Source organism: Chiloscyllium punctatum, chromosome 19 (assembly GCF_047496795.1).
Source record: "Chiloscyllium punctatum isolate Juve2018m chromosome 19, sChiPun1.3, whole genome shotgun sequence".
NCBI lineage: Eukaryota > Metazoa > Chordata > Chondrichthyes > Orectolobiformes > Hemiscylliidae > Chiloscyllium > Chiloscyllium punctatum.
The window spans coordinates 55,877,159-55,949,247 of record NC_092757.1 but is presented as its reverse complement, the minus strand read 5'-3'; positions in this window follow the sequence as shown (position 1 = coordinate 55,949,247).

The window sequence follows — 72,089 nt, the reverse complement described above, 5'->3', positions numbered from 1 at the left end:
CAATATAGCCATAAAAGGCAGGAAAACATCCATTGCAGCAGTGAAATGCAGGATTCGTCCATTACAGCTATAAAAATACAAGAATCCTCAAATAAAACTGCAAAGAAAGATGAATCCCTCCCAGAATAACAGCAAAACATGAGAGAATCATCACTATTATAGAATAAAAATCTTTTTAAAAGTATAAAATACCTAAGAAAAGTATTTTAGAAAGCAAAGGCAACAAAAGTAGTATTGCAGAAAAATTTAATTTCAGAGATTTAATACATCACAAAATTTGATATGCTGGAGTAAGCAATTCTTGAGGTATAGGATAATGTCTAAACTTGATATGAACTCAGTAAATGAACAAGTAAACACACCTCTGTAAACGATTGGGAGTATAACTGGTGAAGCAACAGACACATTTATAGAAGTACTGAAAGCCTTTGACAATTAAATCAATTTAAGAATAAAGATCTCAAAATTGCAAAATTTAATAATGATATAGTATCCATGGGAATCCATAGACAACTTAATTAATAACTCTGCAGACAACTGAAGTGATGCAATAATGATGCTTAAAGAAAGAACTCTCCATGGCTGGATTATTGCAGACATTTCTAATGGGTTTTGTCTAATTTATTACAGTCCAATAAAGACTGAACACTGTATAAAGTTATTCAGACGTTGAGTAAAATGCAGGTCCAAAAACAACATGGACCCCTCTTAAGAAGAGAAGATGAAACTTTGAATGGAATTTTCAGTATCAATTAAACTCAAAAGAACTACAAAAGAGGCTAATGTAGTGGATAAAATTGACACTGAACACTTCTAAAGTCTTTGGCGATGCTGGGAGCAATGAACCATCACCGGTTCAACTAATACACAGCAAATGAAAGCAAATGTTTCTATTATAAAACAATAAGTAACTTCAGAAAATATGCAAAGCAGGACACAGCCACAGAAAGTCAGAATACCAAATAAGTCCTTAGTCAAAGCTGTAAATGAGATAGAACAGTCTCCAGTAGAGGATAGACCTAATGTTTTCCTACAGGAAATCAGTGTCCCAGACCAAACACTTTGATAAGTTTTGATTTTGGTCAAAGAGCATTTCTTGAATTTCAAGTTAGATACGAAAGCAAGTGCCACAATTTAGTTTTAAAATTCATTTTAAATTTCACTTCTTAGCCAGCATTTATTGCTCTTCCCTAGTTGCATTTGAAAGATTTTTGTGAGCTGCCTACTTGCAGCACTACACTTTATTCTATTTAGTTCACCAAGGGATGGCGTTCCAGTGGCAGTGAAAGAATAGCAGCATATTTCCAAGTAAAGATTTTGAGTGGTTTGGAGGGGAAATTGCAGTTGATGGTATTCCCATGCATCTGCTGTCTTTGTTCTTTCAGCTGGCAGTGGGCATGGGTTTGAAAGGTATTGTCTATAAAACTTTGGTGAAGTTCTACAATGCATCTTATAAATAGTGCATTTTGCTGCTAATGTGTAGTGGTGGTGGAGGGAGTGATTGTTTGTAGATCTGGTGCCAGTCAACTGAGCTGTTTTAACTGTATGTTGTCAGGTTTCTTCAGTCTTGTTCGAGCTGTATTCATCTCAGTGAGTGGGGAATATTCTGCCACATTCCTGACTTGTACTTTATAGGTAGCAAACAGGCTTCAGGGAGTCAGGGGATGAGTCACTCTATGTTAGATTCCTAGCCTCTGATTTGCATGTGTAGCCATGGTATTTATATGGCTAATCCATTCCAGTGATTGGACAATGGTAATAATCAGGATGTTTGGTAATAGGGAATTCAGAGATGGCAATGCCATTGAATGTAAGGGATTAATTATGGAATTCTCTCTTGCTGGAGACAGTCATTACCTGGCATTTATTTCACATGAATGCTACTTACCACTTGACAGCCAAAGTTGTCCAGATCTTGTTGCATTTGAACATGAACTGCTTCAGAACCTGAGGAGTTGCAAATGGCACTGAGAATTGTGCAGTCATCAGTCAACTATCCCATTTCTGAACATACAACGGAGGGGAGGTTATTACATTACATTACAGTGTCGAAATAGGCCCTTCGACCCAACAAGTCCAGACCGATCCGCCGAAGCACAACCCACCCATACCCTGACATTTACCCCTTACCTAACACTACGGGCAATTTAGCATGGCCAATTCACCTGACCTGCACATCTTTGGACTGTGGGAGGAAACCCACGCAGCCATGGGGAGAACGTGCTAACTCCACACAGTCAGTCGCCTGAGGCGGGAATTGAACCCGGGTCTCTGGCACTGTGAGGCAGCAGCACTAACCACTGTGCCACCGTGCCAGGTCATTGATGACTGAAAATTGTTGGACCTGCAGAAACTCCTGCAAAGGTATCCTAGAGTTGAAATGCAAAACTTGACCTACTCTTGGGAAATAAGGCAGGGCAGTTGACTGACGTGTCAGTGGGGGAGCACTTTGGGGCCAGCGACCATAATTCTATTCGTTTTAAACTAGTGATGGGAAAGGATAGACCAGATCTGAAAGTTGAAGTTCTAAATTGGAGAAAGGCCAATTTTGACGGTATTAGGCAAGGACTTTCGAAAGCTGATTGGAGGCAGATGTTCACAGGTAAAGGGTCGGCTGGAAAATGGGAAGCCTTCAGAAATGAGATAACAAGAAACCAGAGAAAGTATATTCCTGTCAGGGTGAAAGTGAAGACTGGTGGGTATAGGGAATGCTGGATAACTAAAGAAATTGAGGGTTTGGTTAAGAAAAAAAAGGAAGCATATGTCAGGTGTAGACAAGATAGATCGAGTGAATCCTTAGAAGAGCACAAAGAAAGTAGGAGTATACTTAAGAGGGAAATCAGGAGGGCAAAACGGGGACATGAGATAGCTTTGGCAAATAGAATTAAGGAGATTCAAAAGGGTTTTTACAAATATATTAAAGACAAAAGGGTAACTAGGGAGAGAATAGGGCCCCTCAAAGATTAGCAAGGCAGCCTTTGTGTGGAGCCACAGAAAATGGGGGAGATACTAAATGAATATTTTGCATCAGTATTTACTGTGGAAAAGAATATTGAAGATGTAGACTGTAGGGAAATAGATGGTGACATCTTGCAAAATGTCCAGATTACAGAGGAGGAAGTGTTGGATGTCTTGAAACGTTTAAAAGTGGATAAATCCCCAGGACCTGATCAGGTGTACCTGAGACCTCTGTGGGAAGCTAGAGAAGTGATTGCTGAGCCTCTTGCTGAGATATTTGTGTCATCGATAGTCACAGGTGAGGTGCCGGAAGACTGGAGGTTGGCAAACGTGGTGCCACTGTTTAAGTAGGGTGGTAAAGACAAGCCAGGGGACTATAGACCGGTGAGCCTGACCTTGGTGGCGGGCAAGTTGTTGGAGGGAATCCTGAGGGACAGGATGTACATGTATTTGGAAAGGCAAGGACTGATTCAGGGTAGTCAACATGGCTTTGTGCGTGGGAAATCATGTCTCACAAACTTGATTGAGTTTTTTGAAGAAATAACAAAGAAGATTGATGAGGGCAGAGCAGTAGATGTGATCTATATGGACTTCAGTAAGGCGTTCAACAAGGTTTCTCATGGGAGACTGATTAGCAAGGTTAGATCTCATGGAATAAAGGGAGAACTAGCCATTTGGATACAGAACTGGCTCAAAGGTAGAAGACAGGGTGGTGGTGGAGAGTAGTTTTTCAGACTGGAGGCCTGTGACCAGTGGAGTGCCACAAGGATTCGTGCTGGGTCCACTTTTTTTATCATTTATATCAATGATTTGGATGTGAGCATAAGAGGTACAGTCAGTAAGTTTGCAGATGACACCAAAATTGGAGGTGTAGTGGACAGCGAAGAAGGTTACCTCAGATTGCAACGGGATCTTGATCAGATGGGCTAATGGGCTGAGAAGTGGCAGATGGAGTTTAATTTCGATAAATGTGAGGGCTGCATTTTGGGAAAGCAAAACTTAACAGGACTTATACACTTAATGCTAAGGTCATAGGGAGTGTTGCTGAACAAAGAGACCTTGGAGTGCAGCTTCATAGCTCCTTGAAATTGGAGTGGCAGATAGATAGGATAGAGAAGGAGGTTTCCTTTACTGCTCAGAGTATTGAGTACAGGAGTTGGGAGATCATATTGCGGGTGTACAAGACATTGGTGAGGCCACTGTTGGAATATTGCATGCAATCCTGGTCTCCTTCCTATTGGAAAGATGTTGTGAAACTTGAAAGTGTTCAGAGAAGATTTACAAGGATGTTCTCAGGGTTGGAGGATTTGAGCTATAAGGAGAGGTTGAATAGGCTAGGGCTGTTTTCCCTGGAGCATCGGAGGCTGAGGGGTGAGGTTTATAGAGGTTTGTAAAATCATGAGGAGCATGGATAAGATAAATAGACAAAGTATTTTCCCTGGGGTGGGGGAGTCCAGAACTAGAGGGCATAGGTTTAGGGTGAGAGGAGAAAGCTATAAAAGAGACCTAAGGGGCAACTTTTTCACACAGAGTGTGGTATGTGTATGGAATGAGCTGCGAGAGGATGTGATTGAGGAGAGTACAACTGCAACATTTAAAAGGCATCTGGATGGGTATATGAATAGTAAAGGTTTGGAGGGATATGGGCCAGGTGCTGACAGGTGGGACTAGAGTGGGTTGGGATATCTGGTCAGCATGGACGAGTTTGACCAAAGTGTCTGTTTCCATGCTGTACATCTCAATGACTCAATGACTTGCCTGCAACAACCAGAATCCACCTTCCTTTGTGCTATGACTTAGTCCAGCTGAGTGACTTTTTTGCCTAATTTACACTGACTCTAGTTTTTACCAAGGCCCTTTGATATCACAGATATCAAAGTGAGCTTCCATTGACAAACCATTGCTCACAGCTGACAGAATTTCAACTACATGATCCATGTGATATTGCTGTAAACATGAAGTTACGCTATAACTAACAATCCAACACAGGAGACACCAAATATGAGAAAATTCCCGGAATGGCGGGACTATCTTACTCTGAAAGATTGGAGCTTGTATACGCTTGAGTTTAGAAGGCTGAGAGGGTATTTGATTGAGATGTATAAGATTATTAAAGGATTGGACACTCTGGAGGCAGGAAGCATGTTTCCGCTGATAGGTGACTCCTGAACCAGCGGACACAGTTTAAAAATAAGGGGTAGGCCACTTAGAACAGAGTTGAGGAGAAACTTCTTCACCCAGAGAATGGTGGGTGTATGGAATGCTCTGCCCCAGAAGGCTGTAGAGGCCAAGTCTCTGGATACTTTCAAGAAAGATTTGGATAGAGATCTTAAGGATAGTGGAATCAAGGGTTATGGGGATAAGGCAGGAACAGGATACTGATTGAGGATGATCGGCCATGACCATAATGAATGGTGGTGCTGGCTCGAAGGGCAGAATGGCCTACTCCTGCACCGATAGTCTATTGTCTATTGTCTAAAACCTATATGTACTTCTCTGCCAGAAATTCTCATCCCTGAGTGAAAAGGCATGTTTTGAATGTAGGTTTGCTCACTGAGCTGGAAGGTTCATTTTCAGATGTTTTGTCACGATACGAGGTAATATCCTCAGTTATCCTCCAAGCGAAGCACTGCTGATGATTCCTGCTTTCTATTTATATATTTGGTGATGGTTGGTGATGTCATTTCCTGTTATTTTTCTCAGGTGGTGGAAAATGAGGTCCAAGTCATGTGTTTGGTAGTAGAGTTCCGGTTGGAATGCCCATGCTTCTAGGAATTCATGTGCGTGTCACTGTTTGGCTTGTCATAGGATGGATGTGTTGTCCCATTCGAAGTGGTGTCCTTCCTCCTCTGTATGTAAGGATACTAGTGGGACAGGGTCATGTCATTTTGTCCTTTTGGAAGGTATTGTTTTAACTGATTATCATTTTAAATTGAATCTATACCAGTGTTTTTCCAACATATTATTTCAAACATTTTGCAAGGACTTTTTGGAATTATATGCCCGATACCGTACATGGGGTCATGGTTGAAGAACATTATCAGATCTTACATGCAACATTAAAGATTGTACTAGAAAAGGGCTTCTTATGTAATAGCAAGTGTGAATTCTCCAAAGATTACATTTGTTTTAGGACACATTGTTCATAGTGAAAGCATAATGACTGATTTTCAGAAAATTCAAGTCATTATGGAGATCTCAAGTCCAAAGTCAGTCGAAGATCTTCAAAGATTTTTGGGTATGGTAAACCAGCTGGTAAAATTTTGAAATAATTGTAATGGACAGTGTTCCTAATGTGATTATGAGATAGTCGGCCACTTATGAATAAGTGCTTCAACCATTTCGCAGTCAGTTCTAGATTTTGGCAAGCCACAAGCTTGTTGCAATACCTGCAATCAAATGGAAGGTCAAATATGGGGTGAGATGATTCTTAATAAGTCTGAGACGATTCACTCTTAAAGAAGTTTTCTGGTTATTGCACAGTGCTGGGGAATTATAGGTATTTCCTATCTTTTCTATTGCAATTTGACACCAAGCTACTGAAGCGCAGGAAGCTGAAGACTGGATTTCCTGTCATGTTAAAGAAGTTGGTTCCCATTTACATCTTCATAATTACCAAGCAGCAAAAGATAAAAAGAAAACCTATTACATTCAATTGGCAAATATTACAATAAATGGTTGTTATGAATTTTGCCTGATGTAACAATGTAATTTAGGTATAGATACCTTGAAGCATTCAATGGCTATTTATTTCAGTTAGTTCTTCTATACTAATATAACATTTCTCAGACATTTAAGTGTATACGTTAATGTTAAATTAACAGATTACAACACAGCAGCACCTAGTAACATCCTTCCAGGATGTTTTAAGTGGAGCCAAGGTAAGATAGAGTATGAGACTGGAATAATTCCAAGAGGCAGGTGTCCATGACTCTTTATTTACACATCAACAGTCCTTGACTTTAGTATGGCCTCCTTCAGAGTCAGGTACCAGAGTGTCAGCATATCTGACACTCCCCTTTTTTATATGTCAGCCAGGGCTCCTTGAGTGGACCAAATTAACAGCGCCAATCAGGGAACTCATATTCTATAATTTCCAGCTGGCTGACCTCGTTATAATCACGACAGTCATTTGAACTTTCTGGTTAAATGCAATAATACAATGATAATGAGTTTGTTACTTAAAGATATACTGACATCCTGAACTTGAGATAGACATAACATCCTTCTTCAAAAGAATTCAAACACATTCCAGACATACATGGTTGCATATAGGCATGTTGCCAAAATGATAAATATACAAAGAGTTAAAACAGTTTACAAGAGTAACATTCTAAATTTCATTGTTATTCTTTAGAAGATTGACAACTCCTCTTAGTCTGGTGGTCATATGTGCACCTGGAGAGGTATGCATTATTCTCTATTGCACTTCATTGTTATGCTGCTGGCTGCTGTCACTCAACATTACAACACAATTACCATTGTCAGAGTAGCCTTCCTCACTGTATTTGTGCATGATTGATATGACATTAGTTTGAGCAGCCTTCTGATTCTTCCCAATGGAGCACCACAATCAGAAATGACTTGCATGATCCGGACTGGTTGCATATTTTAGAAAATTTTGTTGGTATCCAGTGTTTACATTTATATTTCTAACTCATACTCTTCATCCAGTGATAATGTTGGAAGTTTTCTACCTGCTTATTCAATGTGTATCCCTTTCATTGTCTCTCTCTTTGAAAACGAATATGTTGTGTCGCAGAATGACGAGACAATTGTTTGCTGGGCAATGTCATTCACACTTGCATTGGAGAAGTAATCCGTTACAGTGGTACAATTTCACCACAGACTATGAATAGGACTGTTGCTACTTGCATTGCAGACTTAAGGGGTGGTAATCCCTTCTCCATTGGTGTTGCACGAAATGTAACAGTTCAATGTAGATACTTCAACACATAATGATCATAAATTTGATAGTATGTGTCATTCGTTCTGCTGGACCATTTGGAGTGAATGGTGGGATAAAAATGTGACGTGTATCACTCCGCACTTAGTACACACATCTTGAAATGGTTTGCTAATATATTGCAGTACATTGTCAGATACCACCTAATTCAAGACACAATGAAAATCGCACTCATTGGCTCAGCAATGGTCATGATCATTGTATTGTTAAGTTGTTAAGCAATGGGAAGGTTGGAGAAGTAATCCATTACAATGGTACAATTTCACCACGGACTATGAATAGGTCTGTTGCTACTTTCATCCCAAATGTGGGTGGAACATTGTGATAAAGAAGGTCCCTGTACATTTGACATATTTGACATTTATTCACAAGTCATTGAATCTCTTGATTCACCCAGGTTAGCATGTAGATACACATGCTGACTGTCTTGTGCATTCAGTACCAATTATCCCTGGTGTAATATGGACAAACTATTGATTCTATCTTTTTAGGATGCATTGTCCTGCCTTTTCAGAGCATATATTACCAATGGAATGGTCTTTGAGGTCACAATGTGGAAACCTTAGTCATCTTCTAAATGTTGACTTTTCTTTGGCTGGCTCTAAAACTCATTGATGTATTTACATTTATGCATTTTCTTAAAGCTTGCCTTGCTACCAGTGTCGTGGCTTGAACCACCTTTTTGGTCATCAGTGTTTTGCCCTGGGTGCTGTTGTTCTATGGAACCAGATTTCCTGCACACGAGAACTCAATGGCTGTTGGTGCCACATGCTGTATAGATACGAAGTAAAGATTGTCAGCTTTTGGTAGATGCAACAAACCATACTCTTCCAGATTTTGTTGGTGTAGTGTGCTTTGCAGACTGTAGGAAACATTTTGGTGCAGCTAAAGCATGTAATTTTTGATGGCCTTCCATTATGGCATCATAGTTGCATTCATCCACAAATAGTGTATCAATGGTTTATTTTATCTTGCAGAAAAGATCCTTCCTAAAAGCTTTAAATTGTGTAGAAATGATCACTAATCAATGAGCCCTTCTGACAAAGCCCTTCTGGCTCAAAGGTAGAGGACAGAGGGTGGTGGTGGAGGGTTGTTTTTCAGACTGGAGGCCTGTGACCAGTGGAGTGCCACAATGATCGGTGCTGGACCCTCTACGTTTTGTCATTAATATAAATGATTTGGGTGTGAGCATAAGAGGTACACCTGGTAAGTTTGCAGATGACACCAAAATTGGAGGTGTAGTGGACAGCGAAGAGGATTACCTCAGATTACAACAGGATCTGGACCAGATGGGCCAATGGGCTGAGAACTGGCAGATGGAGTTTAATTCAGATAAATGTGAGGTGCTGCATTTTGGGAAAGCAAATCTTAGCAGGACTTATACACTTAATGGTAAGGTCCTAGGGAGTGTTGCTGAATAAAGAGACCTTGGAGTGCAGGTTCATAGTTCCTTGAAAGTGGAGTCACAGGTAGATAGGATAGTGAAGAAGGCGTTTGGTATGCTTTCCTTTATTGGTCAGAATATTGAGTACAGGAGTTGGGAGGTCATGTTGCAGCTGTACAAGATATTGGTTAGGCCACTGTTGGAATATTGTGTGCAATTCTGGTCTCCTTCCTATCGGAAAGATGTTGTGAAACTTGAAAGGGTTCAGAAATTTACAAGGATGTTGCCAGGGTTGGAGGATCTGAGCTACAGGGAGAGGCTGAACAGGCTGGGGCTGTTTTCCCTGGAGCGTCGGAGGCTGAGGTTTACAAAATTATGAGGGGCATGGATAGGATAAGTAGACAAAGTCTTTTCCCTGGGGTCAGGGAGTCCAGAACTAGAGGGCATAGGTTTAGGGTGAGAGGGGAAAGATATAAAAGAGACCAAAGGGGCAATTTTTTCACACAGAGGGTGGTACGTGTATGGAATGAGCTGCCAGAGGATGTGGTGGAGGCTAGTACAATTGCAACATTTACGAGGCATTTGGATGGGTATATGAATAGGAAGGGTTTGGAGGGATATGGGCCGGGTGCTGGCAGGTGGGACTAGATTGGGTTGGGATATCTGGTCAGCATGGACGAGTTGGACCGAAGAGTCTGTTTCCATGCTGTACATCTCTATGACTCTATTACTCCTCATCAGGAAAGTCATACTCACGCTTCTTGCTGCAGATCATTCTGACAATCTGGTCAATAACCCCCTGGCCCTGCTGTCTCAATGACATGAGTTGGAGTCTGTTAATCTTAAAGTTAATTTTTAGCCTTGATCTGGTCTTTGAGAACTTTGCTGATCTTTTCTGGATATTTCTCATCATCTATGGAAAGGCCTTTTTTATCATCTTTTGTTTCTGTTTCCACATATTTTTCCCTGTTGTTGCTCCTTTATTGGTCTTGATTCCTTCGAAAGTGTTGCTTTAAGAGTCGAAGTCTTGTGGTTGCAGGTTTCTGCCTGTAAGATTATATTTGGGCCAAATAAAGAATTATTATGTCATTTGGACATTTTTTTTTATTTTGTGCCAATTTTGAGAAATAAAACAGTGTAAATGACTAAAGCCTGGACGCAGGTAAGAAATCTTAATGTAGCAGACCACTATTTTGGTGCTTTTAAGTTGCATTGATTTGTTGGGGAACTTTAGATTTGTGCTTTCAAGACTATTCAGCTGCCTTTTTAAAAGGTGTTTTTTTTCTAAAGAGAGTGGTAGAGCAGTCTGTCCTTCAGGCACATCTGTTGCCTTCAGTTTTGGTTCAATTTATGATTTCCGCCTCAGTATTGTTAATTCATACAACACAGAAACAGACACTTTAGTCCAACTCATCCATGCCACCCAGATATCCTGAATTAATCTAGACAGTCTTAGAAATTTCTTGTGCATTAAAAGATCGTATGCTGTAATCAAAAAGAAATTAACTCTGTCTTGTTACTAATCAATGCCTTACCTTCAGATCTGCATAGCTGTATGTACTCATAGAAATTGACGCTGCTGATTTTTAAAGATGGTCACCACTGCTAACCATGATATGACTTTTACTCTGGCAGAATATTTTATCTAATGTGGCACTGCTTATATTATTACTTATGAACTAGACTTCCAACAGAAGTTAATTACAACTATGCAAATATGACATTTCGCATACAGCTAATTATATGGGCTTACATTGTTACCATTTACAACAGAGCAATATGTTTCTAGTAGCATGTCTTGCTTCAAGAGTGTCTGGAATCAGATGGAGTTTGAGACCTTTATATCTTCAGTTGACATGCTATGATACAGTGATGATATTTTGAGCAAAGCTATTATAGGTGTCATGACATACTGACTGTGAGACACAACATGACAACCTTGTAAAGAATTTGTCAGAACTAGGAATGGGGCAACAGTTGTGGATGAAGAATTTAAACAGAAAAGGTACAATGATTCATGAATGCAAAGAAATTGAGACTGTACCTCATTTGTATTGCTGAAGGGATCATATCAAGAAATCACAGAAGCCTTATCCCATGCCTCAGGTAAAGACAAGAACCTTCATTGTAACCTCAGTTGGTACAGAAATTGAACCTGCACTTTTGGCATCACTCTGCATTGTAAACCAGCCATCCAACCAGCTGAGCTAACAAACCCCAATGATAAATGCAACTATATGAACACTAATAGTTATTATAAAATGTTTTGGGCTCAGGGTAGGGGGAATGGTGTTGCTCGTATGTTTAGAAGGATCTGTGGATTAATGCTTGATTGAGTACAATAGCCACCACCTACAGTGATGATGTCATGAGAACTTGATGGGAGTAAAATAGAACTTTGCTAGAGATAGACATGAGCCTATCATTCAAAACTGTAGATAGCTGCAGGGATGCAATAAACTACATCTTATTTACTAGTAGACTCTTTTTGTTAGAGTAAAAGATGGCTACATACACACACACACACACACACACACACACACACACACACAGAGAGAGAGAGACAACCATGTAAGCCTCTTAAGCACACACACAAAAATAAAACATGATCTTCTCCATGTAAAGTTTGGAAGAACTAGATTGCTTAAGTATTGAAGAGAAACAAAATCACACAAATTCTAATGCTGAATTGCACAGCACACCTGTCATTTTTGCCCTGTTACACAGACCTTTGGACTTGTAATTCAGAGTATAAAAGCGGGAACACCAGTCTTGACTTGTTAAGTGAACAGGCCATCATCATATCTGATTCAGTTTGTATGCCTCAATGATTTCAACTTATGTTGTCTTGCTTTGAAAAATCTGTTTCCATATATTCCTGATTTGTGTCATATTTTCTTCCAGCAGCTGTCACACTTTTAAATGTATGGTGCTAATTGTGGCACAGTTTATAGTTATTGGCACTTAACAGAGATAATGTTGAATCAGAAAATTTACATCATTTGCCTCTACTTCTTCCCTACTCCCCATGCTGAACAAATTATAATACCCTCACCTCACTCTTTATTCCCTGGGTGAACTCTGAAACCATGAGTTTTCTTTGCTTTCTTCTTACCTCCATCCATTAAACAGGAAAATTTGGGAGAGTGGGGGTGAAGCAAAGCTACAGAATTGAATGATGGAGAGAAATAGAGACATGACAAGACATTGGATGCACAGCAAACACCATGTAGGATTTTTAGAACCTAGCACAATTACAGGTGCAGTAACTGTTGTCAGTTGATGATGGCTCAGCTCTATGTTACGGCAATTATTGCAGTGCATCCACAAGAATTAAAGCTGTGTGAATGCCACATTTCAGGAGATGGGTGTACTGGCAGGAAGGGAAAAAGAGTGACTGCCAGACTGACAAGGAGGTCCAGGTGAGATTGCTGAGTGCGTCTCTTTAACTAGTATTCAATTCTGAACATTGTTAAGGGCAATACTCTTTGGGAGTAAAACTAAAGACGGGTAGGTGACTTAATTGTACATTGTGTTGGAGTAGGTGGCCAGAGATTATTCAAGCATCTCAAGGAAGATTTGATTACATATGATACATTTGCCGGTTCTTTCAAGAAATGCTTTGGGCCAGAGAAAACTATGATGTTTGGACAACATACATTTTACTAGAATGCCAGGAAAATGGTGAATCAGTAAAACAACACATGGCAGAATTGCAACAATTGGTTTCTACATGTAATTTTTATGCACTAACCAATGAAGTAGTTTGTGATTAATTTACTGAAAAGACATTGATTCTACAAATAGAGAGTGTCTCTGCATAGAGAAAGATCATTTCATCTTGGAAGAAACCATAGGTTCAGTAGTCTAAATCAAATCTGCCACGTTTGAATTAAAGATGTTGTACAAAAATGCATCCTGTTTCAGGATGCAACACAACTTGCCCAATCAGCTCAATTAAAGGGCTACAGAGAAAGGGGTTGGAGTGGTTATATCAACTTGTGCTCCATAATTGTCAGATATCTTCAAACTACACTTAAATTGTAAAAGCTCATCATAATTCATGACACAACATTCAGCTCAAACTAAAGAAGTGTAACTCATGCTTGAAGTGGAAATGTTTTGCAAAGATGTGTGGGTCAAAGAAAGGAACATTATCAGTTCAATGTAGAGTCATAGTCATTGAGTCATACAGCAAGAGACCCTTCGGTCCAATCATTCATGCCAAACATAATCCCAAACTAAATTGGTCCCACCTGTCTGCTCCTGGCTCATATATCTCCAAGCCTTTCCTTTTCATGTACTTTTCCAAATGTCTTATAAACATTGCAATTGTACCCGCATTGATTACTTTCCCTGGAAGGTTATTCCACATGTGAACCACCGTATGTGTAAAACGTTTGCCCCTCATGTCTTCTTTAAATCTTTCTCCTCTCACCTTAAAAAATATATCCTGTTGTCTTATCCTAGGAAAAAGCCAATTACCATTAACTCTATCTGTACCCCTTATGATTTTATAAACTTCTCTAAGGTCACCTCTCAACCTCCTATGCTCCAATAAAAGAAGTCCCAGCCTATCAAGCCTTTCTTTATAACTCAAACTTTTCCTATTCAATGACATCCTGGAAAATCTCTTCTACACCCTCTCCAACTTAATAATATCTTTTTTGTGACTGGGAAGCAGAACTGGACACAGTATTCCAGAAGAGGCCTCACCAATTTGTTAAATTGCAGTTCCAGTGTCCTGGAGGTTGAGAGTAGTGAGGTCAGAAATATTGTTTCAAGGTCACAAAAGTGCACCAGCAAGCAGGAAGGTGGGTGGAAGTGTGTCTACTTCAATGCCAGGACCATCTGGAATAAGGTGGGTGAACTTGCAGCATGGGTTGGCACCTGGGACTTCGATATTATGGCCAGTTCGGAGATATGAATAGTGCAGGGGCAAGAATAGTAGTTGCAGGTTCCAGGATTTAGATGTTTCAGTAAGAACAGAGAAGATGTTAAAAGATGGGGAGGTGTGGCATTGTTAGTCAAGGACAGTACTATGTTGGCAGAAAGGACATTTGAGGACTCATGTATTGAGATAGTATGGGCTGAGGTTAGAAACAACCTTCCTTCATTCAATCAATGGGTGGAATCTTCCATTTTGCACTCAAAGAATGGCATCTAAAGAAAGGGTATGCTGGCGGCCGTCATTTCTGCTTGAGCTGAGGAGAGTTCTCTTGTGCTATTCAGCTCATTTTATATATATGTACAAGCTATTGCAAGGGTTGAATGGCAAATGGCAGATCGACAGAAGTTTTCACTCCAGATAGACTCTTCTGGCATTGAAGGCCATATCAAAAAGACACCTGGACATCCCTTCACACAGTGGAAGCCTTCAGCACAACTAGAGCCTGTGTTAGTTGCACCACTCCCACTCCTACAGTACCTCCTCAGCTGCAAGATTGCCTGAAAAATGGCAGTGTTTATTTGTGCCAATGTGTCGTAACATTCAGAAAGATAGTAAATTGATGCATACAGTCACCATTCTCTTTGATGTTTGCCTTGTAAGCCTGCACCTTGCTGCCTTTGGCAATGATCTTCATCTAGCAATGTTCTCTGCCTCCCCCCAACTAGCATGTGTATCATAGAAGGCTTCATTCTATGTAGCTTCATGGAACAGTTTCCTGAAATCAAACTTTAATTACATAACAATATTTAATCTTGCCCTGACATGATACAGCTACCAATAGTTTGAGCTTTAATATACTCTTCAGCCACCAACTGTTTCTCTACCTTTAGCTAATTTGGCTTTAACGTGGCCCACAGGTACCACCAGCCTCCTTCCCTTTTGAAGCTTGGACTGGATTTGGAAAACCTGTACTGTAACTTAATACAAACATCATTTAAAGCCATGTCATAATAATGACAAAGCAGCAAGTGATCACATTAAAGTTCAGGAATAGATGAAGGTTGCCATGTTCTTGCCTGTTATATGTCATTAAGCATCTGAATGGACTGCTTTATCGATTGGATAGCAGTTAATTGAGAAGGGTAACTTAATTTCAGTGAGATGGGCTTTTAATTACATATTAATAAACTGAGGGAGGGTTGATTTTTGAGATCGGAGAACTTAATCATAAAATTTTGTACCACCTGCAAGTGTCTGATTCTTTGACTCCTCCCCAATTAGGTTCACTTGACCATCATTCGTCTGCTCTCCTTTGGATCAAGAAGATTCTGTCCTGTACGTGTAGATGGAGGAGTTTGGTCTTTCAGAATTCTTCAACTCTTATGACTCTAAGTAGCTTATTTATGCCCACCAGTGTCATACCCCAGTCATGCAAAACCAAGTGAGGAGCCTATCTGTTTTAGCAATATATAGTTGGGACATGGCCTCTTCAAAGTGCATAAAGTCTGGAAATTGTGGATGAGGCAGAAACAAGTTTGTAGGACAATGCTCAGAGGTGAAGGTGAGCACGACATGCGATACTAAGTATCATGACATGTTTCAGATATAAAGTGAGTGTCCATTCATCTGTACAGAGGTTGAGACCTCGCACAGTACAAGCTCCATAGTTTGTCATGGAAAATCACAGACGAAGAATCATTGATACAAAGAAAGTTTGGTTGGAAATATTTACAGTAAAGGAAAAGCCATTGCCCTCTTAAGTTACCAATAAATTTATGAAGAAGTTGATTTGAACTCACAAGAGAACTCAGCTTCTGAGACCATTAGGCTCTACAAAAGAATGGGAACATAAAATACAAGAAATTTACATCAGGTGGGAAAGTTTGATTTTTGCATATATTGATGAACTAAGACTTGAAGAAGTAAGGTATTAGAATCTCATCAGAAGGATGAGAACAATTTATTGTTTTGCTCCTTGGAATTGAAAAGCATAGGAATGTAATAGGAATCCTAGTAAATGAGAGATAGATGAGATTTAACAGTAGGAATCCAAATAAATAAAAGATAGAAGAGATCTATTTAATCAGTAGACAATCTCAAAAAGAGTAATCACGATTCTGTTCAAAGGAAAACTTTAAATCTGATTGTCATGCAGGTTTATTACCTGACTCAAAATCACAGTGAGCGGGAAATAAAACATTCTATGTTGACATTCAGAAGTGTTATGATCAAGTCAAATCAACTAATGTGATTACTGTAATGGATGATTTAAACGATTCATTTAATAAAGAACATCAGGAACTTATTTTGGTCAAAATGGTCTTGCATCAAGAAATGAAAGAGGAGAGAGAGTGATAAAATGTGTCAAAAATGACTTGATGGTGGTAAATACCTTCATTAGTCAAACAAAAAGATTGTACACTTGGAGAAGTATAGATGCTGGGTATAGATATCAAAGAGATGTGCTGAAGAAGCATTTCAAAACAGCATGAAGAAAGTTTATACAAATCCTTGCACAGATATAAAGTCATACCATTGTCTCCTTGTTTGAAACAAAAATGAAAATACCAAGAAAACAGATATGCAACTGTTTAGACCTTGACATGCAGAAGAATGAGAGCATTCAATTTAAAAATATATAAGAATGAACATTTCAGAATTGAGGAAATGTAACAGAGATCTCAAACAATAAAAAAAAGAAATGGAACAACATGAAAGAGAGTAGACAGCATCCTGCCAAGGAAATATTACTAAGTAAAAAAGAGAAATAGATAAGAAGTGGATGCAACATCCTTGCCAGAGGGTGTCCTGGAGATGTAAAAAATCAGGACACTGGTAACAGTTGGATCTGATCATCACCAGCTGAGAATCTCTGAACAACATTCTCAATACACATGGTGACCACAGCACTGAATGTGATATAGATCGTTCTCTGTTATGCATGAGATTGCAACCTTTGAAGCTTTTACATTAAAAGCAGAAATGTTGTCCTTGGATCAATAATACCCAGATATCAACCAATAGTTCCATGACTCAATTAATAGAGTGCAGATTCAAAAATGAAACATCTATCAAAACACAAGTTGCAGTACCACAGTTTCAACATTCAGGAAGTAAAGCTAGAAGGATGTTGATTGGTTCAAGGCTAATATTAATACTAATATTAATATTGATATTAATATTAATACTAATATTCATACTAATAATAATAAAAGCTGTCAAGGAAGCCAGGTTATTAATTACAAAAGAGGTCAAAGCAAGAAAACTCTGAATGCGATAAGAGATGCTTGAAGTAAGGTCCAGCAATTGCTAGGTTGCGTATCAATGAAGAATTGTTTTACATCTGGCAGAATATCCTGATGCCGTTCAATTCTGGGGATGTCAGGGACATGTAAGAAGGAATCAAAAATGTAACAGGTCCATCAATAAAGTCATAGAGTCTTGGAGATGTACAACACGGAAACAGACCCTTCATTCCATTTCATCCATGCCAACCAGGTATCCTAAATTAATGTAGTCCCATTTGCCAACACTTGGCCCATAACCCTCTAAACCCTTCTTATTCACAAAACCATCCAGATACCCTTTAAATGTTGTAAGTGTACCAACCTCCACCACTTCATCTGGCACCTCATTCCATATATGCACGATCCTCTGCTTGAAAAAGTTACCCCTTAGGTCCCTTTTAAATTTTTCCATCTCACCCTAAACCTGTGCCCTCTAGTTCTGGTTTCCCCCACCCCAGGGAAAAGACCTTTCCATTTACCCTATCCTTGTCCCCCATGATTTTATAAGGTCCTCCACCTCAGGTGCTCCATGGAAAACAGCCCCAGCCTATTCAACTTCTCCATATAGCTCAAATCCTTCAACACTGACAACAGCTTTGTAAATTTTTTCTGAACCCTTTCAAGTTTCATAACATCCTTTCAGGGAGACCAGAATTGCTCACAATATTCTAAAGGTGGCGTAACCAATTTCCTTTACAGCCGCAACATGACCTGCAAACTCCTACATTCAATGCTCTGACCAATAAACGAAAGCATACAAAACGTCTTCATCACTATCGTACCTACCTGTGACTCCATTTTCAAAGAACTATGATTCTGCAGTCTAAGGTCTCTTTGTTCAGTAACACTCCCAAGACCTTACCATTAAGTTTAACATTACCTGCTCTGATTTGCCTTTCCAAAATACAGGACCTCACATTGATCTAAATTAAACTCCATCTGCCATTCCTCAACTCATTAGTCCATCTGATCAAGATCCCGTTGTACTCTGAGATAACCTTCTTCGCTGTCCACTATACCTTCAATTTTGGTGTCATCTGCAAACTTAGCAGCAATACCTCCTATGTTCACATCCAAATCATTTATATAAATGATGAAAGGCAGTGGACCCAGTACCGATCCTTATGGCACACCACTGGTCATGGTTCTCCAGTGTGAAAGGTAACCCTTCACCACCATCCTCTGTTTTCTACCTTTGAGCCAGTTCTGTATCCAAATGACGAGTTCTCCCTGTATTCCATGTAATCTAACCTTCCTAACCAGTCTACCACGAAGAACCTTGTTGAGTACCTTACTGAAGTCCATATTGATCATGTCCACCACTCTGCCATCATTAATCTTCATTGATATTTCTTCAAAATATTCAATCAAGTTTGTGAGACATATTTTCCCATGCACAAAGCCATGTTGACTAACTCATTAGTCTTTGCCTATCCAAATACATGTAAATCCTGTCCCTCAGGATTACCTCCAACAATTTGATGTCAGGCTCACCGGTCTATAGTTTCCTGGCTTTTCCTTACCACTTTTCTTAAATAGTAGCACCATGTTAGCCAAACTCCAGTATTCTGGCACCTCACCTATCAGTCATCCAAATATCTCAGCAAAGGGCCCAGCAATCACTTCCCTAGCTTCCCACAGAGTTTGAGGGTACACCTGATTGGGTTCTGGGGATTAATCCACCTTAATCCAGCATCTCCTCCTCTGTAAATTTTCAAGACATTTTTCAAGATAACACCATCTATTTCCCCATATTTTACATCTTCCATATTCTTCCCCACAGTAAATACTTATGCAAAATATTTGTTTTTTATCTCCCCCATCTCCTGAGTTTCCACACATCGGCTGCCTTGCTGATCTTTGAGGGGCCCTATTCTCTCCTTAGTTAACCTTTTGTCCTTAACGTATTTATAGAATCCCTTTGGATTCTCCTTATCCCAATTTGCCAAAAGTATCTCTCTCCCCTTTTTGCCCTCTTGATTTCCCTCTTAAGTATACTCCTCCTGCCTTTAATTCTAAGGATTCACTCGATCTCTGCTAACTATACCTGACATATGCTTCCTTCTTTTTCTTAACCAAAACCTCAATTTCTCTAGACATCTAGCATTCCCTACACTTACCATCCTTGCCTTTCACCCTGACAGGAATATACTATCTCTGGACTCTTGTTATTTCATTTTTGATGGCTTCCCATTTTCTAGTCATTCCTTTACCCACGAACATCTGCCCCTAATCAACCTTTGAAAGTTCTTGCTTAATACTTTCAAAATTGGCTTTCCTCAAATTTAGAACTTCAACTTTTAGATCTGGTCTATCCTATTCCATTATTATTTTAAAACTAATTGAATTATGGTCACTGGCCCCAAAGTGCTCCCCTGCTCACACCTCCCTGACTTATTTCCTAAGAAAAGATCACCTTCTCTAGTAGGTACATCCACAAACTGAATCAGAAAATTATTTTATACACACTTAACAAATTCCTCTCTGTCTAAACCCTTAACATTCTGGCAGCCCCAGTCTATGTGTGGAAAGTTAAAATTCCCTTCCATAGCCACCCTATTATTCTTACAAATAACTGAAATCTCCTTCAAATTTGTTTCTCAATTTCCTGCTGACTATCAGGGGCTCTATAATACAATCCCAACAAAGTGATCATCCCTTTCTTATTTCTCAGTTCCACCCAAATAATTTCACTGGATGTATTCCCAGGAATATCTTCCCTAAGTACAGCTATAATGCTATTCCTTATCAAAAACACCTCTATAATTGCTATGATATCCCAGTCCCATATTTCTAACTGTGCCCTGAGTTCATCTGCCTTCCCTGTTAGGCCTGTTGCACTGAAATAAATGCTATATCATTTTTCAGTCCTACATTTGTTCTCTGCTTTGTTCTTGCCTGTCCTGACTGTTTGACATGCTTCTCTTCCTAACTATACCCATCTCAAGTTGATCTCTTTGCTCACTATTTCACTAGGTCCCACCAACCACACCCCCACTACCCCCCCCCCCCCCGCCTCCCCACCCCCAAACACCTTACTAGTTTAAATCCTCCTGAGCAGCTCTGGCAAATCTCCCTGCCAATATATTAGTCTCCTTCCAATTCAGGTACAATCCATTCTTCTTGTACAGGTCACTTCTACTCCAGACGAGATTCCAATGATCCAAAAATGTGAACCCTTCTCCCTTCATCAGTTCCTCACCCATGCATTCAACTGCTCTATACTCCTATTCCTACTAGCTCATAGCACCAGGAGTATTCCAGATTTTACTACCCTTGAAGATCTCCTTTTTAATTTCCTGTGTAACTTCTTATATTCCATCTTCAGAATCTTATCCTTCTTCCTTCCTATTTTGTTAGTTCCAAGGTGTGCAATGACCTCCTGCTGGTCCTGCTCCACTTTGAGAATATTCTGCACTCTCTAAGATATCCTTAATTCTGGCACCTGGGAGGTAACACACCATTCTGATTTTTCGCTGCCGGCTGCAGAAATGTCTGTTTGTCCTCTGACCCGAGAGTCCCCTATCACAATCAACTGTTTGGAACCTGACACCCCTGTCATTATATTAGAGCCACTCTTGTACCAAAAACCTGGCTGTTCATGCTTCATTCCCCTGAAAGTCCATCACCCCCTATATTTCATTAAAAACAAGGGAGGTCATCACTGATTGCAATAAATAGTTGGAAAGATGGGTTGAACAACACCTTGATTTATACACTAGAGAGAACACCATCACCAAGAATCTCTAGACATTCTGGAAATCCTGCCTGTCATGGCAAAGCTAATATCAAACCCACATTGGAGCAGCTTAAGAACGTTATTGATTTGCTTATCACTGGCAAATCCCCAGGTGCTGATGCTATATGTACTCACCACATCAGGCATAAGAAACTGCACTCCTTCAGTATCTACATAAATGTTTCTGTACCTGCTGGAGGGAGAAGATAAAGCCCTACCATATGTGTAACATTGTAGGTTGTTCATGGATTTACATAATTAGGCTCCACAATCACCATAAATCTGTCATTTGTACTTTTATTTTCTTGAAGTTAAAATCAATACATAACTCAAAAGTTGCAGCTGTATATGTAAGCTGAGTGAAACAGTGTGAAACCAGAACAACTTGATCAAGAATACCAAACTGCAAATCTATCAAAGTCTCATTCACGGCACACTCCTCAACAGTGGTCAGACCTGGTCAACATGTGCTAAGCAGAAGAAAAGGCTAATAAGTTTTCATCTTCACTTAGAATTAACATGCTGCAGGAGCTCTGTCAACACATGCTCATTCTTAAACCAATGAGATAAGCCCTGGGTTGATCACATATGCAAAGAATGCCTCTCAGTGAAATGGCCACTGGATTATGACTTCTTGTGCATATATTCCTCGACGAAAGGTACATCGTAAGCAAGATATGAAGGTGGCAAATACTGAGATTGCCAAATGGGAGACAGTCACTGACAGGCCATGACCATACAGACTTACTGTTTAGAAGGGTTTTGACAGAGGTGAACAGAAATGAAAGAGGACAAAGGGAGATTGAATAAAAGGTTTAATTTGGGGAAAAGCCAGTTTTCTCACTTAGCTGAGAAGAGGTCCCAAAGCAAACAGATGCCAGCAAACTGTGCACCTTCTTGTTACATTGCCTATCTGCAGAAAATTTGGCAGAAACAAACATGTCAGTTTGAGGCTCTTGAGATGCATTATGTAATGTTTAACACAAAGTTGACTACAACAAAAACCATACCACACTCACAGACAGTGCACTCAAGATTCTAACAGCTCTCCGAAGAGAAACAATCCTCCTGACATCACTATTGCTCTTTATGCAAATTATCCTGTGTGTGCAATTTAAGAACTCTATTCCCTCTATACCTTTACACTGATTTTCTGTAAGTTCAGTTTAAGATGATTATAAATCTAATACAGCCCATTGTTACTGAATGTCTCAGAAATCTCCTTCAAGGTTCAATTATTGTAATAGTAAGCTTTGGTAGTTTCATAATGTTATGAAGTTGAAGGAGTGTATTGTACCTTTAAGACAAAGCAAAAGCTGTTTTGCACTGAGAGCTTACAGGAAGCTGTTATGTGACTGACTAGCACTCTCACAGTACACTGGAAAATTGAAAATATGTAACATTTGGCTGTGAAACAAATACCTGGGTTTTGGTTGCTGTTTTGACAACCATTCGAATTGAACCAATCAGTTTAAATTATGCCCCATGATACTAAAAACCAATCGATTTTGAATTTATTGTTTTTCCAACATTGAAGCAATGAGATGATCCGATGCTGGCGGTAAAACGAAGCAGACATTTTGACAGTTAGACCGTGAGACCAACTGTCATTGACAGAGTAACTGCCAGCAAGGCAGTCTCTATCAAAGGTACCTTTGTCATATGAAACATCCTTGCAGCAAAAGACCAAAGACGACCCAGGAAAATCTTCAGCCAGAGGGAGACAGACACTGCCAGCCACTGCGTGGTTTTGAAATTAAGTTGATGTAATTTTAAAAATGGGTTTTTATTGGAACAGTATATTGTTGTCGAGTTGGAGGCAGATAACAAACATTTAAGAAAAAGGAGGCTTAGAGTTGTAAATAGTTCTGGTTTAATGTTCATTTTTAAGAGTTAGAGAATAAATTCATACTTTTTCTTTAAATAGTGGAAGTTGGGAATTCCCTGCACAGTTTGTTAACCCAGCCAGTGTTAGGGGCATTAGTCAGAAGGAAATGGGTCTGGGTGGGTTACTCTTCGGAGGGTCAGTGTGGACTTGTTGGGCCGAAGGGCCTGTTTGCACTGTAGGGAAGCTAATCTAAACAATCCACCTGTTGTTCAGGTCTAGTTCCTGTCACTAAAGTAAATAATTTACTCTTCATCTGCAATTGCAGACCTTATGCAGTTGAACAAGATTGTGGAAAGGTCCTGGCATGAAAATCTGGCAAAACAAGGATCTTGTTTTTTTACCAAACTGGGTGTTAACTTTGGTTTCTGGCAGCTGTGTTTGGATGAGGAATCCAAGCTACTAATGGCATTCTAAAGACTTTTATCAGATATTGTTTCAATCAGCTGTTCTTTGGAATTGTCTCCACGCCAAAGATTTTTCAACATACTATCAATGGCATTTTGGACTATCTAAAAGGAATCAGCTGCTGCATGGTGACATCCATATCCACAGATCCACCGTGCAAGAACATTACACTTAAGTGCATGCAGTATTGTAGCACTTACAGGTGCAAAGCTCACATTTAAATATAAACATAATATCTCAAAACCTACAATCGACATTTTGGGATGCATTATCCAGGTGTAAAATGACCCCCAGAAATGAAGGCTATAAAGGACTTACAAATTACAGAGCTTCTGTATTTTACAAGCACGGTTAATCAGTTAGGTAAGTTCCTCCTTAATTTGGCATATGTGAATAAGCCCCTCCAGAAATTACTTAAGTAGGACCAAGCCGGGTGTCAGGGTGAACATGAAAAGAAGCATTTGAACAAATCACAGATACATATTTCAAGAAGCTAGCTCATTCTGACAGATGTTTCCATCATCATTGCATCAGATGCTTCATGCATTGGTCTAAGGGCTATGCTGTACAATACTGAGAGAAATGGTTCTTATATACCCTTACATTATGTTTCCAATGCACTGATTTCAAAGTAATGATATTCAGCCATAAAAAGTCAAACCATAACTGTCATGTGAGTTTGCATGACATTTTAGGATAACATTCTGGAAATCACATTTATTATGTAGACAGACCAAAAACCAAATATCACCTTGCAATTACCTTGGAATTAGCAAAAAATGCCATCCCAAATACAGAGGAATCTTGATTATCCAAAGGATATGGACAGACAGTATTTTGTTCGATTAATCGAATTCCAGATAACATAATTTAGCTGAGCATTGAGACCTTGTGATCTTGCCAGATAATCCAATATTCGGATAATTGAATGCCACATAACCAAGGTCCTCTGTATATTTTACGCATGACTCGTGCTTTGATGGCACTATGTAGATGTTCAATGTAAACCTCAAACCATAGAGGACATTGTTCTACATGCCTGAACCACAGAACATCAATTTTGACAAAGATATGGAATTCTACATTCCTTTGACCAAGCAATCTGTACTGACTTCTCAAGGACTCAAGGATATTCAAGTAGCACAAAGTCAATGCAAAGTGCATGCAGCCACAGAGTCCTACCTCAGAGACTAGTCAACATATGATACCAAAGACTTTTTCCCCAAATAGGGCTTGGATAAACATTCACACCTCATGAACAATTTGTTGGTCTACGATGGAAAAAAGTAGTCATATAAAGAGTCCTTAATTTCAACATTCTTCAACACTTCTCAGACACAGGCAATTCCAATTCCAGCTTGTATGCCAATTCCAACAACTTTGCCTTGCTCACTTTTTGTAAAACTCCCAAAGTCACATTTTCCATCCCCAGAAAACTCTTATTGACCAAAAGAGACATTACTATACAAGGCTCAGCCTCTTTAAACCAACCAAATTCAATACCCAAAACAAAAGACACTAACACATACCACTCACCGCCCTTTGAGTCTGACAATCCTAAACCTAACTTAGAATTGTAGGTTTTGATCCTGACCAGAGACCCCAATTTATTATGGACCAGACCAGATCCCCTCAAAATATTTTAAGAAGATAGATCAGACCCTAATTTATTCTTATTTCAAAAGTAGATGTGAAGCGCATGTTCCAGATATGATGCAACTGATCAAATTACTCAACGTTGAGCAAAACACAATTCATTTAGACACTACAGTTAAAATACAGACACAAGAAAGAGGAATTTAGAATAACTTAACTATTGGAAAATTTAATCAAACAATGGACACAGTACCTATTACTAGCTGACTATTCCAATGTAGTAACATCCCATTAACACACCCCTTGGCAAAAAGGCAAATTCAGACACAGATTCTTACAAACAGTTTTCCAATCTAGGAGGAAACAACATCAAGAGAGATTTCAAGGCAAGCAGCACTGAGGACTCATTCACTGAAGCTTCCAACTCTTCTGAGACCTCAAAAAGGTTCTGATATTATGGCTAAAAAGCCTGGCCTACGAGAGCTGGCCACTCCCATTCAAGCTGCTCCAATAGATTCACACAGTCACAGAGATGTACAGCACAGAAACAGACCCCTTAGATCTCTTTCATATCGTTCCTCTCTCTGCAGGGAAGGGAAGTGAAAAACAGGGGAACTAGGGACTAATGGGTTATGTCCCAAGAGAAATTAGATATTTCTGTACTATTAGAATGAAAGTCACTAAGTAATGAAGGAGACAATGTCAAAATGTTAAAAGTTCTGATTTTTAGCTGTATTGCAGAGAGCGTGAATGAACTGTATGGGTTCTGCATAGAGGTTAGAACCCTCATTGTATTTTTAATTTTTCTCATTTTTGCCTTGGAATTGTGAACTGAATTGAGGGCCATTACTTGCTTTAGTTTACTGTATTGTGAAAATGGTGATAGGGAGGCTGATTTGGTCTGGCTTGCTGTCCCCATGTCCTAACAGTTGAGGACAGTGAGTTAAGGCCCAAGAGCGGTTGAATACCCTGTTGCTGTTAGAACTCAAACTGGTGAACTGGTGACCTAAGGACTTTGAGGAGCATCTTTTTTTTAAAAAAAGGAAAGAACAAACTTATGGACTAGACCAAACCCCTCAAGATGTATCGGGAAAATGGTTTTATTTTAAAGGTAAGTGTAAGATGCAATTCAATTTGTCAAAAGACTCGACTTTAAGCAAAACACACTTTACTTTTACACCAATGTCAAAATACAAACAACATGAAAAGAAAAGAATTGGCTTAACTGTGATTCTATCAAAATGCTTAACAAATAATAGATAACTATTACTAATTAGGTGTTCCAATGTTGGAACATCCCATAAACACACCCTTGGGAAAGATAAATTCAATAAAACAGGTTGTCTTACATGCAATTCCAACAGCAGGAAGAGAACACCAGCTTTTAGATGTAACAGAGAGAGGACTAAGAGCTTCCAAACCCAGTTTTAAAACCTCAGCAATTACAGAAAGCTAAACTAAAAATCTTGCTTCTGAGGGAGCTTGACTCCACCCATTCAGGTTGCTTCTATTATTCCAACTTAAAAAACCCAAGGCCTCACAAATTGTTCATGCTATTGGCTTTTAGCAGATTGCTCAGCACCTCTCAATCTTTATTCATGAAAGAAACCAGGAGAAAACACATCTCTTAAAGCTGTGGTATCATCACAAAACAAACTGGTATTTGTTTATGGGACCTAGCCTGGAAATTAATTGCACATCATTGTCAGTCAAAAAATTCTAGATGTTTTGGTTTTGGAGATGCATTATTTTCAAGGCTGGCAGATGTTTGGATGTTAATGAGGATCATCACAGGGAGGCCAATGCCAATCTGTCTAGCAGAGACTATGTTGGAAAACAGAAAGAGAAACCAAAGTTTGAACTATGTTTTAGTTCAAAGGCATATGGCTCGGAAAGCTACAGGACAAAGCTTTCATTGCTTTCTGGTTATCCTCCCACTGTCAACTTGTTGAAGGTTCAGACAATAGAATCCCAGTTACAAGAATTAAATGAACACTCCTCAGAGCCTATGGAAGGCTATTTACATTGTCCATTGTCTTCAGAAATCCAATGTGCCTGTGAATTTATGCATTTACTGAAGCGACTGGGCTTGTATACCCTTGAGTTTAGAAGACTGAGAGGGGATCTGATTGAGACATATAAGATTATGAAAGGATTGGACACTCTGGCAGCAGGAAACGTGTTTCCGCTGATGGGTGAGTGCCGAACCAGAGGACACAGCTTAAAAATACGGGGTAGACCATTTAGGTCAGAGATGAGGAGAAACTTCTTCACCCAGAGAGTGGTGGCTGTGTGGATTGCTCTGCCCCAGAGGGCAGTGGAGGCACAGTCTCTGGATTCATTTAAGAAAGTGTTGGATAGAGCTCTCAAAGATAGTGGAATCAAGGGTTAGGGAGATAAGGCAGGAAGAGGATACTGATTAGGAATGATCAGCCATGATCATATTGAATGGCGGTGCAGGCTCGAAGGGCTGAATGGCCTACTCCTGCACCTATTGTCTATTGTCATTGCTGAAACAGCTTACGTGAACTGACCAGTTACATTTCTTTTTACTTTCTCTTATAATTTTTCCCTTAACTATGTTTGTTTGACTATATGAGAGTGGGGGATCACTAAAAGAATTGGGTTTAATTCATAGGCATTAATTAGTTACGTTTTTGTTTAACTTTGTTTTGCTAAAGCTACTGTATTGAAAATACATTGTTAACTTTTTTGTTTAAGTTCTCAACTTGATATCAGGTATTGGTTAATCATGAAGTCTGGCGAGAAATCATTGAGGCAATTGAGGGCCATTACTTGTTTTAGTTTGCTGTATTGTGAAAACGGGGATAGGGAGGCTGATTTGGTCTGGCTTGCTGTCCCCATGTCCTAACAGTTGAGGACAGTGAGTTAAGGCCCAAGAGCGGTTGAATACCCTGTTGCTGTTAGAACTCAAACCAAGTTCTCACTTGGAATTGCAGTCAGGACTTAGAAGTCTTGGAGGCTGTGGTGGCTGACAAGAAACTGGGTATCATTGAACTATCAGTACAGCTGAGAGTCGGGATTGAAAATCCACAAGCAGTATCTTTGTGTCTCAGCTGTCCAAGATTAGAACTCAGGGAAATGTACAAGGGAAGATTTATATTGGTGCAGCTAGCTAGGTTGTGCTTGTGAATAAATACTGGTCTACAGGTTTCAGAGTCCACGGGAGTGTGGACCTAGGACAGTAGGGAGTAGTTGTTGATGCAGTCCATGATGGACTGTGTATTGAGAGGGCGCTTCAAGACTGGATTGGTGAAAGTGAAGAATTGTAATTCCTTGTGAAGTTTAATGAAATTTGATGACCCATTGTTCTCCATAAAGCCATTAGACTTAGGAGCAGAAATTAGGCCATTCAGCCTACTGAGTCTGCTCTGGCATTCACTCATGACTGATAAATTTCTCAATCACATTCTCACACTCATTAATGTCTAGGAAGAATGGGATTTGTCTTGATCGCATTTGTTATTTGATGTGTACTGTGAATGTTCAGTCACAATCTACTACATACATTTACCAAATGTTAATTATGGGTGTTTTAGAAATGTTATATAGGTATTGTAAATTGTATGACTCTAATAACTTGTAAAGTATTGTTGCTTGTTCAAAACTGTGAAATCTTGTCACTTTACTCTGTTACTATGTCTTCTGGACATCACCTTTTGTTTTCTTTAAAAATAAATATTACTCATCCCTAACCTGATTGCATAATAATTTAGTGATTGCATCTGGCATCATCATAAATTGATGGCATGGTCTGGGTCATAACACTAAACAAATCATTAAATGATTCAAGGAAGATTGAGAAAATGTTAAGTAATGCATATAGGATCCTGGGTTTTATAGATAGGAGTGTAAATTACAAAAATCAGGAAGTTATGATAAATCTATACAAAACATAGATTCTGACTCAACAGAAGTATTTTGTTCAATTCTGGGCTCCATACTTTAGGAAGGATGTGAAGTGATGAGCGTGCAAGAGGGATTTAGAACATAGAACATAGCAAAGTACAGCACAGAACAGGCCCTTCGGCCCATGATGTCGTGCCAAGAATTAATCCTAATGTAAAATAAAATAACCTAATTTACACACCCTCAATTCACTGCTGTCCATGTGCATGTCCAGCAGTCGCTTAAATGTCCCTAATGACTCTGCTTCCACCACCACTATTGGCAACACATTCCATGCATTCACAACTCTCTGCATAAAGAACTACCTCTGACATCCCCTCTATACCTTTCTCCTAATATCATAAAACTATGACCCCTCTTGCCAGTCAATCCTGTCCCTGAGGATAACTCTGCCTATAACTCTATACATGCCTCTCCTTACTTTGTATACCTCAATCTCTTCCTCCTTCTCTCCAGAGAGTAAAGTCTGAGCTCAGTCAACTTCTCTTCAGAAGGCAAGCCCTCCAGTCCAGGCAACATCCTGGTAAACATTCTTTGCACCTTCTCCAAAGCCTCTGTATTTTTCCTATCGTAGGGCGACCAGAACTGGACACAATATTCCAAGTGTGGTCTCACCAAGGACTTGTAGAGCTGTTGCAAAACCTCGTGACTTGTAGACAGTAAATGAAAGCCAAAACACCACATGCTTTATTAACAACCCTATCCACTTGGGTGGAAACTTTGAGGGATCTTTGTACTTGAACACCAAGATCCCTCTGTTCCTCCACACTGCCAAGAATCCTGTCTTTAATCCTATATTCAGCAATCGAGTCCGACCTTCCAAAATGCATCACTTCGCATTTATCCAGGTTGAACTCCATCTGCCATTTCTCAGCCAGCTCTGCATCCTGTCTATGTCACACTGCAGCTTGCAATAGCCCTCCATACTACATACTATCAATGGAACCTCCAATCTTTGTGTCATCTGCAAATTTACTAACCCACCCCTCAACCTCCTCATCCAAGTCACTTATAAAAACTACAAAGAGCAGAGGCCTAAGAACAGAGCCCTGTGGGACACCACTCAACACTGACCACCAGGCAGAACACTTTCCATTTACAACCACTCTCTGCCGTCTGTCAGCCAACTATTTCTGAATCCAGATAGCCAAATCTCCCTGTATCCCATACCTCCTGACTTTATGAATGAGCCTACCATGGGGAACATTATCAAATGCCTTGCTGAAGTCCACATTTACCACATCCACTGCTCGACCTTTGTCGACCTGTCTTGTCACCTCCTCAAAGAACTCAATAAGATTAGTGAGGTATGACCTGCGCCTCACAAAGCCATGCTGATTACCTTTAATCACGCTATGCTTTTCCAAATAGTCATAAACCCTAATCCTCAGAATTCTTTCCAAAATCTTGCTGACCACAGACATAAGACTGACTGGTCTGTAATTGCCAGGGGTTACCCTATTACCCTTCTTGAAAAGAGGAACAACATTTGCCTCCTTCCAATCCTCCGGTATGATTCCCGTAGAGAGTGAGGAAGCAAAGATCTTCGCCAGTGGTTTAGCAACTTCCTTTCTCGCTTCCTGGAGCAACCTAGGATAAATCTGGTCTGACCCTGGGCATATATCAATCTTAATTTTTGCCAAAATTTCCAGTACATCAACTTCATCAATCTTGATCTGTTCAAGCCAATTTCCCAACTCCTCAAAGTTCTCATTCACAACAAGGTCCCTTTCCTTAGTGAAAACTGAATCATAAATATCATTTAGGGCTTCCCCTATCTGCTCAGACTCCACGCACAAGTTCCCTACGCTATCACTGATCGGCCCTACCTTCTCCCTGATCATTCTCCTACTCCTCACATATGAGTAAAATGCCTCTGGGTTTTGCCTAATCCTTCCCGCCAAACCTTTTTCGTGTCCCGTCCTGTGTCTCCTCAGCCCATTTCTGAGCTCCTTTCTAGCAAGCCTGTAATCCTCTAAAGCTGTGCTAGATCCTTGCTTCCTCCACCTTACATAAACTGCCTTCCTTCTTCCTTTTGACGAGAAGATCCTCTGTTTTCATCATCCAAGGCTCCTTAATCTTACCCCTTCTTACCTGTCTCAGAGGTACAAATTTGTGCATCACTCACGCTACAACTGCTCCTTAAACAGTTTCCACATGTCTGCTGTGCCCTTTCTGTGGAGCAATTGCTCCCAGTCTATACTTCCCAAATCCTGTCTGATAGTGTCATAATTTCCTTTTTCCCAATTAAATATCTTCCCTTGGTAACTGCTCCTTTCCCTCTCCAAGGCTACTATAAATGTGAGGCAGTTGTGGTCACTGTCACCAAAGTGTTCTCCCACCACGAGATCTGACACCTGTCCTGGCTCATTGCTGAGCACCAAATCCAAAATGGCCTCTCCTCTCATCGGCCTGTCTACATACTGAGTAAGGAAACCCTCTTCAACACACTTGACAAAAAGTTCTCCATCCAAACCATTTGCACTAAAGAGGTTCCAGTCGATATTGGGAAAGTTGAAATCACCTATAACAACAACCCTGCTACATCTGCATTTTTCCAAAATCTGCCGGCCTGTGAGTTCTTCGATGTCTCTACTGCTATTAGGGGGTCTGTAGAAAACCCCCCAATGAGGTGGCTGCTCTCTTGTTGTTCCTAACTTCCAACATACTGACTCAGTAGATAAACTTGCCTCAACAACCTTTGTTTCTGTAGCTGTGATGCACTGTCTGATTAGCAATGCTACACCCCCTCCTCGTTTTCCACCCTCCCTGTTCTTTTTAAATGTTCTTAACCCTAGACCATCTCACAACCATTCCTGCCCCTGTGAAAACCATGTCTCCATTATGGCCACAACATCATAGTCCCAAATACTGATCCATGGTCTAAGTTCATCGCTCTTATTTCTCACACCCCTTGAGTTAAAGCAGACACACTTTAACCGATCCCTTTGTTTCATCACGTGAGAAATCTCCCCAATAGATTCACTACATCCTGTCACTGCCCCATCTACAACTGCCCCTTCTCAGATATGTAGCTCTGATTCCCACCCCCTTGCCAAACTAGTTTAAACCTTCCTGAACCACACGAGCAAATCTCCCACCCAGGATATTTGTGCCCCTCCAGTTCAGGTGCAATCTGTCTTTCATTCACAGGTCCCACCTTACCCAGAAGTCATCCTAATAGTTGAGGTATCTGAAGCCCTCCCTCCTGCACCAGCCTCGCAGCCACGGGTTAAGCTGCATTTGCTGAATGTTCCTCACCTCACTATCACGTGGCACCGGTAGCAAACCCGAGATCACTACTCTACTCGTCCTACTCTTCAGTTTCCAACCTAGCTCTCCGTAGTCATTTTTCAGATCCCCAATTCCTTTCCTGGCTATATCATTGGTGCTAATAGGTACCACAATTTCTGCTGACCTTCCCCCTTCAGAATCCTGTAAACCCGAGTGGCGAAATCCCAGATCCTGGCACCGGGGAGGCAATATACCTTCCGGGAGTCCCGTTCCTGTCAACGAAATCTACTGTCAATCCATCTAACTATTGAGTCCCCTACTACTAGTGCCTTTCTATTCTCCCCCCTTCCCTTCTGAGCCACAGTGCCAGGCTCAGTGCCAGAGACCTGACAACTATGTTTTCCCCCGGTAGGCCATCCCCACCATTTACATAAATGCTTTCAGGAATGAGGTGGTTGGGTCTGTTCTTTGAAAAAAAGAAGGTTAAATTTAGAGAAATGCATTTGTAAGGACATTGTAGACTATTACTTGCCATTATCTGATGACATATGTTGGAATTTCTTCGAGTTTTAGAGAGTGAAGTTATTAAAGCCTACACACGAAACAGGTTGAGAGGAGGTTGCTAGATTTTCAAAACCATGAAATCTCCAGACAGTGTAGATAAAAAGAAATTCCTCCCTTTGGAACAATCAGGAACTAGAGAAGTTCCAATTGGTTGCATCCTTGAATGCACACCTGAGAATGCGATGGAAGCAGATTCAATTAAGGCTTTAAAAGTGGATCATTATATGAAGAGAAAAAATTTGCAGTCCAAAGGGCAAAGATGGAGGAATGGCATGACTGAAGTGGTCTGGAAATAGTCAGTATGGAAACAATAAACCAAATGACTTCCCTCTGTGCTACATGATTCCATGATGGCAAATCAGCTGCTGCAACTTAAATGTGGCCCAGACTTTTTTTTAAAGTCTTATTTCTGGAAGAGGAGAAAGTGAGGACTGCAAATGCTGAAGATCAAAGTCAAGTGTGGTGCTGGAAAAGCACAGGAGGTCAGGCAGTATCCAAGGAGCAGGAAAATCGACACATCGGGTATAAGCCCTTCAACAGAACTTGATTTCTGATGAAGGGCATATGCCCAAAACGTTGATTCTCCTGCTCTTTGGATGCTGCCTGACCTGCTGTGCTTTTCCAGCACCACACTTTTGACTCTTATTTCTGGAAGACCCAGTACCGGTTTGCAAAAAACTAGCCCAGTTGTTAATATCAATAACTGATTTCAATTGTAAATAAATTTCATTAGCGTGCCACTTACAGATGTGATTCTTATTCTGTTTAGGCTAGATGTTTGCCATTGCTGATGGTACAAAACAGATTATATTATATCAGTCATCTGTTATACACAGTGCCTGATATTTAATTTAATTGACTGTCAATTGAGGACCATGCCATTAACATTATTTTTGTGCAACTGCCCATGGTGTATTTTTATTTTTGCGTGTTCTTTTGTATGATGCCAACATTTACAAAGGAGCTGACAATCTAAAGACCATTATACTATAAGATATAGGTTGCGGATTATGCCATTCAGCCCATCAAAACAGCTCCACTATTCGATCATGGTTAATATGTTTCTCGCAGCGCCGGAGATCCGGGTTCAATTCCCGCCTCAGGCGACTGACTGTGTGGAGTTTGCACGTTCTCCCCGTGTCTGCGTGGGTTTCCTCCGGGTGCTCCGGTTTCCTCCCACAGTCCAAAGATGTGCAGGTGAGGTGAATTGGCCATGCTAAATTGCCCGTAGTGTTAGGTTAGATGTAGATGTAGGGGTATGGGTGGGTTACGCTTCGGCGGGCGCGGTGTGGACTTGTTGGGCCGAAGGGCCTGTTTCCACACTGTAAGTAATCTAATCTAAAAAAATTCCATTTTCATTCCTTCTCTCTGTAATCCTCAATCCCTTTATCAACTGTGATTTATCTATCTTTGTCTTTAATATATTCAATGACTTTTGGTCTCCATAGCCCTCTGCAGCAATGAGTTCCACAGATTAACCACCCTAGCTAAAGACAGTCTCAGTTCTAAAAGGTCATCCCTTCATCAGATGCTGTGCCCTCAGATCCTATTCTCTCATACTAGTTTAAACATTTTCTTTCTGTCTATTCTATCTCAGCTTCTCAGTATTCTGTAAGTTGCTATGAAGTTCCCTCATCCTTCTAAACTCCATCAAGTACAGACCCTGGATCCTCAACCACTCCTCATATGATATGCTCTTTATCCTCAGGATCATTTCTGCAAATGTCCTCTGGATCCCTCAAGGCAATTCAGTTCATTAGATATCGGGTCCAAACTTGCTCACATTATTCCAAGAGTAGTCTGATCAAAACCATTTACATCCCCAACAGAACATCTCTGCTCTTATATTCTAACCCTCTTGAAATGAATGCCAACATTGTATTTGCCTTCCTAACTGCCAAATGAGTTTGCATGTACACCTAAAGAGAATCTTGAAATCGGACTCCCAAATTCCTTTGTCCTTCAGATTTCCAAAGCCTTCCCCCATGTAGAAAATAGTCTACACCTCTATTCTTTCTTTCAAAGTGCATAACCTCACATTTTCCCATATTGAATTCCATCTGCTACTTCTTTGCTCACTCTCCTAGCCTGTCCAAGTCCTTGGGCAACCTCCCCACTTCCTCAACACTACCTGGCCCTCCACCTATCTTTATGATCATCTGTGCAAATTTAGCAACAATGTCCTCAATTTCTTCATCCACATCATTCATATATATATAATGTGAATAGTTGTAGTTCCAACATGGACCAATGTGGCACTTCGATAGTCAAAGGCTGCCATCCTGAAAAAGACTCCTTTATAATTATTGTCTGCCTTCTGTCACTCATCCAATTCTCTATCCTTGCCAGTAAATTGCCCCTCACACCATGGGCTCTTATCCTATCAGCCTTCAGCGCCGCATCTTTTCAAAGACCTTCTGGAAATCAAAATAGACTGCATCCACTGGCTCATCTTTGTCTCATGTGCTCGATACCTCCTCAAAAAATTCTAACAAATTTGACCTATTCCAACAAAGAAGCCATGCTGACTCAGTTCTACTTCACCATGCACTTCCAACTGCTCCACAATTTTATCCTTAATAATAAACACTAAAATCTTACCCTGAGTTCAGGCTAACCAGTCTATAGTTTCCTGTCTTTTGCCTACTTCACTTCTTAAAAAAAGGTGTTACATTAGCCATTTTCCAGTCATCTCAGACCCTCCCTGGCTCTATGATTTCCTGAAAGATCTCCATCAATGCCTCCATAATCACCTCAGCTATCTTCTTCAGAACTTTGACATGTAGTCATAGAGTCACAGAGAGGTACAGCATGGAAACAGACCCTCTGGTCCATCTTGTACAAGCTGACCAGATACTCTAAATTAATTTAGCCCCATTTGCCAGCATTTGGCCCATAGCCCTTCAAACCTTTGCTATTCAAGTACCCATCCAGATACATTTTGAATGTTAGAATTGTACCAGCCTCCACCACCACCTCTGGCAGTTCATTCCATTCATGCAGGTCCCTCTGCATGAAAACTTAGCTCTTTAGATTTCTTTTAAATCCAGGGAAAATGGTACTAGCCTATTCAGCCTCTCCCTACAGCTCAAACCCTCCAACACTGGCAACATCTTTGTAAATCCTTTCTGAACCCTTTCAAGTTTCACAACATCTCCGCTATAACAAGGAGGCCAGAACTGAATGCAGTATTCCAAAAGTGGCCTAACCAATGTTCAGTTCAACTGTAACATGACCTCCCGATTCCTAAACTCAATGGTCAATAAAGGCAAGCATACCAAACCATGTCCCTGTTCCTTGGATGCTACCTGACCTGCTGTGCTTTTCCAGTGCCACACTTTTCGAATCTGATCTCCAACATCTGCAGTCCTCACTTTCTCCATGTTCACTGTCATATCTACCTGTGACTCACTTTCAAGGAACTATGAACCTGCACTTCAAGATCGCTTTGTTCGGAAACATTCCCCAGGACTTTATCATTAAATGTATAAGTTCTGCCTTGATTTGTCTTACCAAAATGCAGCATCTCACATTCATCTAGTCCCGCTTGAGCAGGTGATTTAACCACCTCCAGACCTTTCAGCCTCCACAGGACCGTCTCCTTAGTGATAGTCGCTACATTCAGTTCTGCCCTCTGACTCTCTTGAAGTTCTTGTGTGCTGCTGGTGGTCTTCTACTATGAAAACTGGTGCAAAGTACCTATTCAGTTTCTCTACCAGTTTTTGTTTCCCCATTACTACATCTTCAGTGGTCTACTCTTGCCTCTCTCTTAACTTTTTATATATCTAAAAACAATTCTTGCAACCTTCTTTTAGATTATTAGCTGGCTCATTCTCATACTCCATCTTCCCTGCCTGCCTCACTTGTAGTCACACCTTCCTGCCGCTGACAACTGACTGAAATGAAGGTAGTAAATTTAAGAGGTGTGAATGCATCCTGAAACATAGCATCCAGGTAACTTCCTCCTCCCTGATGCGCCACAATGTTCGAAGCTCAGACTCCAACTCATCAACTCTGAGCCAGAGTTCCTTAAACAACCGAAATTTGCTATCAATGTATGAACCACAATGGGATCCACCAACTCCCACAGTTTCAACTCGTTGCCTGGCCTGGCACCTGTATTTTAATTACTTAGTTCTTAATTTGATTTTTAAGAAGTTTGTACTGGTCTTTTACTTTGTAGTCTATAAATATTTCTCATATTTGAAAATAAACAATAGATAGTTAAATTAGCTGCTATCACCAACAAACTTATGGTTTACCTGTGCCATCATTCTTTTGAGCTGGGACCCTGATCCTGGGCTTCAATTTATCCTGTTAAGGAAAATTTTATAAACTATGAGCTTAAATAAAAAGCAACCAAAGGCATCTCTTCCCCTTTCCACCTATTTCCCAAATTTACCTCCAAATTCCCCAAACTCTATGTATCATTCCAGGTGTAAACTCACCTTCCCGACTATGCAAAGTTATCATTGAATCCCTAGAGTGCTGAAAGAGTCCATTCAGCTCAACAGGTGTGCACAGAAGAGCATTGCACCAAAACACCCCCACCCCCTCCCCATAACTTCACATGGGAATTTTACGATGGCTAACCAACGTAACCTGCACATCCCTGGACACCAAGGGGCAACTACTAGCATGGCCAATCCACCTAACCACCTGAATGTTTAGATTGTTGAGAGAAAAATAATTTGTTTGTATTAAAAATGATTAATAGTGAATAAAAATGGATGGTAGAGTCAAAAATAAAACCCACTTCTGCAAATGACAATTGAACAACTAGCGTAGTAATCACCTTTTTAATACCAGAGACTGTTTTATTTTAGCTGCAATTGAATTTGACTGAAACCTGGTATTTACTTTTGGATTAAAAGTCAATTTTGTGATCTGCACAGGATCAATTTAATTAAAGTATGACTTGCCCACTGACCATCAACCAAAAAACAAAAAAAAATTCAAGTTCAATTTTTGTCAATTCTGATGCCAGGCACAAAAATATAAGTTCATACACCAGTAATAATACTGGTGAAACTGTAGAAGTTCAATTGATTTTATAAGCATTATTATAATGGAATCAAGTAATGTCAGATTCACTTTCATTGAGGAGGTATTCACACAGTGATGTTGATGACACTTAGACGCTGAATTCTATGATACGGTCACTATTTTTTCAGACTATTATTTGTATATTTAGTCTTAGAATATGAGAGATTGAGATTTTAGGGTGGAATCTATTATAAAAATAAATTTGGAGAGCTGTTATTTTTCCTAATATTTATTGTCAACAATAATGTGTGAGACTTTATTTTGAAACGAGGGCATCAGAGTTTTTATACAATGTTTGGTGCACATTGTTTTTGATAATATTAACGTCATTTAAAAGTTATATGCCTCTGGAAACTGGAAAAAACAGTGCAGATATGAAAAGGGAAAGCAGTTAATTTGCTTATGTAACAATATAATCTTGAAAGCTGCTCATTTTTCAGGGCATGGAGCCCAAAGATTTAAATATTCAAGTTAAGGAAGACACAGATTTAGGCTTCTTTCCCTCAGGCCCAATAAAATGGGTCATTTTGTTGCTGGATCACAGGTGCTCATGGATTGAAATTCATTTTCCATAATTGCATAAAATGACCATCGGCAACCTGTCTTATTCCTTATCAGAATTTTTTCCCTATGAAGACTAATTTCGACATCCAAATGATTATGATGCAGTAAAATCTATGAAGAGGTAATATGAACTGAAAAACTGAACTCCAAAAATGTTCAAATGAAATAAAGAACAGGCAGTCCAAGGATTTGAATGAGTTCTGTCCTGGAGTCCATTTGCTAGTTGAGTTGTACGCACATTGAAACACAATGCAGAACAGAGTAAAATAGTTGTTCGCAAGTGCATTACATGATTGTATGTAGAGTCTTTAAAATTACACTCCTGCATGGGTTCACATTAATCAAGTACAAGTATTTGTAAGTCAAGCGTGGATAAATTGGGAACCCCCTATAAATAGTTTCACAGGAAATGTTAATCCATTAAGTAAACTCTGGAATAATTACTCCACAGACTACATTCTTATCTGTCACCCCCAATCTCACTTCTCATCACTTACACATTCAGTCTCCCTCTCTCCAAACCCTAGTGCCCTGTGGTGCACCAGTCTCAACAGTTCCTCTGCTTAGGATCTGCTCCTCACAACCCCCTCCACTTCCCTTATCTAGACCAGCCACCTTTCCCCTTCCACAGTTTCCAACCTGATCTGCCTCCACCCCTTCCTTCCCCAACATGGATAGAAAAGGTTGAGAGGGATATGTGCCGAATGCAGGCAAATGGGACTAGTTCAGTTTAGGAATCCTGGTCAGCATGGATAAATTGGGCTGAAGGACATACTTCTGCGCTGTATACCTCTATGACTCTAACTGACCCAATTCACTCCACTCCTAGAATCCCACACCTATTCTCACCCATACCCTACCAGAAATAATTTTACCTACTACACCAATCTAGCCTAAATACTACATCCCTTACCCAGCACCAGCCCCCTCACTTGTATCTTGACACCCTTCCTACCTGACACCCTAAATTTTAGGCATCCTACACACCTGGCATCCTACTCTGTACCCACCTGGTATAAACCCACCTGCTACTCTACCCACCTTGACATCCTATTTCCCCAGCCATCTAGCACTCTACGTCACACTTACCTTATATATTACTGTTAAAGCGACTGTCTGAGATTCTGAACCATTAAATTTCAGAATGTGGCAACTGACTGTTTGAAACTGAGGCAATCTTGCCTTCTCCTGACAGTTCTGCATCACAGGAGAACTGTTAGAATGGAAGTACAGCTCCACATTTCTGAAGGAGACCTGATTTGAATCACCTGTCAGAAATGGAGAGCTTCCAATTTCTGTAAAAATAATGGATGGTGTGGCAAATTGTGTGAGACTGTCACAACTCGGAAATCCAGTACTCTCATTTCTGTCATTTACATGATGACTGATCCCATACAGTTGAAAATAGTAAATGGAATATACCATAGAAAAATCATTTTTCCTGATATTTATTGTCAACAATAATGTGTTAGAATTTACTTTTAAACTAGGGTGCCAGAGTTTTTGTATAACAATGCTTGATGCACGCATTCCTGTTTTTCATAATATTAACACCATTTAAAAGCTATGTGTCTCTGGAGACTGGAATACCAGTGCAAACTGATAGGAAAAACTCATATGCAGAGAATTGCTTAAATGCTAAAAGATGGAAAGTATAGATTAAGAAGGAACATTTGTGGCCTTGTCAATACATACTGAAGGTTAACTTGCAGATGCAGCAAGGTTTTAGGAAGGCTCATGGAATGTTAGCCTTTATTGCAAGAGGATTTGAGTACGTGAATCGGGACGTCTTCCTTTAAACATATAAGAGCTTGGTTAGGCCACACCTGCAGTACTGACTAGAAGACTATAAGACATAGGAGCAGAAATTAGGCCATTCAGTACATCCAGTCTGTTCTGCCATACAATCATGGCTGCTAAGTTTCTCATCCCAATTCTCCTGCCTTGTCCCCATAACCCTTGATTCCCTTGATCCCATTGATGCTCAAGAACTTATTTATCTTATTCTTCAATAAACTCAGTGGCCTGACCTCCACAGCCTTCTGTGGCAGTGAATGCCATAGGTTCACCACTCTCTTATCTCCTTATCTCGATTCTAAAAGGTCTTCCATTTACTTTAAGGCTGTGCCCTCAGGTCCTACTAATGGAAACATCATCCCAACTCTACTCTGTCTAGGCCATTCAGTATTCTGTAAGTTACAATTAGATCCCCTCTCATCCTTCTAAACTCCATTGAGTATAAACCCAGAGTCCTCTAAAGTTCCTCATATGTTAAGTTTTTCATTCCTGGGACCATTCTCGTGAACCTCCTCTGAACATGCTCCACAACCAATGCATCCTCCCTGAGATATAGGGTCCAAAACCGCGCACAATACTCCAAATGTGGCCTGACCAGAGCCTTAGAGAGCCTCAGAAGTACTCCCCTGCTTTTATATTCAAGTCCTCTCAAAATAAATGCTATTGTTGCATTTGCCTCCCAAACTACTGATTCAACCTGCAAGTTTACCTTGAGACAATTAGAATAGAACTCCCAAGTGTCTTTGCACTTCAGACTTCTGAATTTTCTCCCCCTTTAGAAAATAGTCCATGCCTCTATTCTTCCCACTAAAGTGCATGACCTCACACTTTCCCACATTGTACTTCATCTACCACATCTTTACACACTCTCCTAATCTGTCCAAATTCCTCTGCAGCCTTCCCACCTCCTCAATGTTACCTATCCCTCTACCTAGCTTTGTATCATCTGCAAATTTAGGTAGCATGCCCTCAGTTCCTTCATCTAGATCATTAATGTATACAGTGAAAAGTTGTGGTCCCAATACTGAGCCTTGCGGAACACCACTTGTCACTGGCTGCCATTCTGAGAAGGACCCTTTTATCCTGACTCTCTGCTTTCTGCCAGGCAGTAAAGCCTTTATCCATACTAGCATCTTGTCTCTAACACCATGAGCCCTTATCTTACTCAGTAGCCTCCTGTGTGGTACCTTGTCAAAGGCTTTCTTGAAGGCCAAGTAAATAACATCCATTGACTCTCCTTGGTCTAACCTGCTTGTTACTTCCTCAAAGAATTCTCGCAGATTTGTCAGACATGACCTGCTCTTGATGAAACCATGCTAATTTGGCCGTATTTTACTATATACTTCTAAGTATTTAGAAAGCTCATCCTTCGTAATGGATTCCAGGATCTTATCTACAACCAAGGTTTGGCTAATTAGTCTGTAAGTTTCCATCTTTTGCCTTACTCCCTTTTTAAATAGGGACTTCATGTTAGCAATTTTCCAGTCCTCTAGGACCCTCCCTGATTCTAGTGATTCCTGAAAGATCACCACAAATGCCTCCACTATCTCCTTTAGGGGGTTTAATCCATCTCATCCAGGTGATTTATCCACCATCAGGCCATTCAGGTTTTCAAATACCTTCTCCTTGGTGGTGGCCACCATACTCAGCTTTGCCCCTCACTGTCTTGAAATTTTGGGAAATTATTTGTGTCTTCCACCATGAAGGCTGACACCAAGTAATTATTCAGTTCCTCAGGCATTTCCTTGTTCCCCACTACTATCTCTCCAGTATCATTTTCTAGAAGCCCAATGTTCACCTTTGCCTCTCTCCTGCCCTTTATATATCAAAAGAAACTCTTACAGTGTTTTTTATGTTATTGGCTAGCTTACCGTCATATTTAATCTTCCCTCTCCTTATTTCTTTTTTGTTGCCCTCTGCCGGTCTTTGTAAGCTTCCCAATACTATGCCGTTTGCTACATTATATGTTTTCTCTTTTGCTTTTATTCTATCCCAGACTTCTCTAGTCAGCCATGGTTGCCTCATTGTCCCTATGCCACGCTTTCTTTTCCTCAGAATAAATCTCTGTTGTGTCATCCTAATTACTCCCAGAAACTCCTGTGATTGCTATTCCACTGTCTTTCCTGCCAGACTCCTCTCCCAGTCAATTCTACTTAACTCCTCCTTCATGCCTCTGTTGTTGCCTTTATTCAGCTGTAATACCATTACCTCTGATTCTATCTTCTCCCTCTCAAATTGCAGAGTAAATTCAATCATATTGTGATCACTGCCTCCTTAGAGTTCCTTCACCTTAAGCTCCCTTATCAGGTCTGCCTCATTGCACAACACTAAATCCAGTATTGCCTGTTTCCTAATGGGCTCCACCACAAGCTTCTCCAAGAGGTTATAGAACATAGAACATAGAACAATACAGCACAGAACAGGCCCTTTGGCCCATGATGTTGTGCCGAACATTTGTCCTAGCTTATAAACCCATCTCATAAACATTCCACAAATTCGTTTTCTTGCAATTCATTACCAACCTGACTTTCCCAGTCCACCTGCATATTGAAATCCCCATGATCACTGTAACTTCGCATTTCCTACAGATCTTTTCTATGTCTTGGTGTACCTTGAGCCCCAGCTCCTGACTACTATTTGGAGTTTTTTTTCACTTTTGCGGTTCCTCAATTCTGCCCACACAGATTATATACCATGTAGCCCTACTTCATTTCTTACTATTGATTTAATTTCATTTCTTACTAATAAGATAATACCACCCCCTCTGCCCACCGGCCTATCTTTTTGATAGAATGTTTATCCTTGAATATTCAGTTCCCAAACCTGATCCCCTTGAAGTCACGTCTCCATAATACCCACCACATCATACCTGCCAATTTCAATCTGCGCCACAAGCTCAGTTACCTTACTTCTTATACTGCCTGCATTCAGATATAACATCTTCAGTCCTATATTAACCGTCCCTCTTCTCATTGTCACTCATTTGTCCTGTGTGCTTGTTGTTTGATTGCTAAACCTCTCCAAGCACTTTGTCCTATTTGTGTCTGTGCTGGAGATTTTCATAACCTCTCCTGAGTTCTGCACTCTAACCTTTTCCTATAATTTGGGTTTTCTAATTTCGTCAATAACTGACAGCCCCCGCCCCCGTTTAGTTTAAAGCCCTATCTGCAGCCCTAATTATGCAATTCACTAGGATTCTGGTCCCAGCAAAATTCAAATGAACACCATCTCACCAGAACAGCTCCCTTCTTCCCCAGTACTGGTGTCAGTGTCCATTGAATTCAAACTCATTTCTCCCACAGTAATCTTTGAGCCACACATTTATCTGCTTAATCTTATTGACCCTGTGCCAATTAGCTCATGGCTCAAGTTGTAATCCAGAGACTATTACCTTTTACATTCAGCTTTCTAATTTATATCCTAACTGTTTATTCTCCTCTAGCAGAACCTTTGCCCTACTTTTATCTATGTCATTAATACCTACATGGACAATGTCCACTGGATCTTTTCCCTCCCACTCCAAGTTCCTCTGAAGCCCAGATGAGATATGCCTGAGCACCAGGCAGGCAACACAACCTTCACGACTCTCAATGCTGGTATTATGAAGATGTGGGTGTACTGTACCTTTAAGAAAGTTAAAAACTAGCAGAACTACCTGACAGCACCAAGTGTTCTGAACAAGATGCAATGTAAAATTTTGGTCCAGCAGCTAGTGTAGCTGATTGCCAGGAGACAACAACAAATTTGAATTGAGCCAATTGGTTTAAATTATACCCAAAAAAATCCAGACTTCAATAAAGTTTCAATTTAGTATATTGACAATATTAATACTTGAACAGTTGAGGGAGACCTGCCAAAAGACCAATAGATAAAGGCCGTTAGTAAGAACTCTCTGAGAGGTACCTGTCTCGAGAAGGAGTTTGCACAGAGCAAAAAACATTGGCACCAATCTGGAGAACAATTCTACAGGGGAAGATACAAAAGGAAGATTCGACAGCAACCTGGTTTTGAAATTTGAATTTTCAGTAAATCTTAATTGGGGGGTTATCAGACTAGTTTTATAGAAGGGAAAGTAAAAAATAAGGTAGAGGAAGGAGTTATAAATAATTGTTCATTACTTATTCTCTGTATATCTTAAAAAATAAAGTTGTTCATTTTTACTTTAAACAGTTCTTGGCCTCTCGAATTTTCACAGATTACCGCATGAAGTAAATCTTTTCTGTGTTAAGGTTTAAATTAGCTGGGGGGATTTGCCCTGTGTTGTAACAGCTTGGGGGTTCGTCATTGGGATTTGAACTGGATTAGCCAGATTTGAATGGATTTGGGAGCATGAAAAATCCCAGCGGATTTAAACACTTGCAGGTTAGTGTCCGAGATCTTTAACTAAAACATAGATGAGACGATTTGATTAATTTCTGAGATTTGTGGTCACTGTGATTAAGAGTGAGAGAAATGGCTCTTGAAATTGCTGAAGAGATTCTGGGATTTGAAGATGATTCTCAATTTTGCCAAGAAAGTTTAGAATGAAAGAAGAAGGCCATACTGAAAGAATTAGCAAAGAAATTAGATTTGGGTTGAACCAAGGACAAAAGTCAAGCTGAAATTGTAAGGGAATTACTCCAACACGTAGTGTGTCAGAGAAACAGACAAGTGCAGTCAAGGTATAAAACTTTAATTACAATTGAGAAAAATGGAGTTAGAAGATAAACAGAGAGAGAGAGAAGAAAGAGAGAGGTTATTAACTGAGCAAAGAGAGAGAGAGGAAGGGGAGAGAGAAAGAGAGAGAAGAAAGGGAGAGAGAAAGTGCGAGAGAAGAGAGAGAGGAAAGAAAAAGAGAGAGAAGGTTCCCAGATGAGCAAAAAGACAGAGAATTTGAACTTGAGAAGTTGTGACTAAGTCAGCAAAGTCAAATTAAAAGGATGGAGATTCAAAGGGAAAGTAGTGATATATATAAATATTTCAAAACTCAGCGACATTTTGATGAGGAAAATGTTGAAGCCTTCTTTATTTCATTGAAAATTTGGCTAGGCAAATGGAGTGGTTGGAGGATTCATGGGTAATACTAGTTCAGACTAAACTGGTAGGCAGAGTTAGTGAGGTATTTGCTGCACTGTCAGATGACAGGTCAAGAGATAATGAAGAGGTTAAACAGGCTATTTTAAATGCTTATGAATTGGTACCAGAAACATATACAGAGGAGCCTTGATTATCCGAATTAGATGGGCAGGCACTATTTCGTTCAGATAATTGATTAGTCGGTTAATCGATTCAATGCCTTTCCTCTGGGGCTCGGAGTTTTCTATTATGTCAGCTCCCCGTTCAGGAGACTAGCAGCAGCACAGCATGCACGAGCCCTCGACCACCTCCCAAACCCCATCCAACACTGCCTCCCAACATCGCGCCCCACCGCCCATGCCCCCATCAGCCCCCAATACCATATCCCGCCCACCCCAGCTCAGACTTACATTGCGTTTGAAAGAATTAAACATAATCATTTTTATAGGTGGATGCATGCTTTAAAAATAGATAGGACCTTTGAGATTTGACAGGTGATTATCCTGCTGGAGGGGTTTAAAAACTCACTTCCAGAGATGGTAAGAATTCATGCGGAGGAAAAGAAAGTTCAGGAAGTGAGAAGGGCAGCAGAATTAGCAGATGAATTAGCACATTTTGGTGCATAAGACAGCTTCTGGCCAGAATTTCATCCTGTGAGGGATAGAAATTTTGAGAAGGGGAGATCCTACACTCGAAAACCAAGAGCAAAGAACACTGTCAAGAATTTACCACAGGATAAAAAAGAAGCCCAAGACGGTGGAAAGCAGGTGAAAGGCCTTGGAGCTTCCACTGTGGTAAAGTGGGACGCATAGGGTCATAGTGCTAGTCATTAAAGAAAGGCACTGAGGTAAAATATGTGGCAAAAAAAGTTCAGCCAGTGGCAGGAGTGAAGGTGGTAAAGGAGACTTCAAAAAGAGCTGAGGAGTTGGAGGAGAGTGCATAATGTAGACAGGGGCTGGGTATAGAGTTAGTACTGGATTAGTGGTGCTGGAAGAGCACAGCAGTTCAGGCAGCATCCAACGAGCAGCGAAATCGACGTTTCGGGCAAAAGCCCTTCATCAGGAATATTCCTGATGAAGGGCTTTTGCCCGAAACGTCGATTTCGCTGCTCGTTGGATGCTGCCTGAACTGCTGTGCTCTTCCAGCACCACTAATCCAGTATTTGGTTTTCAGCATCTGCAGTCATTGTTTTTACCTTATAGAGTTAGTACCTGATCTCCACAAAGAATTTGCCGCTGTAGGTAAAGTTTACTCAGAAAGAACAGTGGGGCGAAGGACAAGAAGTTTTAATTTTGAAAGATGAGAATCAAACCAGTCACTGATAGTAAAGGATGAACGAATATGCACTTTTTCTGATCTGTTAAGCGAGAGTACGGTAATTTGTGGGATCGATGGACAGAAATTTAGTGTTCCCCTATGTAAGGTCAGATTGGAATGCCAACTCAAGACTGGGGAAGTTACAGTGGGAGTGATTGACAGAGTGTCAGTTCCAGTAATTCAGTTTGTTCTTGGGAATAATTTGGCAGAATCCAAGGTGTGAGTGTCACCCCTTGTTGTGGAGAAGTCCAAGGAAGACCAAGAAACTGAGGAGTTAAAACAGAAATATCCTGGTATTTTCACAGACTGTGTGGTAACCAGATCTCAATGTCATAAGTCACAGCACGAAGCAAAAAGTAAAGAAAATGATGAAGGATTTATGGTTCAGTTAGTGGATACCCTGCTTGACATAATGGTGCAGGAAAAACCTGAACAGGCAGAGGGTCAGACAGAAGTGTTTAGTCCTGAAAGGCTAAGAGACTTGCACAGCAAGACAAGACAATAAAAGGATGCGTACTCTGAAAAGAAGGCTGAGAATATTCCAAAGGGTTATTATCTGAAAGATAGAATCCTAAGACAGAAATGGAGACCATGGCAATGCAGAGGAGAAATGGGCCAAAGTACTCCAGATTCTGTACTCCAGCATACAGACAGGAAGTGCTACGGGTAACACATGAACTCCCCATAGGAGGTCACTGAGGGGTGCGAAAGAAAGACTCAAGTTAAGATACAAAAGCATTTTTATTGGCCTGAAATGTACAAGGATGTAGTTAACTTTTTCCGAACATGTCACTGATGCCAAATGGTAGGTAAGCCACAAGCAGTAATAAAACCAGCACCTTTGTTGGCAATTCCCACAATTATAACCCTTTCACGCAGGTATTAATTGATTGTGTAGGTCCCCTCCCGAGAACTAAACATGGGAATCAGTACTTGTTAACCATAATTGATGTCTACCAGATTTCCAGAATTCCATTATGGAATATCAAGGCAAAAAGATAGTAGACGAATTAGCAGCTTTCGTCACATGGTATGAACTACCATAGAAATTCAGTCAGACCAAATTTTACTGCTAGGCCGTTTAAGGAGGTTATGGATAGCTTAGGTATACAGCACTTTAAATCTAGTGCGTATCATCCTGAATCCCAGGGAGCTTTAGAAAGATGGCATTAGACCTTGAAGACCATGTTAAGAGCATATTGTCAGGATTACCCAAATGATTGGGGTAAATGTATCCCACTTGTATTGTTTGCCATTAGAGATGCCCTAAATGAATCTACTCAGTTCACTCCCTTTCAGTTAATATTTGGGCATGAAGTGAGAGGTCCTTTGAAATTAATTAAAGAAAAAAATACAGGACCAAAATCGGAGATCTCACATTTGGACTATGTATCAGAGGTGGAGAGACTAAATCGAGTAGGTGAGTTAGCTGAACAGCACTAAAAGAAGGCACAGTGTAGAATGAATCAGGTGGCAGATAAAAGCTCTGAGACAAGGACGCTTTCCCGAGGGGATGACGTGTTAGTACTGGTAGCAGTGATAGGAGATCCTTTCAAAGCCAGGTGTAGTGGTCCCTATCAAATTCAGAAAAAAGTTGAGTCAGTTGAACTATCTAGTAAAGAAGCCACATAGAGAAAAAAAGGTATCGGGTATATCATGTGAACATGTTGAAACATACTATTTTGAGAGAAAGAACTGGAGTAACAGATGTTGTTACTGCCCCACCGAGTGAGGAATCATATCGATTTTAAAAATGAAAAAGTCCTTGAGGAGTAGGATAGGTTAGGGAGCTATCTGTCTCGGGAGCATAGGACACAGTTGAAAGATTTATTATTGCATTATAAGGGCATATGTAAGAATCAGATGGGGAGGACCAATGCTATTGTACATGAAGTACATGTAAGGAATACTGCTCTGATAAAACAGCACCCCTATTGGCTTAATCCTTTCAAAGCCAGATGGGTCCAGATGAGGTGGAGGACATGCTCGATGAGGTATAAATGGGAAGAAGTTGAGATTATGTGTATGTTAGGGTAATGTGTTTAAAAAATAGAAAAAAAAGCCATCTTCTCATTATGATGGTTGATTATTTTCTTAAGGGGGAGGTGCTGTGAAGATGTGGGTGTACTGTACCTTTAATAAAGTTAAAAAATATCAAAACTACCTGACAGTACCAAGTGTTCTCCACAAGATACAATGTAAACCTTTGGTCCAGCAGCTAGCATAGCTGACAGCCAAGAGACAAAAACAAATTTGAATTGGGCCAATCTCAGCTTAAATTATACCTCCAAAAAATACCAGACTCCAATCAAGTTTGAATTTAGTACATTGACAATATAAAAAACCAATGACCCAATCCAATGATTTAGGGAATAAGACCAAGGAAACTTGAATGGTTGAGGGAGACCTGCCAAAAGACCAACAGATGTAGACTACGAGTGCACACTCTCTGAGAGGTACTTGTTTCGAGAAGGAGTTTGCACAGAGCAAAAAACATTGACACCGACCTGGAGAGCAAATCTACCGGGGAAGATACAAAGGGAAGATTCGACAGCTGCCTGGTTTAGAAATTTGAATTTTCAGTAAATCTCAATCAGGGATTTATCAGACTAGTCTTATAGAAGGGAAAGTAAAAGATAGGTTAGAGGAAGGAGTTGTAAATACTTGTTAATTAATTATTCTCTGTTGTACTTTAAGAAATAAACTTGTTAATTTTCACTTTAAATAGTTCTTGTCCTCTTGAATTTTCATAGATTACTGCAAAGGGTAAATCTTTTCTGTGTTACAGGTTTAAATTTGTGGGGGTAGTGGGGGTGGGGATTAACTCTGTGTCATAACACCAATCACAGAGAACAGTGTCTATGCCTCTATCTATACTATCCCCAATTACACAAACACTTCTCTTTTCCCCCCACCTTGAATGGATCTCTGCACCATGGTGTTGCGGTCAGTTGGTTCATCCTCCCTCCAGTCTCCATTCCCGTCCATACAGGGAGCAAAATTCTTGAAACTGTTGCACAAGGACAAGCACTGAGGCTCCTGAAACTCTACCTCTTGGATCCCTCTACCTTCCTCACTCACAGCCACATCCTTCTATCCCTCACCACTGGCTGAATTCGAGTTAGTCAGTCTACAGGGTGTGACTGTCTCTGGAAACACAGTGACAAGGTAACTCTCCCTCTCCCTGATGTGTCATAATGTTTTAAGCTCAGAGTCCAGCTCATCAACTCTGAGCCAAAGTTTTTCCAGAAACCAAAATTTACTGCAGACATGTTCACTGGGAACCACAATGGGGTCCACCAGCTCCCACATCATGCAGAAACAACAAATCATCTGACCCTCCATGTTTATTTTATTTAATTAGTTCTGAATTATTAAAAAAAAATAACTTTTTATAGCTCTGTTTATGCAAATTGTAATCAATAAATAAGTTGTATCCAATAAATTAAAAAGGTTTAATTTAACACAGATTTGAATTTAGTAGACGCCTTATTAGTCAATCAAATCACAGGCCTCCTGTGACTTTACCTTTCAGTTTCCCACTCAAACTCGATCACAATCATTTACCTTCCCAGGCTGCTGTCCGCTCAGCTCAGCTCCTGAAACGCAATTTTGGTCTTCTTGTCTCAAAACATGTTATTGTAATAGAGGAGTGCAAAAAAAGTTCACCAAACTTGTTCCCAGGGTGGCAGGAATTTCCTGTGAAGAGAGAGTCCCAGTATTCCCTTCAACTTTGAAGATTGAGAAGTGACCTCATTGAAACCTATAAAATACTTAAAGACATAGACAGGATAGGTGCAGCTAAAATATTTCCCCAGGTTGAAGAGTTTAATAACCAGGGGTCACAACTTAAAAATGAAAGAATGCAACTTCAGGCCAAGATGAGGAGAAATTAATTTACTCAGAGCGCTGTGCACCTTTAGAATTTTTTGCCATGGAGGACACTGGAAGCTTGGTCTTTTGAGTTATACAGTAATAGAGCCATAGAAATGTACAGCACAGAAACAGACCCTTCGGTCCAACTTGTCCATGCTGACCAGATATCCCAACCCAATCTAGTCCCACCTGCTAGCACCTGGCCCATATCCCTCCAAGCCCTTCCTATTCATATACCCATCCAAATGCCTTTAAAATGTTACAATTGTACTACCCTCCACCACTTCCTCTGGCAGCTCATTCCATACACGTACCACTCTCTGCATGAAAAAGTTACCCCCTCATCCTAAACCTATGCCCTCTAGTTCTGGACTCCCCCACCCCAAGGAAAAGACTTTGTCTATTTATCCTATCCATGTCCCTCATAATTTTGTAAACCTCTATAAGGTCACCCCTCAGCCTCCGATGCTCCGGGGAAAACAGCCCAGCCGGTTCAGCCTCTCCTTATAGCTCAAAGCCTCCAACTCTGGCAACATCCTTGTAAACTTTTCTGAATTCTTTCAAGTTTCACAACATCGTTTTGATAGGAAGGAGACCAGAATTGCAAGCAATATTCCAACAGTGGTTTAATCAATGTCTTGTACAGCCGCAACATGACTTCCCAACTCCTGTACTCAATACTCTGACCAATAAAGGAAAGCATACCAAACGCCATCTTCACTATCCTATCTATCTGCAACTCCACTTTCAAGGAGCTGCAAAACCTGCACTCCAAGTTCTCTTTGTTCAGCAACAGTCCCTAGGACCTTGCCATTAAATGTATAAGTACTGCTAAGGTTTGCTTTCCTAAAATGCAGGACCTCGCACTTATCTGAATTAAACTCCATGTGCCACTTCTCAGCCCATTGGCCCATCTGATCAAGATCCCATTTAATCTGATGTCCACTATACCTTCTTTGATGTCCACTATACCTTCAATTTTGGTGTCATCTGCAAACTTACTAACTATATCGCTTATGCCTACATCCAAATCATTTATATAAATGATGAAAAGTAGTGGACCCCTTGTGGCACTCCACTGGTCACGGGCCTCCAGTCTGAAAAACAATCCTCCACTACCACCTTCTGTCTTCTACCTTTGAGACAGTTCTGTATCCAAATGCCAATTCTCCCTGTATTCTGTGAGTTTGTTTAAGGTAGATAGATTTCTGATTACCAGTGGCATATAAGGTTATGGAATTGGGGCGAGTAAAAGGTGTTTGATGAGCCATGACCGTATTGAATGGCAGTGCAGGCTCAACAAGTTGAAAGGCATCTTCCTGTTCTTAGGTCTTATTTTCCAATTTGCCAAAACCAGAGTTGTCCACAAACAAATGTCTTCAAAAGCAGATTCCTATAAGTGCCATAAATCTATTTCAGTGCAATGCTTTCCTTTCAGTTAAAAAAAAGAACCCAGATCTACTTCAAACAACAAGGATTTCTCTCAGACTTTTCTAAAACTTTATAACAGAAACAGACACTTACCTAGTTTTATCACTGTGCCATTTTCAGTTTTCCTTTCTGTTACGGTATCACTTTTTCTGAATGTCACCTAAGGACCTCAGTGCTAAGTTATGCATGAACACAAGGATTAGGAGAAGTAGACTACTTTCCCCTCAAGCCCATGTTGCTGGTTTGGCCATCCATATTTGCCCCCGAGAAGTCCCCAAACATCTTCAATGCTTCATGATTCTGTTCATCATAATGTTAGAAATGGGGATTTTAACTGATGTGCAACAAATTTGTTCATTCAAAACTCCTCAGGTACTGAAGAAGTCCATATCGTATACAGCAAGATTAATGGAACATTCATGCTTGAGCGTATAAGTGGTAGGAATGTTCATGCTACAGAAGTTTATTGTCCATACCCAACAAGAGAGAATCAAACAATCTCCCCTTGATATCATTGCTGAATCCCTAAATATCAACACCCTCTAGGGTTACCATGAACTATAAACTGAACTGGAACAGCTTTATAAATGCTGCGGCTGGAAGAGCAGATCAGAGACTGGGAATATTGCAGAATCCCCAGTGCTTGTCCATCACCTACAAGACACAAGTCAGGATTGTGATGGACTTAAATGGATGAATGTAGCTTGAATAATACCCAAGCAGTCAACTTGATTGGCACTTCATCCACAACCTTAAACCTCCCTCCATTACTGAAACATGGTGACAGTAGTGCATACAATATACAAGATCTATTTTGGAAACTCACCTAAGCTCCTTCGATAGTACCTTCCAAACTTGTGAGCTCTACCACTTAGAAGGACAAGATCAGCAGATACAAGGAATATCACCAACTGCAATTTCCCACCAACTCACATATCATCCTGACTTGGTTCTTTGCCACTGAGTCAAAATCCTGAAACTTCTTCTCTAACAGCACTGTGACTGCATCTAATTCAATTCCATCCTTTGTTGTCAGATCAAAACGTACAAAGTACTTCTGATACTCAAAGCCTCCGTCAGCTCTGTATTTCCCTTCCTGACATAGAGGACATATTTTACAGAACTCTACTACGTCTTTATGAAGTCTCAGGATATAAAATACCTGTTTATTCATGCTTTCTATGTTTTCTCCCATAAGAATTTCAAGTGCTACTCAAAATATTACCTTCCAATATCAGGGTGTTACCCTTAGTTGGGATGAACAATGTCCAATCTTCATCCACATGTATAGTGGGGATGTTTCTACTTTCTCATCAGAATTCAACACTCTGAAACTCCTTTTGCTTCAGCCTCATTGTGAGCTGTCTGTGCTAAATTATTTATTCTGGTTCTGCTTCTTGAGCCTCAATTAATGAAGACATGCTTCTTTTGAATAATCTTCATTCTTAAATAGAATTTTGGATATCTTCTTGTGGCATTACTGTGAATTCTGAGAAATTACTTTGTTTAGCCAATGCTTTGGTCACTACACATGATGAAAAAATATATGGGATCTGTTCTTGCAATTGTCTGGTCTCTCCAGCCTCATTTCAGACTTTCCATGATTATAGGTAAAACTATAACTCTCAATCCAGACAAATCACACCTCCAGTGTATATCTAATCTGCCCATGGGCAATTTCTTAACTACCCCCAACTATCACTCGTCCAGACATCAGTCTTACTCCAATTAGACTTTGTCCAATATATTCTCTAACTATCCCAATATCCAGTACTTTGGCTTTCATTGACCACTCTGGAATGAAACCTAAATCATTCCTCATTAAATCAGGTCAAGTAGCCTTATGTCCCATTGTTATAGTTATGGGCATGACTGCCTCATTTACCTTTTTACCTTGCCTCATTTAAAGACAAATGAGTTATCTTCCCTGATATCGCTCAATTACCTTATATGCCTTTTCTGCACACACAGCAATGTTTACATTCAGTTGCTAATTTGTAGTTGCAGCTACAATTTGATCTGCGGCATTTTCCTTTTGAGGTTCCTGTTACAGACTTATTCCTATGAACTCCAATAAGATTTCCCTCACTTTCCAACATTCTGAATGAAATGTCTCACTTTGTTATATTTCGACTTTCTAATTTTACCTCCGCCCATTTCCTTCCGCTGTGATCTGAAGCACCAGTTTTTGGTCATCACCAGCTATCTATTCATTCCTAATCCAAATGCCATCCTTTCATCCTTCCATTTTGTTATCCCTTTTGAACTTGAGGGGTGTGGAAAAAAAGTTACGTTTTTAGCTCACACTCTTCAGCTATTACTGCTACTTGTCTCCAACATGCATTCTTATTATGGAAGGTAATGTGTTTTCAAATTCCTTACAGGATGATCTAAGGACTTTATATGTGGTTTCAGCTCTGAATGCTTTTATAGACCTGTTAAAATTACTTTACTCTTAATTTCAATGTAGGTATGTCCAGGCTGTTTCCTTAACTTCTGAAATCTTTACATGTATGCCTAAGGCACTAACTCATATTTCAGCCAATATAATATTTTCTGCATTGTCATAAAACCTAGAAACTTCCTCTTACAATGAAGGGTAAATTTCCTTTGTACTACCTGTCAATTTACTTGTGCAGTTTTGGGCCCGGTATCTCAGGAAGGATATACTGACCCTGGAGCGTGTTCAGAGAAGGTTCATGAGACTGGTCCCAGAAATGAAAAGCTGAACATATGAGGAACATTTAAGGATTCTGGGTCTACACTGATGGAGTTTAGAAAGATGCGGGGTATCGAATTAAAACATACAGATTACTGAATGGCCTGGACAGTGTAGACATTGAGAAGATGCTTCCATTGGTAAGAGAGACAAGGACCCAAGGGCACAGTCTTCGAGTAAAGGGAAGACCTTTTAGAACAGAGATAAAGAGAAACTTCTTCAGCCAGAGAGTGGTGAACCTATGGAATTCATTGCCACAGAATCTGTGTGAAGCCAGGTCATTGAGTATATTTAAGACCGAGATAGATAAGTTCTTGAGTATCAACGGGATCAAGGGTTACAGCGAGAAAGCAGGGGAATGGGGTTGAGAAACTTATCAGCCATGATTGAATGGTGAACCAGACTTGATAGGCTGAGTGGCCTAATTTCTGCTCCTATATCTTATGGTGTTATGGTCTCACTGTGTATTGGCAATGACTGGTTTTGCTTTAGCCAATTCATTCTCTCACTATTTTCTCAAAAGACATGGAAAATCCTTTCACATTCTTTTTCGAAGATTTTAGTGAGGCCTGTACAAACCTAAACATTTCCTGACTGGACCTTTTGACTCAGATTCTCCTCAACAGAGCCTACACGAACATTTGATGTCTCTTTGGTCAACTTCAGCATTTTAATTTTAAATTCACAATCTCTCTTTTCCTTTACCTTCTGCAGTTCTAATTCTGGCATGCTCATTTCCATTTCCTGCATTATTAATTCAACTTTTTGTCTCTTCCCTGTTGAATTCCATCTCCAGATTTTCTTAATTTTAGTTTGCTTTATTTTTTTCCCTCGTGCTCAAGCTCCTTTAACTGTACCTGAATATGGCTTGATTCCGATATTTTACTACTTGGAGTATCTGGCATCCCTTTCTAGCAAACACAAATGCAGTCCTAATGCTTCAATTCTATTTGCTGCCTTAGCTTCAGCAAGAAAAGCCACCCCCAATTTATGTGCCAATTCAATTCAACTAACTTTTAGAAGTTCACATAAGATTGTCAAGGACATCTTAAACATCTAAAGGCAATCATTTGCAATTCAGCGCCATTTCTATTTGCAGTCCAGAGCCTGGTGTTTTCTTTATCTTTGTCATTTACCATTACCACACCCAAATCCCCGCTGTCGCTATTTTTGAAATAATCTGATCACAGGATACCACTCTTTTGTTTTGACCCATTTTGGGAAAGTACGTTGATTTCAAGTTACACTACCAAAATTGATGTTTTAATCAATGAATGCAAAGTCCCTAACTTACCTGTCAGATTCAGACTAACAGAAAAAACTGACCAGGTTCCTGTACTTAAATAAGTAAATTCCATTCATAATCAAATAGCTATGAACATACAGGTCTCCTAGTTAAAACTCTAACTCCCTTCTAAAACACTTACACATGCATAGATAGGCAGACACAAATAAGCAAAAACAATTAGTTTTATCCACAGTATGAAGAAAATCTGGGAACCACAATTCAGTAACACCATCCTTCAGGATTTGCTAAAATGATCCTTTTGCTTGCCAGGATTTTTTTGTTCTTCAACCTCCTTTCTCAAAAATTTTCACTTTTTTTTTAAACAGGAGGCACAGGACACTTTATACACTAACTGCAAAATACCTTACTTACTGGATAAAGGCAACAGCTTATAGCAACTGATAGTAGGTGAGACTTCAGGTATTTTTACTGCAGAGAGGGAAGCACAACTCATCCTTCTAGAGGTCTAAAGACTTCACACTGTATTATTCACATTCACATGTTGTTCAGTTAACCAGGAACCCAGAATTGTCATCAGGTTGATGATCTTTGGGCTCCATGTCCAATTACAATTGAACATACATATCAGCTACCTGTTTATAGAATCCCTAAAGTGCAGAAACAGGCCATTTGGCCCATCAAGTCGACATTGACCCTTCCAAAGAGCATCCCATTCAGACCCACTTCACCTACCATATCCCTGTAATCCTGCATTTCCATGGCTAATCCACCCAGCCTGCATATTCCTGGACACTGTGGGCAATTTAGCATGGCCAATCCACCTAACCTGCAAATCTTTGGACTGTGAACACTATTGGCAGCCAAATCTCACAACGCACACACAACGCATCTCAGAACCATTTAAAAAAAATCTTCCTCCACTTCTTGAATAAAGCAGTAGTTTAAAACTCACATACAATTAATTATAGTAATTTGTTTTTCGAAGTACAGTCATTCTTTCTGCAGTTTTTGGTTACAAGATAGTACTTTTTTCCATTCAGGACAGGACTTATCAACTAAATAGTAAGGTCCTGGGGAGTGTTGCTGAACAATGAGACCTTGGAGTGCAGGTTCATAATTCCTATAAAATAGAGTCCCAGCTAGACAGGACAGTGAAGAAGGTGTTTGGTATGCTTGCCTTTACTGGTCAGTGCATTGAGTATAGGAGTTGAGAGGTCATGTTGAGCCTGTACAGGACATTGGTTGGACCACTTTTGGAATACTGCCTGCAATTCTGGTCTCCTTGCTATAGGAAGGATGTTGTAAAATTTGAAAGATTAGATTACTTACAGTGTTGGAAACAAGCCCTTCGGCCCAACAAGTCCACACCGACCCTCCAAACAGCAACTCACCCAGACCCATTCCCCTACATTTACCCCTTCACCTAACACTATGGACAATTTAGCATGGCCAATTCACCTAACCTGCACAATTTTGGACTGTTGAAGGAAATCGGAGCACCCGGAGGAAACCCATGCAGTCATGGGGAGAATGTGCAAACTCCACACAGACAGTTGCCTGAGGCGGGAATTGAACTTGGGTCTCTGGCGCTGTGAGGCAGCAGTGCTAACCACTGTGCCACTGTGCCACCCACATGCCACTGTGCTGCCCACATAGTGTTTCAAAAAAGATTTACAAGGATGTTGCCAGGGTAGGAGGATTTGGGCTATAGGGAAAGGTTGAATAGGCTGAGGCTATTTTTTCTGGACTGTTGGAAGCTAAGGGTTATGAACCTGATAGAAGTTCATAAAATCACAAAGGGCATGGATAGGGTGAAAAGATAAGGACTTTTCCTGGGGTGGAGGAGTCCAAAACTAGAGGACAAAGGTTTAAGGTGAGAAGGGAAAGATTTAAAATGGACATAAGGTGCAACGTATTCCACGCAAAATATGATGCATGTATGGAATGAGTTGCCAGGAGAAGCAGACGAGGCTGGTACAATTACAACATTTAAAAGTGTTATGGACCAAGCCAGACCCCTTCAAAACATTTCAAGAATGTAGTCTGGACCTTAATTTTGCTAGTTGCTTTAAGCAGGTAAAGAGTGGATATTTCATGAGACAATCAGCTGGTCAAACCACTTAGTTTCAAACAAAACAGAATTTATGTACACAATTACCAAATGAAACACAAACAAAAGAGAACAGAATACCAATAACTTAACCTATCTGAAAACCCAAAAGATCATCCCAATTTAATGATGCCTGGCACAAAAAGTAAAATCAAGCACACGGTCTTACAGGAGAGAGGTTAGAGAAAGAGGAGGGTCAGCATGGACTTGCTGCTTTGGATCCAGAAGCTTTTCCAACTGCCTGACCGCCTTCAATTAATAGCCATACTGCCAAAACCAAATTAAACCAGAGTAAACCTGAGTTTGGAGAACTGGCCAGTCCCCTTGCATTGTACAAGTTGTTTTTTTTTAAACTTGAATGCCTTTTTCCTGAGGCAGTATCTGTTAGCTATAATCAAACTGGCCTTAAAACCCTTCAACTTAGACCTTTTAGAGTCTGGGTCTTTTTCGACCTCTGAAAAAAATAAGGACAACATAACCTTGCTAAATGAGCAGCATCGTCACACTGCCAATATCCAAATATGGCTTCAATTTAAAACCCTTCAATTTTGAAATGTTAGTACTCTACCCCGACGCATAGACACTACATTGACCGTAACCATGAAACATGCACTACCATATTTTGTTTCAATTTGTTTGACTCCTGGCACTGTTTCTCATTCAAGTCTTGGCAATACAGCAATCACATTCTCTCATCCTGCCTCATGCACAATTTTCAAATTGAATGGCTGTAACAACAAGCTTCAACTAAACAGTCTGGCAATTTTCTCCTTAAGTTTCTCCAGAAACTTCAATGGGTTATGATCACTGTATATGATTGTCTTAGATACGTTACTGGTAACATACACATTGAAATGCTTTAACGCCAACACCAAGCTCAAAGTCTCCTTCTCAATTGTCAAATATATTTGCTGACGAATGTTCAATTTCCTGGAGAAGTATTCAAGAGCCCTTTCTATCTTCTCATTGTCTTTCTAAAAGAGTATAGTATTGACACCTACATCACTTGCATCAATAGCCACCTTAAGTGGATTTGTGTAATTAGGTGTGGCTAATACTGGGGCAGTGGTTAACTTAGCTTTCAGGCTGTCAAATGACTTTGGACAGTCTGCTGTCCACTGAAACTTCTTGTCCTTCTTTAGAAATTCAATGAGTGGAGCAGCTACACTGCTAAAATTTGGTATGAATTTTTGACAAAATCTACTCAATCCCAGGAACCGTAGTACTGCTCTTTTTGTCAATGGTAAGGGAAATTCTCCAATTACCTTTGTTTTTGCAGTTTGTGGGACCATTTGTCTATATCCAATAACATGACCCTGGAAGGTGACTTGGACTTTAGCAAATTCACTTTTAGCCAGGTTTATCACCAGGCCTGCCTTCCAAAGTTGATTGAACAAGTCTGATAAATGTTGCAAATGTTCCTTCCATGTGTGACTAAACACCACCAGGTCATCTACAGAAACAACACAATTGGGTAATTCAGCAATTATCTTATTGGTTAGTCTCTGAAATGTGGCTGGTATATTTTTCATACCAAAAGGCATACCTTTAAACTGATACAGTCCATTTGGCATTACAAAAGCTGAAATTGCCTTCACTCTTTCTGAGAAAGGTACCTGCCAGCATCCTCTCACAAAGTCCAAATTAGATATATAAGTTGCCCCACTTTTTCAACACAGTCTTCCAAATGCAGAATCAGATGTGCATCAGTCTTTGTAACTGCATTGACTTTGCGATAGCTCACACATGACCGTTGGGTACCACCAGGTTTTGGCACTATTGTTTTGGGTGAGCTCTAGTCACTGTAACTCACTTCACTTTTGTCATCTTGGAGCATGCATTCAAACACCTTTCGAGCCTATGCCAACTTTAGATTATGCCTGTAAAGACATTGCTTTATCTGAACAGCAGCTCCTATATCTATATAATACATAATTAAGTTAGTACTTCCCAGCATATTTCCGCATATCTCCCCATGTGATAGTAATAACTCCTTCAGGTCATTTCAATTTTACTCTGGAAGGTAACTTCCTCATTGTCCAATTTAATTTGAGGAATGCCCAGTTCAGAATCCTCTGAACTTCTTTAGCCAATAGCACATAATCTTCTTGCTTTCTTTCTCTGTCACAATACCCTTTTGAGCATATTCACATGTCACATTCTGTAAGATTTCTTTCTGTCATGAGTCCTTATGAAATATTTTGCCTGATTCAATTTCCTTTCAAATTGATAAATCCATTAAACTTTGCTTTTAAAGGTTCACCTATCACTGGCAATAACACCAACACTTTATCCCACTTATCAAAATTGCAAGTTCTTGATTTTTGTCTGCTTCCCATTTCATTGCCTGCTGTGATACTTTTAAATGCTGTCTAGCCAACTCCCCCACTCTATTTAATCGTTCCCTAAAATCTGACACATAGTCCAAACATGTGGTCTCTGAATACTGGCTTACAAATTTCTTAAACAATTTTAGCAGTCCTCTCACTTCATGCCCACAAACTAATTCAAATGGACTTAATTTGGTTGATTCAGTTGGTGTATCTCTGATCGTAAAAAGTACAAACAGAATTCCCTAATCCCAATCATCTGGACAGTCTTGACAATAAGCCCTCAACAGGGCCTTTAATGTCTGATGCCATCTTTCTAGCACTTCCTGCAACTCTGGATGGTACACAGTAGATTTTGATTGTTTTATTCCGAAGCTGTCCATAACTTCCTTGAATAACTTTGATGCGAAGTTTGACCCTTGATCTAATTGTATCTTTGTGGGTAGCCCATATCTAGTGAAACATTTGAGTCATTCCTCTACAATCCTTTAGCTGTGAGATTGCGGAATGGAACGGCCTCTGGAAATCTAGCCGACACGCCCATTATTGTTAACAAATACTAATTCCTACTTCTTGTTTTAGGTAGGGGTCCTATGCAATCAATTAAGGTTCTTGTAAAAGACTCATCAAATGCAGGAATAGGTATTAAAGGTGCGGATTTTATTACTGCCTGTGGTTTTCCAATTATTTGATATATATGACATGTCTGGCAAATTCAACTATATCCTTGTGCAGTTCAGGCCAATAAAAATGTTTTTGTATTTTAGCTTGAGGTTTTCTCACTCCTAAATGACCCCCTAAGTGGTAGCTCATGCACTAATTGCAACACCTCCATTCTATAACCACCGGTAATATGACTTGATGCACTTCTGCACATTTCTCATCTGCCTGAATATGTGATAGTCTCCATTTCCTCATTCAGACATCATTTTTAAAATAATAACATTCAGAGATACATTCAGATTCTTGGTCTGTGTATGCCTTTTGATTCAATTGCTATAAATTTTCATCATTCTGTTATAACTCAATTAATTCATCTGAGCTAAAGATGTCTGCTGTGCCATCTATCTGCTCCTGGCTAGTCTCAACCAACTGATCAAACGTGATTTCTGTTAATTCCATGTCAACTTTCTTGCCTGTGCTCTTTAATCTCTCCTGTTTCAACTGGTGACTTTGTGGCCTCATTATCACACAGTCAGGAAAAGTCCAAGGATATGTGTCCTGCAATTGTTCAGTTGCCTGAATTTCCACTAGTTTTTCAACCACAGTAGGCAGCACTTCTATTAGTGTATCAGCAGTGCAAATTGTATTCCTAGAGCTGAGAGTTTGTCCGGTATTCCTACCACAATTTCCCCACTTTTCACTGAACACTTTAACCTCACTTTACATAACTGAGCGCTTCTGATCTCACCATGAATTCCCGTTAGCAATACCTTTACTGGCAATAGTCCTTCAGAGGTACATATCTCATCATCTTCATAATCATGAACCATTTCAGCTGCCAATCTTGCTGTTTTAACTCTCCACTCTTCCACATGAGTTCTCCCTATTTCAAAAAGTGAATTTTTAAACTCCTGTCTAAGTGCCAATTTCTGAAGTTCAAACTCCCTCTTTTTCCCCATTTCCTCTCTCACTTCTCTCTGTTTCCCTTCTACTTTTAATTATAATTCCTTATCTTTTGCCTCGAACTCAAATTGCTTCATTTTCAATTCAATTTTAGCCATCTCTAAAGATTTTGATGGTATTTCCAACAAATTTAAATGCTGAGCTATTACTGTAATTACCTCTCCTTTCCTCACAGAAGGAGACAGTTCCTACCCCAGCTTGACTGCTAATTCCAGTAACTTGGCCTTAATCACTTTTTGCAAGACCACCCACAGAAAACTCTTGGTAAATGAAAGAGCCATTGACAGCCCAAGCACTATTTAAAGCAACTGAATTCAACATTCAGAACAAAATACATTAACACGCTACCACTTGCTGCCTTCTGGTCCAACAACCCTAATCCCAAATCGGAACTCTAGAACAAATTCCGCAAAGACCCGGCAATCCATTATGGACCAAACCAGACCCTCTCAAAACATTTGAAAAGAGTAGCCTGGACCCCAACTTTGCCAGTTATTCTAAGCAGGTGTGGAGTGGATATTCCACAAGACAATCAGTTGGTCAAACCACTTAGTTTTAAACAAAACAGTAGGTATTTTCAAAGTTACCAAAAGAAACACAAACGAAAGAGAACAGAATACCGAAAAACTTAACCTATCTGAAAACCCAACAGATCATCCCAACTTAACGATGCTGTTCTAAATACTTGCAACAATCCCCAGAAACACCCCTTGGCACAAAAGGTAAAATCAAACACAGGGTCTTACAGGAAAGAAGTCAGAGAAAGGAGGATCAGCCTGGACCTGTTTCTTTTGGTCTAGCAGCTTCTACAACTACCTGACTGCTTTTAGTATATGGCCATACTGCCAAAAACCAAATCAAACCAGAAAAACCTCAGATCGGAGAATTGCCATTCCCCTTTCATTGTAGAAGTTTTTTTTTAAAAAAGCATCTTGAAAGCCTTTTATCTGAGGCAGCATCTGTTAGCTACATACGTTCCCACATACATTCGAGACACTACCCACACCCTCCAACTCCTCCAAGCCTTCTGTTTCCCTGGCCCCCAACACCTCATCTTCACCATGGATATCCAATCCCTCTACACCTCCATCCACCATGACCAGGGCCTCCAAGCTTTCCGTTTTTTCCTCTCCAGACATCCCCAACAGTTCCCTTCCACCGACACTTTCATTCATTTGGCCGAACTGGTCCTCACCCTGAACAATTTCTCCTTTGAATCCTCCCACTTCCTCCAGACCAAAGGGGTAGCCATGGGCACACGTATGGGCCTCAGCTATGCCTGTCTCTTTGTTGGCTACGTAGAACAGTTGATCTTCCGTAATTACACCGGCACCACTCCCCACCTCTTCCTCCGCTACATTGATGACTGCATTGGCGCCACCTCGTGCTCCCGCGAAGAGGTTGAGCAATTCATCAACTTCACCAACACATTCCACCCTGACCTTAAATTTACCTGGACCATCCCTGACACCTCCCTCCCCTTCCTGGACCTCTCCATCTCCATTTATGACGACCGACTTGACACTGACATTTTTTACAAACCCACCGACTCCCATAGCTACCTGGATTACACCTCTTCCCACCCTACCTCTTGCAAAAATGCCATCCCGTAATCCCAATTCCTCCACCTCCATCGTATCTGCTCTCAGGAGGACCAGTTCCACCACAGAACACACCAGATGGCCTCCTTCTTTAGAGACCGCAATTTCCCTTCCCACATGGTTAAAGATGCCCTCCAACGCATCTTATCCACATCCCGCACCTCCGCCCTCAAACCCCACCCCTCCAACCGTAACAAGGACAGAATGTCCCTGGTGCTTACCTTCCACCCTACCAACCTTCGCAAAAACCAAATCATCTGCCGACATTTCCACCACCTCCGAAAAGACCCCACACTAGGGAAATATTTCCCTCCCCACCCCTTTCCGCCTTTCGCAAAGACCGTTCCCTCCGTAACTACCTGGTCAGGTCTACGACCCCCTACAACCCACCCTCCCATCCTGGCACCTTCCCCTGCCACCGCAGGAGCTGTAAAACCTGCGCCTACACCTTCTCTCCTCTATCCAAGGCACTAAAGGAGACTTCCACATCCATTAAAGTTTTACCTGCACATCCACTAATATCATTTATTGTATCCGTTGCTCCCGATGCGGTCTCCTCTACATTGGGGACACTGGGCGCCTCCTAGCAGAGCACTTTAAGGAACATCTCCAGGACACCTGCACCAATCAACCACACCGCCCCGTAGCCCAACATTTCAATTCCCCCTCCCACTCTGCCGAGGACATGGAGGTCCTGGGCCTCCTTCACCGCCGCTCCCTCACCACCAGACGCCAGGAGGAAGAACGCCTCATCTTCCGCCTCGGAACACTTCAACCCCAGGGCATCAATGTGGACTTCAACAGTTTCTTCATTTCCCATTCCCCCACCTCATCCTAGTTCCAAACCTCCAGCTCAGCACTGTCCCCATGACTTGTCCGGACTTGTCCTACCTGCTTATCTCCTTTTCCACCTATCCACTCCTCCTTCTCCTCCCTGACCTATCACCTTCATCCCCTCCCCCACTCACCTATTATACTCTATGCTACTTTCTCCCCACCCCCACCCTCATCTAGCTTATCTCTCCACGCTTCAGGCTCTCTGCCTTTATTCCTGATGAAGGGCTTTTGCCCAAAACGTTGATTCCGCTGCTCCTTGGATACTGCCTGAACTGCTGCGCTTCTCCAGCACCACTAATCCAGAATCTGTTAGCTATAATCAAACCTAAAACCTAAGCCCTAAAACTCTTCAACTTAGACTTTTTGGAGTCTGTGTCTTTTGCAATCTCTCTGAAAAAAGACCAAGGAGAGCCTAACTTTGGTAAAGGAACGTCACCGTCACAAAAGGCTTCTGGACAGGCATGTGAGTAGGAAAGGTTTAGAGGGATGTGGGCCAAATGCTGGCAAATGGGACTGGATTTATTGAGGATATTTTGTTGGCATGGACAAGTTGGACCAAAGGGTCTGTTCCCATTCAATACAGCTCTATGACTCTATAGCCCAATTCACAATTTCAGAGAACCTTTGCAAATCATTCATGAATTGTGCTATCAGTATGGGGATGTATTGTACATAGATTTCCAGAAGACATTTGGTAAGATGTCACATTGAAATTTTTTCTGAAAACAAAGGTTCATCGTTAGATGGTAACATAATGGGCATGAGGAGAAGATTTAGAACATAGAACATAGAATTGTAGAACACAGTACAGACCTTTCCGCCCTTGATGTTGTGCCGACCTTTTATCCTACACTGAGATCAAACGAATGTGCATTCCCTTCATTTTACTGTTATCCATATACCTATCCCAGAGTTGCTTAAATGTCCCTAATGTATCTGACTTGATTACCACTACTGGCAGTGCATTCCATGCACCCACCACATTCTATATAAAGAACCGACCTCTGACATTTCTTCTAAACCTTCCTCCAATTACCTTAAAATTATGCCCGCTCATGGCAGCCATTTCTGCCATTGGAAAAAGTTTCTGACATTTCACTCTATTCATGGCTCTTATCATCTTGTACACCTCTATCAAGTCACTATCACCCTTCCTTGCTCCAAAGAGAAAAGCTTTAGCTCCCTTAAACTTTCTTCATAAGACATGCCCTCCAGTCCAGGCAGCTTCCTGGAAAATCTCCTCTGTACCTTCTCTGAAGCTTCCACATTCTTCCTATAATGAGACAACCTGAATTGAACACAATATTGCAAGTGTGGTCTAACTAGGGCTCTAGAGAGCTGCAGCATAACATCGCAGCTCTTAAACTCATCCCCCGCCACTGATTTAAAAACCAACCTTGAGTGTCAGGGCCCTCCATTTTTGTTTCAGCAGCAGGAAGAATGTAAACATCAACCGGGGGTAGACGGGAAGGTGAATCACTGATTGTAAAACTTACGTCATGAAAAGGCGGAGTGCCTGCTGACCAGGACTGGACATGGGACTGCTGAGTAAGTGAAGTAATATAGTTGGGTGGTTGTGTTACTCAAAAAACTACTTAGGTAATGTCTCCCACTCATCCTCCTCTAATCAAAAACAAAGGTTCTGTGTGCCGGATTGTAAGGTAATCAGTTTTTAAAAATTCTTTACTTTTCTACAATCTCTTTGGGAATTTAGAATAGTGGGGGTGGTGGTTAGGGCAGTTGAATGTTCCTCCTGTGGAATGTTGCCTCCCAGGTGCCAGGGCTTGTGATGTCACAGATTGTATTTTTGGGATCCTTGAGGGGGAAGGGGACTTAGATGACTTCGATCTAAATAACTTAGATGAGGGCGTAGAAGGATGGGTTAGTAAATTTGCGAATGACACGAAGGTTGATTGAGTTGTGGTCAGTGCCGAAGGATGTTGCAGGTTACAGAGGGGCATACATAAGCTGCAGAGTTGGGCTGAGGCTTTAGAGAGTAGTAATATTTGGATTATTCCCGATGCTACGAGCTAGTGAGGGCAGAAGTAGGAGGATAGAGCAGATGAATGCATGGCTGAGAAGCTGGTGTATGGGAGAAGGATTCACATTTTTGGATCATTGTAAGCTGTTTTGGGGTAGAAGTGACTTGCACAAGAAGGACAGATTGCACCTAAATTGGAAGGGGGCTAATATACAGGCAGGGAGATTTGCTAGAGCTGCTCTGAAGGAATTAAACTAGTAAGGGGGAGAGGGGGAACCAGGGAGATAGTGAGGAAAGATTTCAAACTGAGACTGGTACAGTTGAGAACAAAAGCAAGTCAAACAGTCAGGGCAGGCAGGGACAAAGCAGAGAACAAGATAGGACTGATAAATTAAACTGCATTTATTTCAATGCAAGGGGCCAAACAGGGAAGGCAGATGGACTCAGGGCATGGTTAGGAACATGGGACTGGGATTTCATAGCAATTACAGAAACATGGTCAGGGATGGTCAGGACTGGCAGCTTAATGTTCCAGGATACAAATGCTACAGGAAGGATAGAAAGGGAGGCAAGAGAGGAGGGGGAATGGTGCTTTTGATAAGGGATAGCCTTACAGCTGTACTGAGGGAGGATATTACCACAAATATATCCAGAGACGTTATTTGGGTTGAACTGAGAAATAAGAAAGGGATGATCACCTTATTGGGATTGTATCATTGACCCCCTAATAGTCAGAAGAAATGGAGAAACAAATTTGTAAGGAGATCTCAGTTATCTGTAAGAATAATAGGGTGGTTATGGTAGGGAATTTTAAATTTCCAAAAATAGACTAGGACTGTCATAGTGTTAAGGGTCTAGATGGAGATGAATTTGTTAAGTGTGTACAAGAACATTTTCTGATTCAGTATGTGGATGTACCCTCTAGAGAAGGTGCAAAGCTTGACCTACTCTTGGGAAATAAGGCAGAGCAGGTGACTGAGGTGTCAGTGGGGGAGCACTTTGGTGCCAGAGAACATAATTCTATTAGTTTTAAAATAGTGATGGAAAAGGATAGACCAGATCTAAAAGTTGAAGTTCTAAATTGGAGAAAGGCCAATTTTGATGATATTAGGCAAGAGCTTTCAAAAGCTGATTGGGCGCAGATGTTCGCAGGTAAAGGGACAGCTGGAAAATGGGAAGTCTTCAGAAGTGAGATACCGAGAGTCCAGAGAAAGTATATTCCTGATAGGGTGAAAGGAGAGGCTGGTAAGTACAGGGAATGCTGGATGACTAAAGAATTTGAGGGCTTAGTTGAGAAAAAAAAGGAAGCATATGTCAGATATAGACAGGATAGATCAAATGCAGTAGGAGTATACTTAAGAGAGAAATCAAGAGACAAAAAGGGGACATGAGATAGCTTTGGCAAATAGTGAAGGAGAATCCAAAGGGTTTTTACAAATACATTAAGGAAAAAAGGGTAACTACGGAGAGAATAGGGCCCCTCAAAGATCATCTGCTCCCAGGAGGACCAGTTCCAATACCGTACAACCCAGATGGCCTCCTTCTTCAAAGATCGCAATTTCCCCCCAGACGTGGTCGACGATGCCCTCCACCGCATCTCCTCCACTTCCCACTCCTCTGCCCTTGAGCCCCGCCCCTCCAACCACCACCAGGACAAAACCCCACTGGTCCTCACCTACAACCCCACCAACCTCCATGTACAGCGTATCATCTGCCGTCATTTCCGCCACCTCCAAATGGACCCCACCACCAGGGATATATTTCCCTCCCCTCCCCTATCAGTGTTCTGAAAAGACCATGAGTCCCTCGTCAGGTCCACACCCCCCACCAACCCAACCTCCACTCCTGGCACCTTCCCCTGCAACCGCAAGAAATGCAAAACTTGCGCCCACACTTCCCCCCTTACTTCCTTCCAAGGCTCCAAGGGATACTTCCATATCCGCCACAAATTCACCTGCACCTCCACACACATCATCTATTGCATCCGCTACACCCGATGTGGCCTCCTCTATATTGGGGAGACAGGCCGCCTACTTGCGGAACGTTTCAGAGAACATCTCTGAGACACCCAGACCAACCAACCCAACCACCCTGTAGCTCAACACTTCAACTCCCCCTCCCACTCCACCAAGGACATGCAGGTCCTTGGACTCCTCCATCGCCAGACCATAGCAGCACGACGGTTGGAGGAAGAGCGCCTCATCTTCCGCCTAGAAACCCTCCAATCACAAGGGATGAACTCAGATTTCTCCAGTTTCCTCATTTCCCCTCCCCCCCACCCTGTCTCAGTCAAATCCCTTGAACTCAGCACCGCCTTCCTAACCTGCAATCTTCTTCCTGACCTCTCCGCCCCCACCCCATTCTGGCCTATCACTCTCACCTTGAACTCCTTCCACCTATCGCATTTCCAACACCCCTCCCCCAAGTCCCTCCTCACTACCTTTTATCTTAGCCTGCTGGACACACTTTCCTCATTCCTGAAGAAGGGTTTATGCCCGAAACATCGATTCTCCTGTTCCTTGGATGCTGCCTGCCCTGCTGCGCTTTTCCAGCAACACATTTTCACCCCTCAAAGATCAGCAAGGTGGCCTTTGTGTGTAGCCGTAAGAGATGGGTGAGATACTTAATGAGTATTTTGCATCAGTATTTACTATGGAAAAGGACATAGAAGATATAGAATGTAGGGAAATAGATAGTGACATCTTGAAAAATGTCCATATTACAGAGGAGGAAGTGCAGGATGTCTTGAAATACATAAAAGTGGATAAATCCCCAGGACCAGAACTCTGTAGGAAGCTAGAGAAGTAATTGCCGGGCCTCGTACTGAGATATTTATATCATCGATAGTCACAGGTGAGGTGCTGGAGGCTGGCAAACGTGGTGCCACTGTTTAAGAAAGGTGGTAAAGACAAGCCAGAGAACTATAGACGAGTGAACCTGATGTTGGTAGTGGGCAAGTTTTGGAGGGAATACTGAGGGACAGGATATACATGTATTTGGAAAGGCAAAGACTGATTAGGGATAGTCAACATGGCTTTGTGCATGGGAAATCATGTCTCACAAACTTTATTGAGTTTTTTAAAGAAGTAAAAAAGAGGATTGATGATGGTATAAAGGTGGACCTGATTTATATGGACTTCAGCAAGGCATTTGACAAGGTTCTCCATGGGAGACTGGTTAGCAAGGTTCGATCTCATGGAATACAGGGAGAACTAGCCATTTGGATACAGAACTGGCTCAAAGATAGACGACAGAGGGTGGTGGAGGGTTGTTTTTCAGATTGGAGGCCTATGACCAGTGGAGTGTCAAAGGATCGGTCCTGGGTCCACTACTTTTCATTTATATTTGTATGTGAACATAAGAGGTATAGTTAGTAAGTTTGCAGATGACACTAAAATTGGATTTGTAGTGGACAGCGAAGAAAGTTATCTTAGATTTCAATGGGATCTTGATCAGATGGGCCAATGGGCTGAGAAGTAGCAGGTGGAGTTAATTCAGATAAATGGTAGGTGCTGCATTTTGGTAAAGCAAATCTTAGCAGGACTTATACATTCAATGGTAAGATCCTCGGGAGTATTGCTGAACAAAGAGACCGTGGAGTGCAGGTTCATAGCTCCTTGAAAGTGGAGTCACAGGTAGATAGGATAGTGAAGAAGGCATTTGGTATGCTTTCCTTTATTGGTCAGAGTATTGAGTACAGGAGTTGGGAGGTCATGTTGCTGCAGTACAGGACATTGGTTAGGTCACCGTTGGAATATTGCATGCAATTCTGGTCTCCTTCCTATCAAAAAGATGTTGTGAAATTTGAAAGAGTTCAGAAAAGATTTCCAAGGATGTTGCCAGGGTTGGAGGATTTGAGGTATAAGGAGAGGCTGAACTGGCTGGGCTGTTTTCCCTGGAGCATCAGAGGCTGAGGGGTGACCTTATAGAGGTTTACAAAATTATGAGGGACATGGATAGGATAAATAGACAAAGTATTTTCCCTGGGGTAGGGGAGTCCAGAACTAGAGGGCATTGGTTTAGGATGAGAGGGGAAAGATATAAAAGAGACCTAAGGGGCAACATTTTCATACAGAGGGTGGTACATGTATGGAATGAGCTGCCAGAGGAAGTGGTGGAGGCTGGTAAAATTGCAACATTAAAAGGCATCTGGATGCGTATATGAATAGGAAGGGTTTGGAGGGATATGGGCCAGGTGCTGGCAGGTGGGTCTAGATTGGGTTGGGATATCTGATCGGCATGGATGGGTTGGACCGAAGGGTCTGTTTCCATGCTGTACATCTCTATGACCCTATGACTCTATAAATGAAGTTTAATGCAGAAAAATATGAGGTGATTCGGTTTGGAAGGAGCAGCACAGAGATCATGGTGTCCATGTACATAGATCCCTGAAAGTTGCCACACAGATTGAGAGGATTGGAAAGAAGGCATATGGTTTGTTACCTTTTAATACTAGAGGGATTGAGGTTCAGAGCCATGAAGTCATGCTGCAGCTGTACAAAACTCTGGTGCGGCCGCACCTGGAGTATTGCATACAGTTCTGGTCACCACATTATAAGAAGGATGTTGAAGCTTTGGAATGGGTGCAGATGAGATTTACTAAAATGTTGCTGGTATGGAGGGAAGGTCTTATGAGGAAAGACTGAGAGACTTGAAGCTGTTTTCATTCGAGAGAAGAAGGTTGAAAGGCTCTTTTCAAAGTTTAAACAAAACGGGGTGAATGAATAAGAGACAGCAGTAAACAATCAATGTAACGCTACATTGTGCATATTATTGATTAGCTTTATGATATATTGATGATATTCATGAATTATTTCATTTTCACATGATTCTGCTTAGCCATGGTTGGACTTGATTTCTTACCACGATGACAGTATACTGTGCATTGATTCCCAAAATGCATTAACAAATTGCTTAGTTATTTAAGGTCTTAAGAGAAAACTATTCCTTGGTTAACTACTTTTCAGCTCAGTATTTTATCCAAAATTTGCCTTAATAACCCTATGTTTTTTCAGAAGTTTTGTTTTGTGGAAAATGAGACATGAAATGTAAAAATGTAACAATTGAATGTATCTACATTAGTAAATGCCTGGCACCCTTTGATGTCAAGACATTGACTGGTCAAATCTGGTTCATGAGATCCTTTCATTTAATTGACCAGAAGCTTATCCTGCTTATGTGCTGACATATGCAAAATTCAGATTTTCAGCTACAAGTATTTATACTTAGCACACCCAAAAAATTAGAAAACACCAGTAAAGTAGTATGCGTTATGCATGCATTAAACTTGGAGCATGTTTAAAGTGAGATGAACTTCTAGTTTCAACTTGATCAAGTGTGAGATACTGATAGATAGATAGATAGACAGACAGACAGACAGGACACAGATGTGATGACAGTGATGCCACTGTTTAAGAAAGGTGGTAAGGACAAGCCAGGGAACTGTAGATCAGTGAGCCTGACGTCGGCGGTGGGCAAGTTGTTGGAGGAAATCCTGAGAGACAGGATGTACATGTATTTGAAAAGGCAAGGATTAATTAGGGATAGTCAATATGGCTTTGTGCGTTGGAAATCATGTCTCACAAACTTGATTGAGTTTTTTTGAAGAAGTAACAAAGGGAATTGATGAGGGCAGAGTGGTAGATGTTATCTATATGGATTTTGGTAAGGCATTCGACAAGGTTCCCCATGGGAGACTGGTTGGCAAG